This window comes from Zea mays, chromosome 9 (genome assembly GCF_902167145.1).
Source record: "Zea mays cultivar B73 chromosome 9, Zm-B73-REFERENCE-NAM-5.0, whole genome shotgun sequence".
NCBI lineage: Eukaryota > Viridiplantae > Streptophyta > Magnoliopsida > Poales > Poaceae > Zea > Zea mays.
In genome coordinates, this window is record NC_050104.1 from 142,551,815 (window position 1) to 142,622,835 (window position 71,021).

The 71,021-nt window shown below is 46.6% G+C and overlaps 3 protein-coding genes and 1 pseudogene across 5 annotated transcripts in view; 1 reads left to right on the plus strand and 3 right to left on the minus strand.

The window, feature by feature from the left end:
* Positions 1-9,557, minus strand: part of LOC100383513 (uncharacterized) — a 9,591-nt gene extending 34 nt beyond the window's left edge. Inside the window, exons 1-4 of one of the 2 annotated variants that reach the window (XM_008660659.3) lie at positions 8,884-9,557; positions 2,596-4,424; positions 588-1,387; positions 1-422 (exon numbers count right to left, since the gene is read on the minus strand). The exon at positions 1-422 is cut by the window's left edge and continues 34 nt beyond it. In XM_008660659.3, coding sequence (XP_008658881.3) covers positions 608-1,387; positions 2,596-4,424; positions 8,884-9,472 — 3,198 coding nt within the window. In that variant the 5' untranslated portion in view covers positions 9,473-9,557 and the 3' untranslated portion in view covers positions 1-422; positions 588-607. Of the gene's footprint in view, positions 423-587; positions 1,388-2,595; positions 4,425-4,535; positions 4,819-8,883 lie in introns of those variants that run through there. The other variant, NM_001176161.1, reaches the window with a different exon arrangement.
* A 2,992-nt stretch (positions 9,558-12,549) lies between these two features.
* Positions 12,550-14,658, minus strand: LOC103639239 (L10-interacting MYB domain-containing protein-like). The gene is made up of 2 exons (XM_020544183.2): positions 13,418-14,658; positions 12,550-13,344 (listed from the first exon to the last, which is right to left on the minus strand). Exons 1-2 carry the CDS (start codon positions 13,736-13,738, stop codon positions 12,799-12,801), a joined length of 867 nt encoding a protein of 288 aa, XP_020399772.1. The 5' UTR covers positions 13,739-14,658; the 3' UTR covers positions 12,550-12,798.
* A 24,616-nt stretch (positions 14,659-39,274) lies between these two features.
* LOC109942645 (uncharacterized) lies at positions 39,275-40,617 on the minus strand (annotated as a pseudogene).
* Positions 40,618-44,015: 3,398 nt separating this feature from the next.
* Positions 44,016-49,940, plus strand: LOC103639240 (kinesin-like protein KIN-14F). Of its 2 annotated transcripts, none has more exons than XM_020544023.3 (19): positions 44,016-44,296; positions 44,411-44,577; positions 44,663-44,809; positions 44,955-45,197; positions 45,289-45,363; positions 45,492-45,560; positions 45,680-45,775; positions 45,936-46,046; positions 46,127-46,208; positions 46,305-46,400; positions 46,518-46,691; positions 46,770-46,876; positions 46,990-47,168; positions 47,266-47,427; positions 47,518-47,771; positions 47,864-48,027; positions 48,114-48,302; positions 48,513-49,012; positions 49,533-49,940. In XM_020544023.3, the coding sequence occupies exons 1-19, from the start codon at positions 44,071-44,073 to the stop codon at positions 49,666-49,668; spliced, it is 3,177 nt and encodes a 1,058-aa protein (XP_020399612.1). In that variant the 5' UTR covers positions 44,016-44,070; the 3' UTR covers positions 49,669-49,940. The 2 variants fall into 2 exon arrangements, with proteins under 2 accessions (XP_020399612.1, XP_008660229.1); XM_008662007.4 differs by having other exon boundaries at positions 44,017-44,296; positions 45,292-45,363.
* Positions 49,941-71,021: the final 21,081 nt, after the last annotated feature.

The following is a 71,021-nucleotide window of genomic DNA, read 5'->3' on the forward strand; positions in this document are numbered from 1 at the left end:
GCCACCGCGCGGTATATGATTATAGAAGAGGCTGGGAAGCTCAGTTATCAGCATTCCTAGTAGGCAAAAGAGCATCTCGCGAGGAAAAGAATGGTCAGCCTAATGAAATTGGTGTTACCACAATATTACAATGTATAAATTTGAAGCTATCAAGACATTCAGAAATGCCTTCGCTGTGTAATCTGAGGTTGTGCTTAATGACTGAATGAATAAGAATGACGACAACAAAAAATGCCTAAACTTAAACAAAGAGAGCATGTATCTTATATCGTTGACCACATCACATCTCCGCAAATGAGCCGAACCACATCAATTTCTGGGAGAATGCAACAGGCACAAGCTTTTGTTATGTTCAGTTCCACAAGCCATTAAAACGGCACATGTTGCCCCCTTGGTAAGCTTCACAGGGTAGAATCGAGCTTCTGAAACAAAGAGAGTATATGTCAACTCCAGTAAGACTTTATTTAAGGACTAAACCAAACATAGTCATAAACCGTGCACCATAGTTTACAGAAAGGTCAATGAAGCATAAAGATACCATTTGAATAAATATCACGTTTTTATTGGGGGGGAAGGGGGTACTTTACCTAGTAACGCCGTAAGGGCTCTACTGCATGTTCCTGAGGTTGCTCTTGACACCCTCAATTTGCTGGAAATCATCCCCATCTGGGGACATAAATGGAGCAAAATTGCTGTGAGCTTGAACAAATGGAAGGTCACTGTGATGGTTCTGAATGCCATCAGGCAGATTCTGTGATGTGTTTGCTTCTGATGAAGAAGGGAAGTTCCAGCGGTTCGGTTCATTTCTTGATACACCACCACTGTTCTGCGCAATATTGTGGTACGTGTCTGGTCTACTAGGTAGACTTGGTCTGAACAAACTCTGAATGTACCGTTGTAATTCACGCCTTCCTGAAATAGTTCTTCCAGCTCTTCCAGTGGGAGTTGATACGCTATCAGTTGAAACTTGTGATTCAGCAGGATGTGATTCTCCGGGAAACTCTCTTGGAGATAGATTTAGATCAATCCCTTGAAAAGAATGGCGAGGATTGATTGATGACGGCCTTTCAAATGTACCGCCTGGTACAGCCATGCCAAAACTTACAGAACTACCGACATGACTTCTGTAATTTTGTCTTTCATAAGCTACTGTACGCTGAATTCCAGTATATGATGGTCCCTCGTCACCGAGTCTACATCCTCCACAGTACCAGTTTCCTTCGGGCACTTCTCTACCCAAGCCAACACAATAAGTATGTGCTGAGGAATCACAAATGTCACATAGTAGCATGAGATTATCATCGCCACCTTGATTGCACTCTATACAAACAACATTTTCATATGGGTCTAGCCAACGCCTTATTTCTTCTTCAGTGGGCTGATAAACCTGTGCAAAAGGCGAGATGAGTATATAACACCCAAAGAAACAATAGTCAAGACTTGATACTAGAACTACCAACAGACAACAGACAACAGGCCAATACTCAAGATGTTACAATAGGAAAATAGAAGTTTGCAGTGTAAATTATCATATATCAAATGTTGGGCTGATGACCTTTTTCAGATAGCAACAAAACAGCATCTTTGTAACTTCATTATAAAGCATAACTGGTGTGCAGTGCAGGTGCCTATTTCTCCTAATGTACAACCTATGTTAGCTGGGCTTTATTTTTTAAAAAAAAGTTCAGTATTAAGTGCAACGGCCATGAAATCCTTTTTAATTGGCATTATAGGAATTAATACAAGATAGAAGAACATGAAAAATTGAAAATCGTGACTTAATACTTGAGCTTCAGTACTACTATTTTTGTATTATTTTTTTATAATTGTCCAATTGTTGGCTAGCAGGATAAGTTGAAACCCAACAATTGAACATATATTCTGAAGTATTACCAGATATACAACAAAATATATGTTCGATTGCTGGGTTTCAACTCTAGCATACCCAACTTGCTTGGGACTACAGATTTCATTGCTAATGTTTTTTTTAGACAAAGCAGCAACAAGTAGCTTTTTGAAACAATCAACCATGTCCACTCAGATAAGCGAGATGTAGCCTTGTTAACAAGGATTACATATGTTGAACAGGACAAGAATAGAATATTCCATGTGAAGAACATGAGTGGGTTTAGAGAGCTTGAAAAAACAACAAATTAAGAAATAAAGTACTGGAAAATTAATATGATAAGTTCAAATGTTCAATATACTGCCAAAGGCCACACATGCATGAGCATGTTAAAATCTACATCAGTAAATGAGATCATCTTGCCCTAATCCATTTCTTTTCATAATTAAACATTCCTACACAACTTCAAAATAACAATGCCTTTAGTTTGACACATAATATCTCATTTAAATTGAACTAACTCTGTTCTCGAATATTTATCGTTCGCTAGTTCATTTTTAAACTAAACATCGACAAAAAGAACAGAGGGAGTACTAAACTAGTGATGAACCAATACAGCATGGGTATGCAAGTTACCAATGAAATAAACAATATAAATGGATTATACTCTTATTAAAAATGAAGTCTCTAACCCCAAAAGACAATGAGGGAAGAAAGTATGTAACCACCACGACAACACCAAACTTTACCTGATCACGCTCTTCGACCTTGACTACAGCTTTTCTCACTCCAAGACCAAGATCTACCTTTGATGACTTGGTGATTGTAGTGAACCGCTGCTTGCACAATGGGCATCTCGACTCAACCCTAGACCATTCCATGATGCATGCGAAGCAAAAATAGTGTGAGCAACAATTGAGGACACCTTGTACAGTAGCTCTCAGCTCCTCCGAGAGACAGATCCCGCATATTGGCTTCCCAGCCTCCTCCTGTTCCTGTTTCTCCTTTCCCTTGCCTTCTCCATGCCTTGTAATACAAATCCTTCTCAAGGACACATGCAGATTTGGTGCAGCCTTTGGAGGCTCAGGCTCCCTCAATTCTTCCAATTCCTTACCTGATACAACAAATTCAGAATCTGAGGATGACTCTGACTCAGATATCCTCTTCTTCCTCCCTTTTCTGACTGTAGTCTGCTCAGCTACAGGTGTTTCAACATTGTTAGGTTCTTCATCGGACGTCGCAAACTCAAAGTCCGATGAGTCTGACTCAAGGTCTGGCCATGTCTCTTCCTCAATAGATACTTGAGGGTCCACCACTGTCTCCCTCCCACTCCCTATCCTGGCCTTCTTCTTGGGGTGCCGATTCACAATGACCTCATCGTCGACAATGAAGTCGTCGTCATCGTCATCATCCACATCCTCATCCTCGTAATCATCTATCACTGAACGCTTTCTCCGCCTCCTAACAGGTGCTGATTTCTTCACTTTAGCTGAAGCCCCCTTCCGCCTAGAAACCTTAGATCCCCTATTTTTCTTCTTCTTCTTTGGTGTTCGCCTCTTTGAAATGGACTTTCGCTTCACCGGATTCTTTACAGTTACCTTTCTGGCACGGGCAGGAACCAGTTCCTCTTCCTCCTCGTCTTGATACTCATCCTCCTCGTCACCATCGACATCGGGATCAAAATCAATATCCTCATCTATCTCGACCTCCTCGTCATCCAACTCTGGGTCAAAATCCATATCCTCATCATCCTCCTGCTTCCGCTGATGAGATCGCTTCGCTGCCAGAGACAGCTTCACATTCCGGCCACGGGCACCGCATTTCACAATGCTCTTCGGCCGCTGTGGTGCCACTTCTTCCTCCTCCTCGACCTCCTCAAGGTCATCATGGTACTCCTCCTCCACCTCGTCGTCTTCGTCAACCTCCTCCTCGTAGTCCTCGTCCTCCTCATACTTCCGGCGTCGAGATCGTGCGGCGGCCAGATCCACCTTTCCTTTCCGTACTCTGTTGCTGCCCTTTGCCCGTCGCTTCGGGCGCGGCGTCTCGATTTCGTCGTCGTCCTCCTCCTCTGCCTCCTGGTATTCGGCGTCTGAATCCAACCCATCCTCGCCGGCGCTCGATGTGCTGTCCTTCGCCGGTCGCTTTGGGCGCGGCGTCTCCATCTCGTCCTCCTCTGCCTCCTGGTATTCGGCGTCTGAATCCAACCCCTCCTCACCCGCGCTCGATGTGCTGCCCTTGGCCGGTCGCTTCAGGCGCGGCGGCTCGATCTCGTCGTCCTCCTCTGCCTCCTGGTATTCGGCGTCTGAATCCAATCCCCTCTCGCCGGCGCTCGATGTGATGCCCTTCGCTGGTCGCTTTGGGCGCGGCTTCTCGATCTCGTCCTCCTCCTCTGCCTCCTGGTACTCGGCGTCTGAATCCACCCCCTCCTCGCCGGCGCTCGAGGCGGAGAGCTCCTCCACATAATCCTCTTCTTCTTCCTCCTCCAGCACATACTCGTCGTCGTCCTCGTCCGGCCATCGACGGCGCCTACCGCTGATGCCCCGCCTCGCCGGCGGCGACCCCTCTCCAGTGCCCATCCCTGCACATCAAATCCACAAAATCAGCACTCAATCTCCCCCCGAGGCAAATCCAAATCGACGGATCCCGGCCCGGGACTACCCGAATTTCCCCCAAATCAGCTGGAACTTGCCTTTTCGCGCGAGAATTGACGCGAAACAGTGGACGACAAAAGGCAGAGCAGCGGGGCACCAAGTTTCTGTTCACACCCCGCTAGCCCAAAAATTCTCTCGAAATCTCTGTAGCGGCGGGCCTAAATCGGCTCGCGCCCGCTCATGGGTCAGCGAAGGCGGCGGCGTTGCGAGTTGAATCGGGAAGCGGAGGAGGAAAACGGGAAAGGGGAACGGAGGAGGGAGGCCGCGGATGGGGGCCGGGTGGAAGCTACGAGGGGCTCGAGTTGTGGGGAAGCATCGTCGCGTCGGGTACGGGCGGGCGGGGTGGACGCGGTGGTTTTATCGCATCGCCCTCCCCTCACGAGACGAAACGCGTAGGCGTAGCGTGGGGGTCAGAGGGGTGGGTGTGCGCGGTGCGGTGGGGGTGGCCGTTGGGTTGGCGTTGGACCGTTTTGGAGTTGGACTCGCCGCCCGCAGCGCCTGCGCCGCGGTATTTGCAGCCGTTTTTTTCCCGCATACTTTTGCTTGGCCACCGGGCGATTCCGATGCGTTTTCCCCGTCGATTTTTGGTGGGTTCGGCCATATGGCGTCGCCGCGCGGCCGAACCAGTCGGCTCAGTGGCGTGCCCTGGTGGTGGTGGTGGTGCCTTACGTGTCCGTGACTCGATGGGAAGTCTGATGTGGAGACGAAAGGGAAATGAGAATTTTGCCGTCTCCTGACGCTGGTCCCCGCCCCGCGGTTGTTTGACAGCACCAGGATTTACTCTTTTCAGTGTGTATATATCCCGAGCTTTTTTTTTAAGCCAACGACAAAGTTCAGGTAGCAAACAAGAATAGCCGTGTGTCCCCAACCAGACCTAGAAGGCTAGAACTGAAAACAAAACAGTGATAGCCTTGCCGCTGACATGTGAATTGCAGAGCCGATGTTTGAGTTTGAAGGTTATCGGATAATAGACTGGGAGGCTCCAAGGTTGTGGTAATGGTCTATAAAACGGGGAATTGTACAAACATGAATGCATTTTATACTACCACAAAATGAGCATACTGTCAGGCACGTGGGCTATATTGTCAGGCAAGAACCAGGTTTCTAGTCATATTTTCTAGCAATGGTTAGTTAAAAAGGTCGTTTGTTTTCACTATGTTTTTTGAGTTTTTTTTTGAGAGAATATGCTTTTTGAGTTTTGAGAAGAGTAGATAAGTTCATCTTCTATTTTAAAAATGGTACAGTAGATAAAAACCTCAATCACAACCATAATCCATTTTGTGACAGGGGCATATAACTGCAGCCATGATCTGTCAGATTTGGAATGCATCAATAGAAATCACAAGGAAGGCAGATCATTATGAAAGAAATTAATTCTCTGTCCGATCAGTATAAGCAGACCCTAAAAAAACAAAAAGTAAATACAAAGTATTGAATTCATTATAGGCAGCTGGAGCGCAGGATATGTTTTTAGGGTATTTGGGATGGCTCCAGCTCCAGCTTCCAGCGTGAAGCTGTAGTTTATAATATCAATTTAAATAATTTTAAAAATATTTTTAGTCTAAATAATAAACAAAATGACTTATCTAAATGTCTTCTAAAGTTTTACAGCTCCAACTCCATGATTTTTTTAAGCACCTAATGACCTATATTCCACTAACTCTACCAAATTTATTGGAGCTGAAGCTATCCCAAATAGGGCCTTAATAGGTAGTAATAATAAAGCAAATCTGGTTCCATGAGACTAAACTTTAGTCCCTTAGTCCCTAAATTATCAAAAAAAAAAGGACTAAAAGAGATGGGAGGAAATCTGATTTATTCCCTTTTAGTCCTCATATTTAGTAATTTAGGGACTAAAAGAGAGGCACTAAAGTTCAGTTCCATGTAACCAAACAGCCCCTCAATATAGGCATAAGCAACAAGCAGATATAAAAAAATGTGGGCTGCTTGGCAAACAGTAAATACAGAGTATCGAATTCAACAAAGAAAAATAGTAATACATTACTTACTAATCAAACCTTTCATTAATGTCATCCTCTTTATTGTTTCATTTGTTAAGTACACCTATAAGGCTATAACACAAAAATACAGAGACATACTTAGAATAACATTAAGCTGAACCTACTCAGCTATTGCTGGAAACAAAACACACTAATATGACCCTACCTGGCTACACATAACACAATATTCGCATGAATAATAAGAGCAAACAAGGATACAGATTTCTTAGCCATCCAATCAAACATGGAAGTTTTGTCTCAATAAAATATGGTGAAGAGAATCCCAAAGAAAAGGTAAATGCGCTGAATCATCCCTGCAACATTTAAATGACGAATGTGTTTTACAATAATACGAAAAAAAGGCCACTGCACAGCAGTACCTTGAAGCACTTACAACTCCCTAGTTGCCAACACCCACCACAGCAACACCCTGACCATAGCAGCAGACCATCTTAACAGCAGAGTTAAAATTGAGCAAACTTCATAGTGCATATACTGCTATATACTGCAAGGTGACGCCTTATTATCATATGAAGCAATAAAATGGCAGCAGGATGGAGGGAGAAAAAGAAAAAAAGAGAGGGAGGGAGAAGGGAGAAAAAGAAAAAAAGAGAGGGAGGGAGAAGGGAGAAAAAGGCATGCCAGCCCACTTAGAGCAGCTCCAATAGTTATGTATATTTCTACTACCTAAATCTGAGATTTAGCAAGTCCTCAAATAATATAGGAAACAAAAAAACTTATCTCCTCCAACAGTTATCTATATATTACTTCCTAAATATGTTAAAACTTGTCATATCACCAATTTGAGTGGGATTAGCCATTTTTCCTTTTGTTTTCATCTCGCTTCTGCAACTCGATCTCAAAATTGTGACCTCGTCAGCAAACTGATTCAACATGGTGAGCTGTGTTGTCCTTTTGATTTGTTGCCACAATTGTTTATTCTCGACCTGTGCATGTGCAACTATTACATTATTAATTGTTTAATCTCTAACTTACTAGGTGCTGCAATTGTGCATCACCGACAGCTGACGCATGGGCTCAGAATGTGGAAAAGACGTCCAAACAAAAGAAGTGTGCCAGATTTTATGTTTCGGGAGTTGGTAAGTGGTTGCTAAATGTAGGTAGGAAATAAGGTTAGATGAGAAGTGACTAAATTTAGGAAGTTCATTTAGAGAGCTGTCGGAGATGAGTTTTTAGGTTAACTATCTAAATTATTGATTCAGGGAGTATTTTAGAGAACTACTGGAGTTGCTCTTAGACAGCCCACCAGCACATATGCCCATCCCTCCTATCCATGTCTTGACCTACTTCTCATCTATCCCTCACGCCGCCGCCCTGCTCTGCTGCTCCTTCAAGTCGTCGCCTTGCTCCCTCATGCGCTGCCCTGCTTCCAGCTCAAGCGCCGCCGCCCACGCCTTCGATCTCCCTCCAGCGCTTCCCCTACCCTTCGAGCTCCCTCCAAAGCCGTCGCCGCCGCTCATCCAGCGCCGCCACCCTCTCCTTCAAGCTCCCTCCAGCACCGCCGCTGTTTCCCCATCCAGATCGACGCCCGCTCTCCCACGAAATCAACTCCGGAACGCTTTCCCTCATCTTCCTCTCCATCCTTCCTTCCTCTGTGTCTCATTCTGCATGGCGACGGTGAATGCCCAGAGTTTTTGAGAGCCTGGACGCCTAGGTGATGCCTTAAAAACCATGTAATGAACAAATACTGCCCTACATTGATTGATTGCAATTAGACAACTCCTGAAGTTCTTTTTTTCGCTGATCACCATTCTTTCCAGGTCATTGAAGTAGCCTAACTCAATAGATGGCAATCGCCCATACAAACAAAATTTAATTTCTATTTTGACCTGAAATAATAAGAGCCAATAGCTGAATGATGTTTCGATTATTCAAGATTGGACCTCCTACTACTGGCAAGTCTATGTCACTGATTTAGTTTTAAGCAATCCTTCATCATTTTTATACCTTACTTGCACTTGGGCATATAGATATTTTATTTCATGATGATGTGCCAGACTGTGATTACATAAGCTCCAGGGTTTTGTTACCCAATTTGCAAACTATTCCTTATTAAGATTAGGAAGTGTGAATGTACTGTGTATTTCTTCTTTTTGTGCATGAGAAGCAAATTGTGATGACTAATTTGATATTTGGAGAACCAACGTGCATCTTGGTGCTCCAAATTAAATTGACATGGATAGCTCAAGGTTGCAGGTGAGCCTCAGGCACAATGCTTTTGATTTGAGAACTATGAAGATGAAGAGTTGGAGAAAAGCAAGACCATTTATCTGAACGCAATCATACACAGCAGCAGCAGATATACTTTATCGCTTTAATCAGAGCTTTACTTCATCATATGATGTGTTATCTACAACTTGTGTACCTTCAGGCTTCAACAATAACTTGGCGAGCAGGTGCGCAGGCAGGATCCCGGCCTTGGCGAGCCAGACGAACTGCTCGACGAAGTAGTAGACGCCCTCACTGCCGTAGGCGAGTAGCGCAAGCGCCGGGGGAAGGTGCGGGTGGGCGCGGAGGGACTGCACGAACTTGCCGAGACGGAAACCCTTGCGGCTGAGGACGACGCTGGACTCGAAAGACTTGAGGCGGGCGGAGGCGCCGGGGCCCCAGCGGCGAGTGCGAGGGGCGTGGCGTAGCGGAAGATCTTGAGGAGCTTGTCGACGCCGTCGCGGTGGGCGAGGAAGTCGCGGGCCGGTTGGTGAGCGGCGGCCGCGGCCCCGCACCGGTGTTCTGCCGGCGTAGGATTGCGGGGCTCGATGGAGGCCATGGCGGCCGGCGTTCACCTTGGCATCCAAACGGTAGAACACCGGTGCGGGGCCGCAGACCGAGCTGGCGGCGATTGCGTGTTTGATGCGGCGGTCGAACCTTTGCCGCGGTCGCATAGGGGACTGGGGTTTCGTCCCGGTTCGAACCAACGTTTGGGAGAGAGCGACGACGAATCGTTTTTCATTCATGTCGCCTCAATTTTTGCTCACGGAATATGGTTTGTATACCTCGTTGAAGAAAAAAATATATTGTAGCATTGTCAACATCGTGTTTTGAATATGGGAACATGTCGTGTGCACATAATTTATGTATGAAAAAAATTGGATCTGTAACATTAAATTATAATTTTAAATATATATCATTACTACCTCACTTATCATATGTTAATAACATATGTAGGCAATAGTATATATTTAAAGTTATAATCTTTTAATGATGTAGATATAATTATTCCTTTATGTAATATGAGAAATTTGGTTTTTTCACACTCCAAACACGAGGCTTCGTGTATTTGACACTACGAATATAGACTTCACAGATTTGACACTCATAAGGTTCACATGATGATTCCATTGACATTTTTCTCCGTTATGTCATCTGAAAATCCTTTTTCCATTTACTGGCACACGAAAGGTCCAAAATGTCTTTGAGCACATTTAGTTTGTTTCTGACATTGTGGTTCGATTGGACGAAGTCGATAATTTATCTTATATCGTGCACATTTGTAATTCGAGTCTATGCAGTATAGATAGGTGTGTTAACGAATCACGATCCAAATATTTCTTTATAATTTATTTAAGTCATTAATTAATTTTAGTTCAAAAATGAATATAAATATAGTTCGATCATAATCTGATTCGATTCTTAAATTTTAGTATAAAATTTAGAATATATTATCACCCCTAAGTATAGAACTAGATCGAGACAAATTCTCGCCGTAAAAGTTGATCCAACTTAGAAATGGGTTTAGCATGAGGTGGAAAGTTGTTCGAAGAAAATCGCTCTCTTGTTTGGGAGCACTAATCAATGGAGGGTTTCGCAACACTGTTTTCAAGGATGCCATATAAGTTTTGGGATTAATGAAAAATCCGCTCTCTCAATGGAGAGTTTTATTTCATGGTTTTCTGAGCTCACTAGTGCACTGAAATTGTACAAACTGCTATGATCAGGTGTGACATGTATATTTGTAGCCTAACAACAGAACTGTTGGATGGATGCACATCATCGGACATCTTGTGGTAGCACACGGAATGGAAATGAGATGCACTAGTGTCCTGTATATATACATAGCAAACGTCTTAAAAAATTCACTCATTCAGTTTTGCGCTTTCAGTTTCAGTTTCACACCAAAGAATTAATTCAGCTGCAACAGATAGTTTCAGTTACACACTGTCAGCTTCAGTTTCACACAAATAAAATAATTCAAGCATTCAGTTTCACTCTTTCATGCATTCAGTTTCACCTTTTTCTATGCATTCAGTTTCACGCTTTCAGATTCATTGTTTCTCACTTTCGGATTGGACCACAATGGCTTTCAGTCTGACAAGAATTTTCACGGTAGAATTGTTTTTTGGAGCATAGTAGCAGTATAGCAGTTTGGCATAGTGGGCGTGTTTGGTTCGGCTTTTTTCTGGCCAGCTTTTCTGAAAAGCTGGCTGTGGGGAAAAGCTGGCTGTTGGGAAAAGCTGGTGGTTAGAATTTAGGTGTTTGGTTCGGCAGCTGTGCAGAAAAGCTGTTCGTCAGAATCTACGTGTTTGGATACAGATTCTCAAATTGCAGATTCTCTTAGAAAAAAACGAAAAAATGAAACCCATAACGCAGATAAAGGTAATAACAAACTAATTAGTGGAGTTGATTACATCATAAGTACCGTTACAACTGCACTAAGTTAACTACGACACTAATGCATTTGCAATTGCATCTCGAAAATCACTCATGTCTAACTCATCAGATGTGCTAGTACTACTCTCACCTGCAGGTAGAACATGACTTAGGCTATTAGGTCCTACGTCATCAAAATCTCTATCGTGTAGAGCACTATCTCTAATGAAGTTATGCAGTGTCATACATGCAATAATTATCTTCGATTGTTTCTCAAGCGAAAATGAAGGGAGACTTAATAGAATTCTCCACTTCATTTTTAGCACCCCAAATGATCGCTCAATAACATTTCGCAGCGATGAGTGCGCATAGTTGAAAACTTCTTTACTCCCAATAGGTTGCCTCGCATTTTGCCATTCCGTAACGTGGTACTTCTGACCCTTATAAGGTGCAAGGTACCCCTTTCTATTTGGATAACCCGAATCGACAAGATAGTATTTACCTGCATACAATCAAAATACAAATGTTACGGACATATGCCATAAAATATTACTGTACTATACTAATGAACAAAATATTTTTATACCTTCCGGTGGATGGGGGAACCTGTCCGCATAAGTAATTAAAGTATCATGTAGTACTCTTGTGTCATGTACGGAACCTGGCCATCCTGTCACCACAAATGTGAACCTCATATCGAAGTCACATACCGCCATTACATTCTGCGACGTGTAACCGTGTCGGCCAATATATTTCGCTTGTTCCGAAGCCGGCACTGCCGCTGGGAAGTGACTACCATCTATTGCGCCAATGCAATCCTTGAAGTGTGGCCAAAACCTCGCATCTCGCAAACGTTGATGAATCTCCACAAAATTTGGGTCTTTTGGCTTGATTGTGTCAGATGACATCTTATAAAGTGCATTAAGGACATCACTATACTTGCGGCTAATTGTTTCCAATGAGTGACCAAATTTATTTCTGATCTGCCTAAACGATTGTGGTCCCCCACATGCCCACAAGAATATGCCAAGAGCTTCCATAGTACTGACACCCCTACTTGGCAGCAGCCCATAATTTTGTACCAATGTGTCATGCAATCGTCGAAAAACAGTTCTTCGCATCCGAAACATGTCATAACAGTCGTTACTAATCTCCAACGTTCTTTGTACCCATTGAATACCAGATTCGACCAATGTTCTTCTAGGAGCCCGACTGAAATGACCGCCCCAAATATCAACAGCATAAAGAGCAACAAGCAATTCTGCATCTGTTTCGTCATTAGATGTGTGTGCATCCATTTCATCATCAGATGTGTGTGCATCTTTGTCATCATCAGATGTGTGTTCAAAACGGTCACACATCTGCATGCAGACAACCAAGAGCTACAATTACATATGTAAGCACAGTTTATAAACACATATTAAAGAAGCCGAACAGTTTACAGTCATACGAAATTGTTCACAGATTCACATAGGTAACAAAGTTACAACTCTGATTATTGTCATACATGTTCAACTCGAATTTGTGGAAAACTGTTTCAAAGCGAAAATGATACTAACGAAAACTGACACGACAGGACTCATTAAGCAGACACAACTGACATACTCAACAAATACGGCTGAAGGTGTCCGATGACAAACACAACCAACGATAATAGTAAACATGTACGACTCAGTTGTCCGACGTCCACCTGCTAGTTGCTCTTTTTAGTTTCTAACTCGTAAGCATTGCGAAGCCAAGCGATTCTTCCTTCCTTTGTCTCCAAGTTTGCAAAAACATCTCTATACTTCTTATGAATCAGAAGATGCGTGGCAAACAAATGTATTTCGCTCCCTTCAGGTGATCCATCTTCCTTCACTTGCATCAGCTGCTTTTTAATCTCTAAGCGAACCGGGTCATTGTCAGAAGAGGTAATAGACTTGTTTGTGGTAACTGAGCGGGACTCAAAAGCCGCCACAAGTCTTTTCATGTACTCTTCCCTCGAATCTTTTTTCTTCTTTGGTTTAGGGGAATCATGTCGCAACTTACGCTTGCCAGTAGCATTAGTGCAGGGGTCAGGTGTGCTGTTTTCACCCCCACCTAAAGTGTATTCCAAATGATCATCAGAAGAAGAATTAGCATCCTCGACGCCGGGCACCAGGGTTCTTTCATTTGTGCACACAATTGGTCCAAACATAACCTTTAGCTCGTCCTCATTCTCTAGGGGGGCTGTTTTGAACATAATACAGCCTGGCATTGCCTGCACCAATTCGTAGTCCTACTTTTAGATGGCCAATACTAATGTTACTCTACGAAAACAAAGATGAACTTACTTCATTTTGCTTGGCCCACCACTCATCTGGGGCACTGATTGAACCAGTATGAGGGTCTCGACCAAGACCTGTAGCCCTATCATTCAGAGTTTTCCACTGGGTGAACATTCTCTTCAACGAATCCCACCTATTCTTCATTTGATCCCTGGTGTAAGTGCGCCCAGTGCGTTCCTTAAACTTCCTTATGAGGTTAGCATACCCTTCGGCATTTAGGAATTGTTGTGGCCTGTTCCGAGCATTTACCTCTTCTACACAAATTTCTGTGTAAATTTTTGTTGCTCTACTATCCCACTTTGCAATAACTTTGCCGGACTTGTCCATCTAGTGCATAAGAAGTGTATAGTGTTCAAAATCCGTACTGTTTTCGGATTAAAAACAACAACAAAGATGAAGAATATACTGGCCATATTATGTTCACATAATACCATAAGTACTAAGATTCCAATTTGCATAATTACACAACGAGAACCATAAATAAACTGGTACTGGAGACAAAATGACAGGGAACACATGTACACGAGCCCATGAACCAAAAGAACTAACTGATTCCCTGTTTCCCTACGCACTTAGTGCACAAAAGCTAACGGACTCAACCATGTTATTCAAACACCTAACTCCAAGGTTCACTCCCTTCTACCTTAAACATCGTTGTCACTAAACGAAGGCATCTGATCGGAGTCATATTCAACCCCCCAGAAGTTTTGGAAATGCTCAGCAAAGTCCCAATGTGGAGTCAGGTCGTCGTCAGAGGGGGGTGGTGACGACAAGGTAGAAGGTTCATAGCTGCTGTCAACCGGGATGTTAAAGTTGTTCACGATGTCCAAATGCTCTTGCAACACCAGAGAGTCTTGCTCCAGCATGCAAGCTATCTCCTCCAAAGCTACACGTAGTTTGGTAGCATCAAATGAGGTCAATCCGCGCCCAGGACGGATTGTTTCCCTCGCTACGGAAAATATCTTGTCCGAAATCTCTTGCATCCTTCCAATTGCCTTGTCGGCTATGGAGTCAGCTGAATCCATCTGATGTGGATTTATTAGGTCGTTAGTATAGCAGACATGGGGACTATGTACACAAATTTGGCTTACTTTTCCAGTGCCTAGGCTATACCAAACATTTACTACTAACTTCTGTACTTTTGACACTACAAACACAGTTTGAATGGAGTAAACAAAAAACGTGAACATATGAACAATTACTGCTTAACATACACAATGGTAATGATAAGAAGGGGAAAATAATTAAATGTGAACATCACCTTCGTTGGAGTGGAGATTCTGTGATGCAACAGAGAGACAAACAGGTAACACCCCGAGATCTGAACATCACATAAACATGATTTTCGTAAACTGTATTGTGCGAAACAAACAAAGAACTAGTCCTGGAACAAGTACTAATGTGTATGAGAGTACCTTGCTTGCACTGCAAATTGGAACCTAAGACGAAGACAGCGAGTTGATAAGGGCAAACTGCAGGCAACATTGGACATACAATTAGCTAGTGCAACCATCGATACCCTATTTCGTCCAATGAATTAACTGCAGATTAGGCGGCCGTGTACTCAATTAAAGGGTACGACGAACCCTAGCTACACTACCGGAAGGGGGAGGCGAGGGTTTGGATCGAGTCGAGCACCACCGTACCTGTGCAGATGACGACGCAAAGGGTGGAGCAGAGGAAGCTTCACGACGGACCCACGGCGCCGGTTTAGGTGCGGCAACCCTACCAACTGTTTACTGTCAATGAACGACAGTTGCGGCGGTGGTGAATGAGATGGTACACGGACCGAGGAGAGAGGTCGTACCTGCGACGACGACGACGGGGGGAGAGCTTCTTTCGCGACGGGGATGAGGCTGGGTCCTCGGAGCGCGGAACCTACGGAAGATGGAAATGAGACGCGTCGTAGGATAAATCACACCGGCGCGGCGGAGGTTCGCCGTACGTACCACGATGCGGGGAGGAGACGGAACGCCGGCGGCGCGATGGGTTCGCGGCGGCGGCGCGATGGCTTGGCGGCTGCGGGGGAGCGTCGCGTGGGCTACAACCCTAGGGAAGTGGGCGCGGCTTCGAACCGAAGCCAAGTGACGGGCGCTTCAGGCGTTAAGTGCGCGGACGGCTTCCAGCGGAAGCGCGTGGTGGAGAAGCGGCGCGAGAAGCGGCGCGTTTGGCTCCAGCTTCTGCTTCTGGCGGCCAGAAGCCGCCCGGAAGCTGAACCAAACAGCCGCAGTACTACTCAGGCCATCAGCTTCGCCACTAGTTCAGTTTTTCAACCAGTTAACGCCACTAGTTCAGTTTGCCCATAGCTCAGTCGGAGGCCGTCCGGCGTAGGGCGTCGAGCTGCAGCCTGCAGGAGTGGACGACGACAGGCGGAGGGCGTCGGGCCGCAGGTGTGGATGGCGACAGGCGGAGGCCGTCTGGCGGAGGGCGTCGGGCCGCAGGTGTGGACGACGACAGGAACCGCATCGGGCGTCGGGCGGCTGCACACGGACGGCCACAGACGGAGGTTCCCCGGGCGGCCGGCCACAGTTGGACGGCCACGCGAAGGGCGGGATATGTCCGCAGGGAGGATTTGGGCGCGCGAGACGAAGGAAAAAGGGAAGATTTGGTGGGAGAAAGAGGAAGCATGTCAGCATACTGTCACGTGGGACCTTTAACAGGTGGCAATCAGGTATATTCAGCTATAAAAGGAGACAAGTTTAAGTTATGAAGAATTATCAAAGAATCAATTTATAAACTGAAGTCTTCATTTTCCATTACTCTCATCGGTTTCCTCTCCTTCCCTCTCATGTTACTGGTTCTTCTATCTTTATAGTATCTTCTGTTGTACTCTGATTTGCGGGAATAATATACAGAGGGTTCTGTGCGTCCCCATCTCTCGTCTCCCTCCTCTACATGCTCTTCATGCTACTAATTCTAGAAGCCTCTAACGAGTGCTAACAAAGCATCGACGGGATCACGAGCCGAGCTTGAGCAAAGGCGAAGCCCGCGCACGGGATCCGCAATGTACATGATTGGTAGCCTGTCTGAGCGGACGCATGCATTCCCGCATGCAGCAGTTTTTTATTTACGGTTGTTTGGTTGTCCGTACATATATCTACTGCATCTACGTATCCAAAGTATATCTGTTTGTTTGGTTGGTGGGTAAATGTGCTGATTTGGCCCGAGAGATGTAGCAGAACGCTCCGAGCCAGACCCACAGGAAACATGATTTGTTTCCGTCTCTGGACGGCCAGCTCAACGGAAGCTGGCCCGAGCGGCCAGGCTGCTTCGAGAAAGCAACCAATCACGCCGAATGAAACGTCGTCACTCTCACTCTGAATGGGCGTTTCACGCGATTTCCAGTCTTCCGAGCGGCAGCGTTTGGCGCGGAGAGTATTTGGGCCAGATTCCCGTGCTTCTTCCATCAGACAGCCCGTCACGATTTGCCATTTGGGCTCTTGCACATGTGCCCGCAGAATTCCTGACTATTTTGCAACCTGCCTCAGATTTCAGCCCCAAGTTTCGTAGTTGCGGGCAGCAGATGTTCTGAATCTTGTGTTCCTGTGAATTTGTGCATCTGATCCATCGACCACAAATCATGTTCCATCCTCCTCTGCTACCGTGTCAGGACGCACGCACGCACGTCTGAGCAGACGGAAGCCTCGTACCATGTCGCCGAAAACCATGTGAAATAATAAAATCAGAAATGTTCTTGAGCGACTCATTACTGAACTGGAAAAGCCCTTCCCTTCAGCCTTCCAGACCTTGGAGAGTGAGCTGGAAGCCATTTCCTCCATCCCGCGCAATGATGGCGTCGTCGCCCCCACTGATTCTTGCATCAATGTTTAATTCTGCATTAGGTCAAGGCTAAGATAACACTGTTCATCATAGCCTGCTGCAGCAATCAGTGAAGTAATCTATCGAAGAACACTTTGCCCTGCATTTTCATTTGGTTTCCCCCGTGCCTTTGGGACGCACATAACCCATGAGCAGAACAGAACAGAACAGCGACGCGCGCGGGCAGCTCCTGCAATGATTCAGTTCGATTATTTGTCTTAAATCATATATAACTCTTAAAACGGTGGAATAGTTTTCTAAGTACAAAAGATAATAAAGAAGTTGTATGGACTTGAGCCCCTAAATCATAAATACAGTTAACAGACCATGTTTATAAAGAATCGTGTAGAGATAAAAATAGTTTGTCTCTTGTAATTTTTTAGTTAACCTCTAAAGACTACTCAAAAGACCCTCTATTAAATAGTATTATATACACCCTTACGAAAGATTCTCTTGGGATCAGTGTTACAGCGTTCATGTATGGTCATTGTTTTATCTCGACTCTCCAGATGTTTATGTTATACTTAAGAATAAAAAAGGTCCATTCTTCTATCCTGTAAAGAAACGATTGAAGGGGAAACTTAAGCGCTCAATCATTTGACGGCTAGGATCAGTATCACACGGGGGGAAAACTGGGGGTGCTGTGCTGAAACAACGACGAAGCTCTATGCACGCAACGCAGAGACTGGATTACAGTGTCGGCGAAACCGCTCTTGTGGGCACCAAACCAAAGCCATTTCTGTGCTCGTGGCACGAAACAGTCCCAGTCCCTCGCTCGCTCGCTTGGCGTTGGCGACAGCACATCGCTGCGTCTTTGGAGCCGCCGCTTTTGCAGCGAACTGTGTGTGTGAGTTGTCCGGCTTTCCCATGCAATTGGATGGATAGTCACATGCCAAGCTACATACAGTTCCCGGTGCTCGGTCGGCAGGCATGCATGGTATTGGTGCCCCCAAAGGCTCGGCGCCTACCTGGCCTTCCTCTGATTGCAGAGCAGAGAAATGTTCCATGGGTCAGGGCGCAAGGCAGCTAGGGAGGCAGACCCGCCCATCGTGTCAGACTGGAGAGGAGAAAGCGAGCAAAGGCATTGGACATACGTTCCTTTTTCATCAGTGTTGTTTGAGCCCTGCGTCATGTGCTTCTGCGACGCAGCCAGCTCTACACGCACAGCGAAAAGGAGACACTCTGGATTCTGGACCATCTCGTCTCACCTCTCTCTCTCTCTCTCTCCCACTTCATGTTTTTTTACCACTGAAATTATGGGGAGAAATTCAACTAGTGTCAAAGTTAGGTCGTGTTTGCAACATCTCTAGCTTTAGAAAAACCTGGTGAAGCTAATGGAGCAAGTCATTATGTGTTTTAGAAAATCGTGGAGCTAGACCTATAAACATTTAAAAGACATTTAAATAAATCAGTTTTGGTTTATTATCTAGATTAAAAATATTTTTAAACTATTTAAATTAATATTATAAACTCTCGAGGTGGAACTTGGAACCGACCCAAACACCCTCTTAGCTACAGTTTCAACTGTTAGATGTATATATTGTGCAGTATATATTTTTTTTCCTTTGCGTTGAGCGTAAAATGTATTGGGAACGTAGCTATAGTATAGTTAATTAAGTTATTCAACCATATATTTTCGCTATATATATTTGGAGTTACAAACGTAGAGACGCACAGGACACCGCGTGATCGCGTCAGTGTAAACTGTAAAGCCATGTACTGTCAGAAACTTCTTCTGTTCTTCTGACGTGGGTGTGCATGGCTGTAGTAGCAGAGCAGAGGCGATGAAGTGAGCTAGAACGAAGGAAACTACTCCATAGATCTTCTTCTTGGACGCACAGCGCCGTGGCTTAGTTATTTGTGACGCGAACGAATATATGCGATGCGATGTCGCAACAGTTGCGAGGTCTAGCAGTCGAGTTGTTGTGATAACATGTGAATCCATCACGAGAAGTAATTAAGTAGGACTCTCTCCTTTTTTTGTTTGACGTTTTTTATTAAAAAAATAAATGAACTATGCAGAGTGTCAAATATATAAGAACTAACGGAGCTAGTACACACAGGATATATATATAGGACCACAGGTAATCGACATATCAAGCGTGCTTGTTTTTGTTGTCAAGCAAGATCAACGGGATAGAGCTAGCTACCGGTCGTTTCGCTCTCGCAACTACCCACCAACCTCCCGATCCGTTAATGCGCGAGATAGGGCGACAGCACCGTTGCTTATCGGCAATCATTTCATCTGGCTGCATATACATATGACCCGTACTACGTAACAACCGAAACGCCCTGCTCAAGCCTCGTCTCTCGTTTGGGCGTACCGCGTATATCGAGCTCGACCACCACGTACTCCGATCCGACCGGCCAGCGAGATAAAAAAAGGTTCTCGACGGCGCGGGGCGGGATCATCACTTGGTCGTCACGCTTCGATCGACCCGTCTCCACTCTCCAGTCTCCACCATGACCATGCATTGGGGCGTGTCGTGTTGGGGGTGGCTTAGCTTTAACTACGGTGACGGTTGGTCGCAGGAACGCAACGCCAACGCTTTGCTCAACGCCAACGCTTTGCTTTGCACTTGAACCACCACGCCGGTCACGGCAACAGTGCAACGCGGTGCGGAAGAAGACGCGAGGCCCTTTTTATGCGATGCACGCAAACCCTGCACCGTGACGGCTGCATACAGGGCCGGCCCTGAGGGGGTGCCGTGGGTGCGGCCGCACCGGACCCTCAAAAACAGAGACCTTCCTAGTCACTAGACGTTAGCATTTTTTTTTTGTTAAATCTATCTATTCTAGACACAAATACGCAAAAAACGATGCGCTATCGAGTTATCGACTAATCTCATTTATATCTCATTTATATTGTTAAACTAATGTCTCAATTACTTATCGAATACTTCATCCGTTTCAAAATAATATTTGGTTTACCTCTTAATTTTTTATGTTTATATTGATGATGATAAATCCACTAAAGAAGCAAAATAAATTTTATTTTGATATAGAGAGAGTATTATAAACTATACATATGATGGTTGCTTCGGTAGAGAGAAGCTTTTTAAAATTAAAAAAAAATTATGAACTATTTATGGTCAACAATAACTCAAGAGAGGTTAAATGGCTTGGCGATTCTATGTATCGAAAAAAGTTGTTGGATGAAATTGATCTCGATGATATAAGCGATGACTTTGTATCACAAAATGTTAGAACATATTTTTAATAATATCATATAACAAGTAAGTGTTTTGCTATATTTTATATCTATTATCTTATTTAAAATAGTGCATAATAATTTTTATATGTCAAATATTCAGTGATATATGTATATCTATACTATACTTAAAGCATCAGTTTCAACGGTCGTCATGCGTCATTTTTTTACAAATAACCTCTCACAGCTATTCCAAATTAACTCGATGCACGCCTGTAGATGGCCAAATGGCGGCCCGGCACGGGCCAGACGTCCACGGGCCACAACTCTGGCCCAGACACGTCATGTCGACCAGCTGGCTGTGCCGGGTCAGCTCGTTAGCCCGTCGGCCCATTTGAATAAATGGGCGTAAAATGTTAAAAAACAGTGGCCACAACTCTGGCCCAGACACGTCATGTCGACCAGCAGGCTGTGTCGGGCCAGTCCGTTAGCCCGTCGGCCCATTTGAATAAATCAGCGTAAAATGTTAAAAAACAGTACAGGAGGTGGGATTCGAACCCCATGCCCTAATGGAAGAAAGGCGGGAGACACTGAGTGAAGCTATCTAACCAGTAAAACATCATACTCAGATGCTTTTAATATTGAATATAAATTGTATATATGTATATACGTTTTTTTGTAAAATAAAAAATATAATCGTGTCGGGTCGAATTAGCACTACAGACCGAGGTTATAGCCAAGCACGACACGGCGTTTTTTGTTCTTGCAAGCATTATGTCGTTTCTGAGACCACATTGGCGCAATGGACTCAATGGTGTTTGAGGTTGCTGAATTGGATGGAGCAACAATGATTTGTCACACTAACAGTAAAATGAAAGATTATTTGTTGGTTTTAAACGTTTGTAGGATCTAGGACACCGGCTAGAGGGGGGGTGAATAGACGGTTTTGACTAAAAACAACAATACTAAGTAAATTTAATCAATACAACAAGAGGAATAAATTTACTAGTGTCAATAAGTAAACAATGTATGAAAGACAACTACGGAGATTGAATACTTGAAGAACAATAAGCAAAACACTAATCAATTGCAAGGCAATAAGTAATGCTAGAAGGAATAGACACCGAAATTTATCCCGTGGTATCGGTGATTTGCCGATCACCCCTAATCCACGTTGAGGTGGACTTCAAGCTCTCACTTGCTCCTCTATCAAGACACGACTTGATCTTTGAGCCAAGTGGACAAGAAATCACTCAATACCTCGATTCCACTAATGTCACCTTTGCCGCTCCGGCGAGGTAGGCGCGAACCCCTCACAATCAACACCGCGGCTTCTCCACAATCTTCTTGGAGAGCTCGACGGAGACAATCACCCGAGCCGTCTAGGAGGCGGCAACCTCCAAGAGTAACAAGCCAACGACGCTTGCTCGGTGTACCACCTAGTGCCTCAAGAATCACCAAATGATGCAAATGCACTAGGAACCCTCAATCTCTCACTAGAATGCAATCTCAAGCAAAGAGTGTGAGAGAGTGAGTTGGAGGATCACAAATGAGCTCAATGTGTGCAAGGAATGGCCAAGAGAGGTCTCACACACGAGCTACCCTTCTATTTATAGTCCCCCATCTAAAACCAACCGTTATGTGCAAAAGGGGGCAGTTCTGCGCACACGCGGACCGTCCGCGCCCTAGGGCCGGACGGTCCGTCGTACACCATAACGGCTATAATGACCGTTGAAGCATGTCAGAGCAGACTCAAAAGGTGGGTCCGGACAGTCCGCCCCTCAAGGCCGGACCGTCCGCGACCTGGCAATTTCAAACACCCGAGCCTCGGATCAAACGGAGTTAACACACGCGGACCGTCCGGCTATAAATCCCGGACCGTCCGCGACCTGAGACAGTACTGTCCGGACTGGTCCCCCGGACCGTCCGTAGTACAAATCTATAAAAACACACAGTCCCTGTCCAAAAACGAGTTAGACACATGCGGACCGTCCGCGCCTTACAGGCGGACCGTCTGCCTATAATTCAGGGACTGACCCGAAGCCACCTTCCTCTTGGTCAGGACTGCGGATGGTCCGGCCCTAAGGCCCGGACGGTCCGCAGTGCAAAAGAACACAGAGTCAACACAAATGGTCAAACTTCGAACCTTCTGGAGGATCGCGGACGGTCCGCCCCCAAGGGCCGGACAGTCCGCGCGACCAAGACTTCTCAAATTTCAAACATGCTTTTGAATGAACTTTTAACTCACGAAATGAGAAGCGTTGTTAGTCCTTATGCAAATGCAACTACTTGATGCTCTATGAGGCACTAAGTTTTACACAGATCTAAGTCATTGACCCCTCTTAATAGTACGGCTATCTAGCCTACTAATCCGGTCAGGTATCTTCTCTAAACTCCTCAAGACCGGCAAAAGTAAAACCTATATTATACCTTTGCCTTCATCTGATCAACAACCAATGCGTATGACTCTTCAACATTTCCTGTTCTATGTGGTCCAACCATGCATTCTTATTTCTCCAAGAATCGTTAGTCCACAAGTAGTTGTCATTAATTACCAAAACATTACCAAAGGGGCCTAGATGATTCACAATCTCCCCCTTTTTGGTAATTGATGACAACACCACATAGTATATTAAAGAGAAGTTTAGTTTCTCCAAATCTCTCTCATACCTAAGGTATAAGATAGATCTTGGAGATGAGTTTCATAGGACTTATCTTGATTTGAAGTTCTGTCCAAGAGATAGATAAATCCAAATAAAAACTCAGTATGCAAGAAGGGCTCCCCCTAAGTGTGTGCAGGATTATTTGAAGTTGAAGATATAACACACATAATATATTGGAGCATGATGGAGACTTTCCTACAATCATGGTTATCGAGGCATACAAGAGATGATTCGTAGAGTGAGCGCAGCAATTATAATCACATCTCGATTAACCACACACAGAGTAATTTGAACTAAAACATAGTTCATCCCACAGAATATTACAGATAATAATCCACAGACATACGACATAGAGGTACAGATAATAGTCCACAGACATACGACATAGAGTTAATAGATCAAACCAAGTTTCAAATGCATAAGACATAAACTAAAGCGGCATGAAAAAGGTAAAATGCATATGCATGGTCTTAGTGTCCACATAGAACCACCAACTCCCCCTGAAGGAGACGCCTGACAACTTCTCATCACTTCTCTCCCCCTTTGGCATCAATTGCCACAAAAGGAGAGGCCTTACTGATCACTCGGCGGAGGATGCATGTTGTAATAATGAGTGCTGAAGGTGTCAAACAGGGAGGAGAACTGGCCAAAGTCCTGCTGGAGCTGCTGCTGCCTCTGACTTATATCATGCATGTTGTCAGTTGTAGAAAGATTGTCAAACTGACTGGAGAGAGCACCCATGTTATCTTGAAAACTTTGTTGCATATTATTCAGCCTTGACATGATGGGATCAGTGACATTAGTGTGAATTTGATCACGAAAGTCAGAAAATTCAGAGTTGAGCGCATCCCAGTTGCTGTCAAAGCGAGACTGCATGTCATCAAGGCGGTGATCCACATGTGACATCAACCCCTCAAAGCGAGTATCAATATGAGTCTCCAGCCCTTGCTGCATATTGTGAAAATAAGGATCAAAATATCCTGGAGCAGGCTCCCAATAGTGCTGAGGCTGAGGAGGAGGTGGAGGAGGAGGCATCTGCTGTTCCTCAACATTAGGAGCTGCTCCACCCTCATAGCCAGGGTCTTCCTCATCATCTGGGAATGGAGTGAGTGGCCTGGTGAGAAACCCTATCTCATTTTTAAATTGTTTGATTTGCCATTGGAGTCTTGATAGGCTTAGCATTCTCTAAACCAAACTTCTTGAGCATGTCCTTCAAATATTTCGATTGACTTATAAAAATTCCATCTTTCAATTGTTTGATTTGAAGGCCAAGAAAGAAGCTCAATTCTCCTATCATAGACATTTCAAATTCTTTTGACATCATTTTTCCGAACTCCTCACAAAATAATTCATTAGTAGATCCAAAAATAATATCATCAACGTAGATTTGACAAACAAATAAATCTTTGCCAATTCTTTTAGTGAACAGAGTAGTGTCAACCTTCCCAATTTTGAAGTCTTTGGAAAGCAAGAAATCCCTAAGCCTTTCATACCAAGCGCGTGGAGCTTGCTTAAGCCCATAGAGAGCTTTAGAAAGCTTGAACACATGGTTAGGTCTTTTGGGGTCCTCAAAACCGGGAGGTTGTTCAACATACACTAGTTCACTAATCTTACCATTTAGGAAGGCACTCTTTACATCCATTTGGTAGAGCTTGATATTGTGTGCACAAGCATAAGCAAGTAGAATCCGGATTGCTTCTAATCTTGCTACGGGAGCAAATGTCTCCCCAAAATCCAATCCTTCAATTTGAGTATATCCTTGTGCAACTAATCTTGCCTTGTTTCTTACTACCACACCATCTTCATTGTGCTTGTTGCGAAACACCCATTTTGTACCAATAACATTGTGGTTCTTTGGTCTCTCAACAAGCTCCCAAACTTCATTTCGAGCGAAGTTATTTAATTCTTCATGCATTGCATTTACCCAATCAACATCAAGTAGAGCTTCATCTACACGGTTAGGTTCCATACAAGATACAAAAGAGAAATGTTCACAAAATGAAGCTATGCGAGAGCGAGTTTGAACACCCTTACTAATATCACCCACAATTTGATCAACCGGGTGATCCTTCACAATGGAATGATGAATTCTTGATACCGTTTGATAATTGCTTGTTGAAGCATTAGGAGGAACCGAAGGTCTTGAAGTACCTTGATCATGAGTATCCATGGTTTCATTGAGTTGTTGGCTTTGGTGATCTTTCTCATTTATAGTTGAGGATGAAGGAATGACAACCACACTATCTTCATCATCATCTTCCTTTGGTTTTATTTCACCAATGGCCATTGTTTTCATTGCATTTATCAATTGAGTTCCCCCAACATCATCGAGATTATCACTCTCATCTTGAGACCCATTTGTTTCATCGAATTCAACATCATATGCTTCCTCAATAATACCATGAGTTTTGTTGAAGACTCTATAAGCCTTACTATTTGATGAATATCCAAGAAGAAAACCCTCATCACATTTCTTCTCAAATTTAGAAAGTCGGCTTCCCTTTCTTAAAATATAACATTTGCAACCGAATACCCTAAAATATGAGATATTTGGCTTTCTACCAATGAGCAATTCATATGGAGTTTTCTTCAAGAGCTTGTGACAATATAGTCTATTTGATGAATGACAAGCGGTATTTATTGCCTCGGCCCAATAAGAATCCGATATACTATATTCCGCTAACATAGACCTTGCCATATCAATAAGAGTTCTATTCTTTCTTTCAACAATACCGTTTTGTTCCGGGGTATATTTGGAAGAGAATTCATGTTTGATACCCTTGTCATCACAATATTGATCAATTCTTGCATTTTTGAATTCCGACCCATTATCACTTCTAACCTTTTTGATGTCAAAGTCAAATTGATTTTGCGCCAATATAGCAAATGACTTGAATGTTTCAAACACATTTGATTTGTCTCGTAGAAAATAAACCCAAGTAAATCTTGAATAGTCATCCACAATCACAAGACAATAAGAATTACCACCAATACTTACAAAAGATGTGGGCCCAAATAAATCCATGTGAAGTAATTCCAAAGGTCGATGAGTGGACATTTGACTTTTATTTGGATGAGTATTTGCCACTTGCTTACCGGCTTGACAAGAGCTACACAATTTGTTCTTTTCAAACTTCACATCTTTTAAGCCTCGAACTAAGTCATGCTTGGTTAACCGATTAAGTTGCTTCATCCCAACATGACCAAGTCTTCTATGCCATAACCAACCTAGTGAAGCTTTTGAAAATAAGCAAGTTGTGAGCTTTGCCTCATTAGATGAGAAATCAACAAGATAAAGATTTTCATGTCTAAAACCTTTAAATTTAAGATTGCTACCATCAACACTAGAGATAATAACATCTTCAACCGTGAAATTGCAACAAAATCCTAAATCACATAATTGAGCTACGGAAAGTAAATTAAAATTCAAAGACTCAACCAATAGCACATTTGATATAGAATGATCATTTGAAATAGCAATTTTACCCAATCCTTTCACCTTTCCTTTACGATTATCTCCAAATGTGATACTATCATAATTTGAGCAATCTTCCTCACTCATTTGGGTAAACATCTTCATATCCCCGGTCATGTGTTGAGTACATCCACTATCCAACACCCAATGATTCCCTCCCGCCTTGTAGTTTACCTACAAAAGGAAATCAATCTCTTTTAGGTACCCAAACTTGCTTGGGTCCTTGGATGTTAGTGACCAAGGTCTTTGGCACCCAAATAGCTTTCTTTTTGTTTCCAACAATTGAAGTACCAACAAATTTAGCATGAACACCTTTTGCATTATGAGAAAGAACATAACAATGCTCAAAACAAGTGGAGGATACATGTTTGAACTTGGGACAATTTTTCTTAACATGTCCCTTTTTGTGACACTTGTGACACACTTTGTCACATTCTTTCACAAACAATGTCTTTTGCTTTACAAAAGCATTCTTTCCTTTCTTAGGAACATATCCAAGACCTTCACGGTTAAGAGAGCATCGTTGACTTCCCAATATGAAATCCAATTTCTTCTTACCACCATATGCCTTTTCTAGGTCATGAGTTAGAGTATTTATTCTATCCACTAACACTTCATTATCAACAATAATTTTTGATTCATCAAGAGCAATATTATCATTGAGAGAAATTTTGCATTTATCACAAATAGAGTTAGTAGATAGTGGTTCACTTGTAAGACTATCAAGTAAGTCACAAGTGACTCCAACATCCTTAGTGACCACCTCAACTTCATGCACAATAGATGATTTTTGAGCATCCGCAAGCTTCTCACAATTTTCTTTGAGGTCATTGTGAGAGGTCTTGAGCTCCTCAAAAGACACTTGGAGGTTTTTATACAATTCCTTCAAGGCCTTAAATTTTTCCTTTTCTTTGTGCATGTAGTCATCGGCCTCACCTAACATTCTAACAAGATCATCATATGAATAGCCATCATCATCAACATCATCGATATCATCATCATCATTTATATCATTTAAATCGGTGATGATTTTTACCTTAGCATCTCCCTTTGCCATGAGGCAATGGGGGGATGAGAAGAGCGAGGGAGCTTCCTTGATGGCAATTCCGGCATTAAGCTTGGATGAGGTGTCATCATCATCATCATCCGAGCTATCATCCGAGTCCCATTCAACTATGTAGGCTTTGCCATCTTTCTTCTTGTTATAGTATTTCTTTTTCTTCTTGTCACTTTCATCTTTTCCCTTCTTCTTCTTGCTTGGACAATTCATGGCAATGTGACCGGGTTCCCCACACTCAAAACATTTTCTATCATTGAAAGCATTTCTTCTAGATGTTTGACCTCTTCTAGGTTGACCTCTTTTCATCTTCATGAATTTATTGAATTTCCTTACAAATAAAGCCATGTCACCATCACTCTCACTTTCATTTTCTTCATCATTGCTATCTTCCTTCTCAATTGCCTTTGAGGCCTTGGCTTTGAGAGCAATAGATTCATTTTTCACCTTCTTTGCCAAACTTAAAGCATCGGCTTGTGACTTCTTAAATATATCTTGAGTGAGAATTTCTCCCAATACTTCGGTTGGAGAGGTTGTAGATAGATCACTCCTTACTAGCATTGTCACAATAGTCTCATATTTCTCCGGAAGTGATCTAAGGAACTTGTGTGTGAAATCCACATCCGGTACATTAAAACCAAGTCCTTTGAGTTCATTTACTATCTCATTCAACCGATTGAACATATCGGATACACTCTCATCTTCTTTCATAATAAATTGCTCAAACTTCCCTTTGCACACATATAGTTTGGCACTCTTCACAATTGTAGTTCCTTCATGAATTTCCATTAGTTTTACCCAAATCTCATGAGCGGTTGTGAGATTCTTGATACGATTAAACTCATTTATATCAAGAGCATCATAAAAGACATTCATGGCTTGATCATTTGTGAGGATATTCTCATTATCACTAACGGATGGTTCATCTTCCTTCAATACAACAAATCCATCTCTAACAATTGGCCAAATTTTTCCACCCATTGCTCTAAGATGCATTGACATTCTTATTTTCCAATAATCATAATTGTTTCCATCAAAGTGCGGTGGCTTCCCAATGTGCACATTGTTGTTACTAGCCATTTTGTCCCACTCCGGGATGATTAGATCCACAAACAATGGAGTCCTCGGCTCCGATACCACTTGTAGGATCTAGGACACCGGCTAGAGGGGGGGGTGAATAGACGGTTTTGACTAAAAACAACAATACTAAGTAAATTTAATCAATACAACAAGAGGAATAAATTTACTAGTGTCAATAAGTAAACAATGTATGAAAGACAACTACGGAGATTGAATACTTGAAGAACAATAAGCAAAACACTAATCAATTGCAAGGCAATAAGTAATGCTAGAAGGAATAGACACCGAAATTTATCCCGTGGTATCGGTGATTTGCCGATCACCCCTAATCCACGTTGAGGTGGACTTCAAGCTCTCACTTGCTCCTCTATCAAGACACGACTTGATCTTTGAGCCAAGTGGACAAGAAATCACTCAATACCTCGATTCCACTAATGTCACCTTTGCCGCTCCGGCGAGGTAGGCGCGAACCCCTCACAATCAACACCGCGGCTTCTCCACAATCTTCTTGGAGAGCTCGACGGAGACAATCACCCGAGCCGTCTAGGAGGCGGCAACCTCCAAGAGTAACAAGCCAACGACGCTTGCTCGGTGTACCACCTAGTGCCTCAAGAATCACCAAATGATGCAAATGCACTAGGAACCCTCAATCTCTCACTAGAATGCAATCTCAAGCAAAGAGTGTGAGAGAGTGAGTTGGAGGATCACAAATGAGCTCAATGTGTGCAAGGAATGGCCAAGAGAGGTCTCACACACGAGCTACCCTTCTATTTATAGTCCCCCATCTAAAACCAACCGTTATGTGCAAAAGGGGGCGGTTCTGCGCACACGCGGACCGTCCGCGCCCTAGGGCCGGACGGTCCGCCGCACACCATAACGGCTATAATGACCGTTGAAGCATGCCAGAGCAGACTCAAAAGGTGGGTCCGGACAGTCCGCCCCTCAAGGCCGGACCGTCCGCGACCTGGCAATTTCAAACACCCGAGCCTCGGATCAAACAGAGTTAACACACGCGGACCGTCCGGCTATAAATCCCGGACCGTCCGCGACCTGAGACAGTACTGTCCGGACTGGTCCCCCGGACCGTCCGTAGTACAAATCTATAAAAACACACAGTCCCTGTCCAAAAACGAGTTAGACACATGCGGACCGTCCGCGCCTTACAGGCGGACCGTCCGCCTATAATTCAGGGACTGACCCGAAGCCACCTTCCTCTTGGTCAGGACTGCGGACGGTCTGGCCCTAAGGCCCGGACGGTCCGCAGTGCAAAAGAACACAGAGTCAACACAAATGGTCAAACTTCGGACCTTCTGGAGGATCGCGGACGGTCCGCCCCCAAGGGCCGGACAGTCCGCGCGACCAAGACTTCTCAAATTTCAAACATGCTTTTGAATGAACTTTTAACTCACGAAATGAGAAGCGCTGTTAGTCCTTATGCAAATGCAACTACTTGATGCTCTATGAGGCACTAAGTTTTACACAGATCTAAGTCATTGACCCCTCTTAATAGTACGGCTATCTAGCCTACTAATCCGGTCAGGTATCTTCTCTAAACTCCTCAAGACCGGCAAAAGTAAAACCTATATTATACCTTTGCCTTCATCTGATCCACAACCAATGCGTATGACTCTTCAACATTTCCTGTTCTATGTGGTCCAACCCTGCATTCTTATTTCTCCAAGAATCGTTAGTCCACAAGTAGTTGTCATTAATTACCAAAACATTACCAAAGGGGCCTAGATGATTCACAACGTTAGTAATTACTACGAAATAGCATAATTTATATGGAGCGTATCCATTTTTTATTGATGTCTGACTTTAGCAATCACTCCATATTTTGATCTATCTTTTTTATAAGTTTGAGTTCATGTGACTTATTTTAGAAACTTGAGCTCACAAACTTTCTGTTATTTGGTCTCTGTACGGTGGAATTATGTTATTTTATAATCTCTGTTCGTTCAGTCAGTCGTTATGAACTCTCTTCTAATCGTTCACTTCATTGGCCGTGTTGTACAAGACTATTTGATGGAGTAAACAATAACATCAGTTAGCCAAATCAAAAAAATATTATACGGAGAGCGAAGATAATCAATAAAAAATCTTAAATTTTTTTTGGTGGATGGTTTACATAGGTATTGTTGTAAACCGCCGCAACGCACGGGCAACCGACTAGTCTATACTATACTTAAAGCACCAGTTTCAACGGTCGTCATGCGTCATTTTTTTACAAATAACCCCTCACAACTATTTCAAATTAATCCGCTACACGTCTATAGATGCCAAACGACGCCCGATACGGGCTAGATGCACGCGGGCCACAACTATGACACAAGCACGTCAGGCCGGTCTGCTAACTGTGTCGGACCAGCCCGTTAGCCCGTCGATCCATTTAATTAAATCAGCGTAACGACGCCCGACACGGGCTAGCCCGTTAGCCCGTCGATTCATTTAATTAAATCAGCGTAAAATGTTAAAAAACGGTGGAGGAGGTGGGGTTCGAACCCATGTCTTGATGGAAGAAGGACAGGAGACACTGAGTGAAACTGTCTAACCAGTAGAATATCATGCTAAGATATTTTTAATATTGAATATAAATTGTATATAGGTATATAAGTTTTTTGTAAAATAAAAAAAAATAATCGTGTCGGGCCGGGCCAACTCTACGGGTCGAGGCTACAGCCCCAGCACGGCACGACGTTCTTTGCTCTTGCAATCATTAGGTCGTTTCTGAGACCATATTGGCGCAATGGACTACATGGTGTTTGAGGTTGCTGAATTGGATGGAGCAGCAATGATTTGACACACTAACAGCAAAATGAAAGGTTATTTGTTGGTTTTAAACGTTAGTAATTGCTACGAAGTAGCGTAATTTATATGGAGCACATCCAATTTTTATTGATGCCTAACTTTAGCAATCACTCCATATTTTTATCTATCTTTTTTATAAGTTTGATTTCATGGGACTTATTTTATAAACTTGATCTCACAAACTTTCTCATATTTGGTCTTTGTATGGTGGAATTATGTCATTTTATAATCTTTGTTCATTCAGTCAATCGTTGTGAACTCTCTTCTAATCGCTCACTTCATTGGCCGTGTTGTATCAAGACATATTTGCATGAAGTAAACAATAACATCAGTTAGCCAAATCAAAAAATATATTATACAGATAGCGGAGACAATCAATAAAAAATCTTAAATTTTTTTTTGATGGATAGTTTACGTGGGTATTGTTGTAAGCCGTCACAACGCACGGGCAACCGACTAGTAATTATATATATTTGTGTGTATCGGTACGGCCCTGGCTGCATATGGGGGCAACAGTTCCGCGGGGAAACGGTGACTGCCCCGCCCCCGGCATAGGGCACCGGCACCACCAGGCTGTATCGGTACGGGTTTATATATGCCGTCGCATTCCTCAGGCATGTGTACACGCACACAGACACGTATAACCATTGATCACTACCATCAGAAGAAGCGGGCAGGTTTTTTTTTAATGTACGAACTAACGCTCATCATATCGCTTGCTGATCAACAGTGCATTTCAGTGCAAGCTACGTTATTATTGGTACAGTCTACTAGGGAGCTAGCCAACACGTTTCAATTTTCGGATAAGCAGATTTTCTAATTTAATTCTCATCCAAAGGAAAACTGTTCGCAGAAAAAAAAGCACACACACATACACAGTAGCCTCTGTTTCTGTTCTGAAACCGACTGAGGCTATTTGTTCAACAATAGGGCTAGAAAATAAGCTTAAAACTCGTGAACCGGCTTGAGCTTAAAAAGGCTCAGTTCGGGTCATAAGTCTCGAGTGAATTAAATTGAGCCAGATTTTGAGCTCGTTGGTGCAACGAGTCCAGCTGAGCCGGTTTATTCTGGCTCTCGAGTTGCACCAAATTAGTCGATCTACACAATAATGATGGATATTGGATAATTTTATAGATACTAGTTTCGATTCTTATCCTTCAATGATAGATATATGATAATTTATAATTTTGATTACTCGTAATGTTCAATAATGATTCTATATTTCATATTTTTTTAATTATTAATTCATCATATAATACAATGTTATTCATCAAAAGTGCAGCTCGTGCGCCAACGAGTCCCTTTCTACAACTCATCGAGTGGGCAAGCCGAGCCGAACCAAGCTCGGTCAGCTAGCGAGCCCCATCAAACCGAGCTTGGCTCATTTCTAGTCCTAGCCAGCAGAGTACTATTTCACACTATAAACTGCATTGTTCCTATAATAAAATTTAAATATAGATATAAGGATAAATAAGTTGATATAGATAGTCTAAGATTTTTGTTGAGTGCCCGCAACAAACAGAATGGAATTGGTCTTTCGAAATCCGTAGTAGGCTTGCCGTGGTACTTCTTTTGATTTCATTTATTTGCAGCAATCTGTTGGGGTATTGTGCCGTATGACATGCTCCGAGTCTTCGAGAACTGCCCCCCATGGATTGCACCTAACGCCGGAAATTGAGAACAAAATGGACAGTGACAAGCGCACTTTTAGGCATCATGCTATTCTAAAAAGAGTCGTTCACATAGGGAACAACATTACGATCATAGGCTTGTAGGGCACTGCTAGGTTTATTAGTTTGTGGATCAGAGAAAAAAAAAACATGGAAATCACAAATGATTAATGTTGAAGGGTCGTGGACCTCTGAACGAACAGCGCCTTATGATCAACTTCAACTCCCTCCATCCAAAAAAGCGTGTCGGTCAAACTTTACTATATTTAATTATATTTATAGAAAGCAATAGTATTATTTGTATATTCTATTAAGTTTACTCAATGGCTTATCTGTATCATAAATATTAATATTTATTAAATATTTGGTTGAATTTGTAAATCTTTAACTTCTACTCCCTCCGGTTTCCTATTAGTTGTCGTTTAGGACAACAACACGGTCTTCAAAATATAACTTTGACCAATGTTTTTTTGTTAAAATACAAATGAACTCTTAATACATTTATACTTTTATAAAAGTACTTTTTATGACAAATTGGTGTATATAAATATTAGGTTCCAAAACTAAATAACAAAATAGTTATTTGTAGTTAAAATTTTATAAGTTTGACTCGAACCTTATACAAAACGACAACTAATAGGAAACCGGAGGGAGTAATAAAGTGAAAATGATGTTCTTTGTAAGATGGAGAGAGTACAAATGAGGGGTAGGGACGAAGGTAGCAGTGGGCGGGCGAGACTCGAGCATCTCCTACCGCTGCCGAGCCCATAAAGTCTCACTAAAACATCTCTTAAGATTTTTAGTGCACATATATAATGTATAAAGAGCTTCTATATTGCTGTGGTTTAGTTAAGTCCCTCTTAAAATGTTTTCTTGCTTGGTCCCTGGTGAGTGAAAAAAAGGAGATACTGATCTCATATTAACCTCCTTGACGTTTTTTTGTTACATATATCACTTTTGATGTTCCTTACTTCAATTGACACACGAAAATTCATTACGTAGATTTTTTTGGTTCTTTATTGGCTTTGGCTCTCCACCTACTGAAGAAAGAGCTGGACCTGAGCAAAGCCATGCCGAACAATATCTTGATCAACAACTTTCACCACATTCCAGTATTTTAGCTTCACTACATCTCCATAAAGAAAAAAAATCTATAAGTCGTGTGATGCAAGATATGTGAGAAAAATAAAGGTGTAACTCCAAAGCATCCCAAAATATCTCCATGTTCTTCCTTCTAGAGTTAGAATTTGTCAGTTATTGTGTTAGCTTGGTCCATATAAGGACATGTTTCTTTTATGTCCAATCCATGTGGATTTCACAGGATTGAATGTGATTAAATTAAAGTAAGCCAAAATCCTTCAAAGGATTTTTTTTTCAATTCTATCTAATACACATGAGATAGAAATAATCGAACAAGTCCTAAATATTTAAATAAATTCTAAGGCATATATTAAATAAAGTATGCGCTACCATACCAAATGTTGGGTCTATATATGTTAACTATACTTATTCAACTTATATAGTTAGACTTTTATCTTCTTCCTCCCAAAATAAGCCCGCAGAGGAACCCATTTCCCATGTAAACGCGCCATTTGTTCTGCGTTTTGATCACCAGGTGTTTGATTCTGCCATTAGCCGTCCTCTATCTGCTCGCCACACGTCGCAACACCCACCGCGCCGCTGACGCCTTGGGCCCGCGCCGCGTAGCTTCCATGGGCCGGCGGCAACGCAACCAGCTTTGCCTCTCTCTCTTTTTCCTCGTGGCGGCAGCAGGCCTCCCAAAAACGGGCCGGCAGGACCCCACTAGGCCACGACCGTGGTTGGCCAACTCGCTTTCGTCCCTCACGGTCCCACCGCCGAGCGGCCGAGCCGAGCCGACTACCCGAGCCTGGACCTGGAGCCTGGTTGTAGCGGGCAGCGAGCCAGCGATGGCGGGAGGGTCGGAGTCGGGAGCACACGAGTACACGACACGAGCCGCCGTTCAAATATCATGGTCGCCACGTATGATTTGATTTATTATTGGAAACGTTTTGGAGCCTTGTATCGATCGTTTCGAGCCTGAAATTTGAATAGAGGCTCCTCGTCAAAATACAGTTCACTTCCTAACGTATTTCATAAGGGGAAAAAAGTCAATTTTGCAACCAACAATTATTTAAATTATATACAAGTCTAGAACGTAAGATTTATATCAATAAATTTGTATTCAAAGTACCTATTAAATTATAATAATTTGTTAGCGAATGACAGCATAATACAAGAGAACTTAAGGGTTTTAATATATTATATTTAAAATTTTATTAAAAACACATATTATTTTGGTACGGATGGAGTATTACCGGTACCACTACCACGCTCTTGTCTCCTTGGATTATTGGCCCTGTTTGGATCCAAGGGCTAGAGCTAGTTTGGGCTAGTTTGTGCCAAACTAGCCCAAAAGTAGCCAAACAGGAGGGCTAGAGCCAGTTTTTTGCAACTAGCCCACCCCAAAAAACTCTCCCCACCAAGGGGTGATTATTGGGGCTAGTTTGTTGGAAGACCCACCAAAATCCTTTTTTCTCTCTTATCCTTCCGCACGGGATCCGCACGTTCCTGGGTCCGTTTCTTTTCTTCGATACGCAGGGAAGGACCGGCGCCGCCGTCCTCGAACCGAAGAAACGCTGTTGTCCTCGAGCAGGTCAGCCGCCGCCTCCCTCCGTTCCCTCAGCCTCCTCCTCCCTCTTTTCTTGATCCATGGAAAGGTAGTGGAGGGGCACGGCTGGCCACATTGGAAAGAACAGGAAAACAACGGATTTGTTTTGCCCAAGGTATGAAAGAAGTCTTCAACCATGCACATGCCAAAGTTAGAAATGTGATAGAAAGAAGTTTTGGAGTGTTGAAGATGAAGTTTAGGATTTTGTTGAACATGCAAAGATTTTCAGAGGACAAGCAAACTAGAATTATTGTTGCATGTATGGCTCTTCACAATTTTATTCGAGAGAGTAGAATTGCGGATCGAGAATTCGAAGCATGTGATGCCGATGAAAATTATAACCCAATGCCTAGTTCTGCAGCATCAACATGGCCAGAAGACGAACCTCTTGTTGAAGATGTCAACATGAATGCCTTCCGTGATGACTTAGCTCATGCTTTGTTTCATGGAGTGTAATTTTTTTTAATATTAATTAAGGACTTGTATGTTCATATGGGACATCGCATTTGTATGCAGAAATTAAACTTATTGTGATTTGGATGTTTGATTTGTGAAAATAAATTTATTTGTGTTATTTGTGTGTGGGAGAAGCCACACAAGAGTTTGCCACACTAAATCTGGATAAGGAAAGGTTTAAATGAGACAAATGATTATAAAATAGCATTTATTGTAAACTAGCCCTTGGATCCAAACACGTAGAGGGCTAGAGCTAGTTTGGGCTAGAGTTAGAGCTAGAAACTAGCTCTAGCTCTAGCCGGGCTTGAAGGATCCAAACAGGGCCATTGAACCTCAAAATTGTATAATCTCACATGGAATTCAGCGTTAGTGCAAAATTGTGGATATTGATATGCTCAAACACGTCAAGCGCGACATTTGGTTACTAGCCGCATTTTTATGTTTAGCATGTCTGGTTCATATGAATGGCGAATAATGCTAGGCTAAATTATAAGTGTGCTTGAAGTATTAAGGTCTGGTGTCTCTCTATATCCTAATAGTTCGTTTAAGCTTTTATTCTAAATAAACTAGAAGCATATCTGTCCTTGCTGTGAAAAGTAATATAACTATATGACTATATGTTATTGGATAATGTAAATGTGCTTGATATTAGACTACTGAGATGAACAATTTCAATGTCAAGATAGATCGTTATTCTAAATCAATATTTTTTCTATTTCTGTATTTTGAGAATCATACGTTCTTGATGGTAGTTTGGTTCATCTTTTAATTTTTTTATTGAGTCTGTTTGGTAGAAGTAGAACTTTAGTTGTGGCTTTAACTCTGAGGTTTTGTAGAGCTAGGTATAAGAGTGTTTGGGCATCAATGTAACATATTTTATTTAGACTTCAATTTTTGTATGCAGTCAAAAAAAGTTCAAATCCAATGCGAAAAATCGTATCCCTGCTAATAAAGATGACTTTGCTAATAAAGAGTACTAGGATGATGAGGTAGTGACTCGGCGATCCCGAGGCGGTGGTTTCATATTGATGATGAGCATGTAAGCACGGCACGGCTGAGTGGAACACTTCAACTTTTTTTTTTTCGCTTTCTCGGTGACGTAAAAACGTGCCAAAATTTCGCTCTATAGGCCCTGTTTGGCACAGCTTATTTTCAGCTTCTTCATAAATTTAAGCTAAAGTTCTGCCAAACAGACAGCTTCTGCAGCACCTTATCAGTTCAGCTGCTTCTCAAAATGAACTAAAAGCAGCCAATAAGCAGAAGCTGCTTTTTACCAGCTTATCAGATAAGCTGCTTTTTCAACAAGTAGCAGCTGTGCCAAACAGGGCCATAGTGTGTTTTCTTTATCCGTTGTCTTATCTATGATGGCAAAACAAGAATGTATGGGAGCTCAAAGGGGAAGAGTACATTTGGCGAAAGGACATTGTGTGAGTGGTTACCTTTGTTTTTCCACAACCGAACGGGTTTTACACAGTCGATCGACCTATCTATATCAAATATGTCAACCAGGAATACATTAAAATAAAAGTAGATCAAAGTAGTGTTTGTTTGAGATTATAATCTATCCAGATTATATAATGCTAGTTTAAAATTCGTTGAATTATATAATCTGGTTAGATTACAATTTCAAACAAACATCCCTAAGTTTTGTGCCAACCATGAGCTTACCAGTATGGCTTCCCTTTGGAATCTGATCACGCCTTTTTGAGACCGTAAAACTGCTGCGGCCATGAAATGCATAGGATCCAGCTATCTTCTACTAGACACGAATTCAAGAGTGGCTTCCCATCCATTCTTAAGCATTTACGACTAGTTTGGGAACTCCAATTTTCCATGAGATTTCTATTTTCCTAAGGAAAATTAGTTCATTCTTTCATGAAAAAATAGAAATCTCTTGGGAAATTGTGGTTTCCAAACTAACCCTTAGTGTAAAAAATACTTATATTGCACCGAGGAGCTATTTTACCTAATAATTTTTGAAAGAGATTTAGCTCCTCTAGAGAGTATGCTACATCAAGAATCCAGAATCAGAGTCATTTCTAGCATAATAACGAGCTAAAGTCAAATTAAATTAGCCCTTAATGATAAATTGTTTTTATAAGTAGGATTGGACATTCGGCTACACCGAACCAATCGGTTTGGTTCCTTGGTTATTTCCAAAATCGGATTACCTAAAAACTAGAACAGGTCAAACTCTAAAGCATATGAAGGCCAAGGATTCAATTTTGGTTAGTTTGATTTAGTCTTGGGTTGTGATCGAGCTAACCTAAGTTATCATGAATAGATCAAAAAACTAAAACAAGTGGATCAATCACAAATTAATATGCATCACACATATGAAGCACATGTCAACACAAATTGAAGCACATAAATTATGTCGGCCTCCCGCTTTCAAGATGTTGGTATTCCTAGTTCCCACTCTCCTCCATTGTAGCAGACAATCATGTGGAATTGTCATACATACCGAAGGTCGCCTACGCTACACATATCGCTATCAAGGTGTGATTAAAATAAATTGGAGAGCGGTTTGTATAGTTTGATTTTAGTTATTTTGGACTAGGCTAGAAGTTATATTAAGCCTTATTTGCAAACTTAGATTTCTTTGGTTATCCAAGGATAAATAATATTAATTGGATTTAGTTCGGTTAACTATACTAGAAAACCAAATTAGGGTTTAAAATGTTGCTCTAGGTTACTTTGATTTGGGCCTTAAGTACTTTGTTTGAGTCTTTATGTCCAATCCTGTTTGTAAGGGACGGGTCACAAAATTTCTGGTGACTAATTATAAAAGACCTTGTTCCTTTGAAGATAATAGTACCGAAAGCAAACCCTGTAGAACACTCCTCTCAAAGCAAACATAACTAAATGGATGAAATTCAAAAGAAACTAAACTAGATGGATCAAATACAACAAGCAACATGGCCTTTGTAAAAAATACAAACAGACTAAAGATAATTAAGAGTCAATTTGAATGTAGTATCCGAAAGTTGTATTATTAAGAAACTTCAGTTTTAAACTGCAAGACCATAGTATAAAAAGAAGGAATCAGAAGTAAACCAACTATTGATGCAAACCGTGCAAACCAACACAAGAATAGAGGTGGAAGGACATTTTTAGAAATATTCAGGGGAGATGGTAGAGTTGGATTAAAAACTACTAGTCATATGCATGTGCATTGCTAAGGTTTTTATATATGACATAGAATAAATTTTATTTTAATAAAGCACAAAATATATGTTTTCTATTGATTAAGTGGGTGTGAATGTGGAGCCAACAACTAAGGTTCAAACACCCACTTATACATAATTTCACCTTATTTTTTACATAAACCGCAAATATAAGGCTTTCCAAAAGGTCTTGCACCCTTGTATCGTTTGCTCTTTCAACAAGAGATAATAAACATTGGATGGTTTCAATGATATTTTTGTTGTCTCTTTGAATGATATTATGAAGAATCACCTCAAATAATTGTTGGGGCTTTAGTTATTGCATTACATTTCTGTCAAATAAAACAAATTTTTCAAACTGATTCGAGCATGCTAAGGCAAATGAAGCAACACTGCAGGCCCCATGCACCCTTGAAGTGGAGCGCCAAGTTCATTGAATGTTTTTAGCGAGGTAGTCGCGTGGTGCTATGAGATCTCAGAACCATTGCCTAGAAGCACAAGAAGTTTTTTTGTCAATGTCTGATTCAATCATAGTCTCAACAACCTTCAACTTTCCAACCTTTATCAAAGATGCAAGTCTTGTAAACATAGTTTCATACATTATTCATTTTCTGCAAACAAGGAATATGCAATTTGATCCATGGGAATTCTTGCCAAATTTCATCAGCAATTGCGACATCAACATGCTCAGATATCTTGGCCAGAACATAAGAGAAGTTGGCTAGAGTTGAAGTATCTTCACAGGCACCAAGAAGATCAATTAATATATCTATGGAACCTACTATTTCAAGAGAGCAAGTAAGATTTATGTAGTCTGCTGGAACAAATATAACTGTAATTGCAGTAGTGAATGTAAAAATAAGATCTGGTGATCCTATGGAAATTATCTCTGATATTTGAGAGACAAGTATTTTAGTGAACCCAATTTTGTTTGCCTCAAAATCAGATAGAGATATGCATGCCATGATAGCTTGAATTGTGTTTGCCAATTAAATGTCAATGTCCATGAATTCTAGCAGAGAAAAAATGATCCCATCTTCTGTTCAGCTGGTCTTTTCATACACTCTTTAAATAAAACAAAAGGCCAAGGAGCTACGAATGCTGGATAATATGAAATCGAATCAGATAAAAGAACATGAGTAACATCATTTGTTTTGTTCTCATGGTACATCTACATCTTTCTCATTGGCGTATGAAACTGGACCGGGTGCACAAGTTGCATATGTTGGAAGATTGGATATGGTTTTCTCCCATTTTTTCCACTTCGGTTTCCTTCGTCAAAGCTTGCACATAACAACAACTGTAAGAGGATGGAGACCACAACGATCTAGCAAGACTTCTGCGACGGGCTGTGAAGTACTGAAGTATAGAGAAGTTAAACGCCCAAAAGCTATGGTGTTTGGAAATTTTAGTTATTCTATTTTTCATGATGTATCTTCCTCTAACATACCTTAATTTGCAAATTTGGTATAACTACTGATTGAAAAAATATATGTATGTAAAAAAATACTAAGCATATTTGTGAAGCTAAACATGATGTTACATAAGAAATTATGTTGTTAACAAAATAAGATTAATATTGAAATGGAAACATATGTAAACTAGAATCATACGACTAAACTAAGAGATGTCCCTGCTTTGAGAACCTTCTTCAGATCATGACGACAGAAGTAGCTCTCCAAAACTCAATGAAGGTTGCCGCAATTCCACAAATACATGGCATGCATCCTCATGGTCGTCGTTGCCGCCATAAACACGGACAACTCTATTTCTCGCTCCATCAATTTAGATACGAGCAACCAAGCAGCCGATCGCTCACCCCATATGCACCAATTTGACTCCCAAGCTCCGTTCGCATCAGTACCGCTAGCACTTCACCTGTAGCTACCAACCAAGACCTCCCCGATCTAAGCAGATCGATTGATCGTCAGAGTTTGAGAGTTAGTGGTACATGTACCTTAACTACCATGGAACGATGAGCGCGATGTAGTGCGGATAGCACCTTCCTACGCGAAACGACACTCGCGCCACGCCGCTCGACTATAGCCTCCTCGTCGCTAGTGCCACAGCGAGGGGGACTGTGGCCGCTGCCACCGACCAGTATGTCTCCGCATCCTCGTCCGACCTCGACGTCTCATGGTAAACAGTCGGACGCCAGCACCAGACTAACGACATAGGTCTCTGAAGAGCCCGCCACCTCGGGAGATCCAAGCCCTGCAGCCGGTAGTGGTAACCATTTTCGCTGCGCTGAAGCGGAGAGTCAGAGGCCAGAAATTTACAGCGACAACGGTCGTGGCAGACTCGCTATCGGAGGTTGCGGCGTGGTGGGTCACTTGACACGGAGTTTACGGGTCTTATCCTCGCATCGCTCGCCATAGAGTTTGCGCGGACTTATCCTCACGATGCGCTCCGAGGTTGCGGCAGTGGGAGGAGGAAGGCGCGTTGCGTGTGGAGGCGGTTTCTGCATGTGGCGTGCGGGAGTTTGTTTTAGAGATGCAGGGAAGCACGACGACGTACGACAGTCACTGGAGGGGGACATAGCACGGAACTCTCCTATTGTAATAGTAGATAAGAGATTATAGGAGCGCGAGTTGATTCTAAAGAAATCTAGTTTTTTTTTGAAAAATATTAACGCAGTACGACCAATAAAACTGGTGCTTTAATATAGTAGAGATAGAGATTACCATATTCTTACGTTGCACCATTTACAACTTATATGATCTGTAAGAAGAAAGATGGCTACCTTATAGAACTAAAAGAACTGCTGTTTTAGCTCTACTGTTGTTTTTAAAACCATAAAATTTGTTACTTTCGAACACTTTATGGCATTCTGAAACCAAAATATTTCACGGTACCATACAATTTTTTAAACATCCAAAAATGCTTTGCATTCAAACCTGACTTAAACTATTCGAATAAGGTGGACAGATTTACTCGCCTGGTCATCAACAACTGTGAATACTAAATACTAGCTTGATTAGGGTATGTACAATAATGTTTGGAGCCATGTCTTCGAGTATGTCTATGGGATAAATATAAAAAACTCAAGATATGTATCTTGACGAAAACATTGTCTCTTGGCTCTATACTCGAGAAAGAGAATTAGCTGATTGGTCAATTAATTTATTGAATGTTTTTATTGTGCAATGAATATAGTAAGCCACATGTTTTAAACATGTCCACTGTATTATATTATGTTTTAGCTGTGTTTTAAACTTATAGGGTATTTGGTTTGAGTAATGAGTTAGTCCATCATCTTCTTACTCCTTACTGATTTTGTTTGGTTTGTGAAATGTAATGAGTTGATCTATCACTGCCTCATTCCATATAGTTAGTTAGTACTAATATGAGGAATGAGCTAATCTCACCAAATTTGAGGAATGAACCCATGATACTAGGGCTGGAAAAAAAGCTCGAGGCTCGCGAGCCGGCTCGGGCTCGATCAAGCTCGGCTCGGCTCGGTGAGGCTCGCGAGCCTAAACGAGCCCGAGCCGAGCCTAATTCCATGGCTCGCTACACTAACGAGCCGAGCCGAGCCGGCTCGGTGAGGCTCGCGAGCCGGCTCGAGGCTCGGTCCAAACTATTGCAGCTATCACCTATCAGTTGTCAGTTTGTTTATTAGTGTCCAGTCATCTAGATCCAGTGACCAGTGTGTTTTTTTTGTCACAACTCACAAGGAACTAGAGTGCAGGGATATAATTTTTTATTATATGGAACATATTGTGCTTCAAATTTGAGCTAATGGCCATAATTACTGTTGTTGAGTACTTGAGTGTACAGGCTCGCGAGCCGAGCCGAGCCGGCTCGCGAGCCTATATCGAGCCGAGCCGAGCCTCATTATCGAGCTCGCGAAGTGACCGAGCCGAGCCTGGCTCGGCTCGCTATTCCACCGAGCCTCACCGAGCCGAGCCGAGCCTGGCTCGGCTCGGCTCGTTTCCAGCCCTACATGATACACCACCTCAATTTGGATGGAGTGATTCCTCAAACCAAACACCTCCTTAGAGTATCGTGCAGTTGTACATGCTCTTAGCTAATCAGCTCCCGAAGCCGAAGCTGAGGTCAGACGCTCAGAGCTCCTTAGTCATTAGGGCATGTACAGTGGTATTTAATGTGGAGGCTCTTAAGGTGTTTAAGGGGGTTATTTGCAAAAAAATCTTAGAGCCGTCTCTCCGCGAAGAGACGCCTCTGGCTCGTAAACCAAGTAGCAAAAGACGCCTCACTTCCCACTGTACGAATTTGTCGTCTGTTCTATCGATCTGATGCTATACAAATACATTTAATTCTGTATTTATTAATAAACTACGTTTGTAGACACTCCATTGTACAATACAGTCTTTTAGTTGTCTCCTGTGCTTAGAGAACCGTTTTGGTGTCTCTCCACTGTACATGCCCTTATCACAGTGCACTTTACTCAAACAAAACAGCCGAGTGTCAAAAGAGAAGAAAGGGGAACAATATTTCCACTTCACTAACCACAATTTTTAAATCGGAACAGCCGAAAGAAAAGGAGGCAGGGAGAGCGAGGAGGCCACAAAGCTCCCACCTCCACTCCCCTCCATTATAACCACCCCCGTCCCACAAAACCACCACGCCGAGGCAGAGCAGAACCCAGCAGCTCCAATTAATGGACTGCGCAACAGCGCAGCGCAGCGCAGCATTTCAAACCGAGCCAAACCGGCCGCAGCATCGCAGCGCAACGCAGCGGGCACGCGCCTTGGGGGTGGAGGGAATGACGGAGGCGTCGGCGATCCTCTCGTTCTCCGCGGCCGCCGTGGTGGAAGACGTGCTGCGGCAGCACGGGTGCCGCCTCAGCGAACGCGACCTCGCGTCCCGCAGGGCCGAGGAAGCCGGTGCGGTTCGCACTCCCCACCTCGCTTGTGTTCGTCCCGGTCCCGGGTTTTGCCGGGCTCGGCCGCGCGGGGTTTCCTGAATTTTGTTTGCTTCGGGTCAATTGGTGGGTGCAGCGGGGAGGAGGAACGAGGCGGCGGGGTGGCTGCGCCGCACGGTGGGGGCGGTTGCCGCGCGCGATCTTCCGGAGGAGCCGTCCGAGGAGGAGTTCCGCCTCGGCCTCCGCAACGGCCAGATCCTCTGCGGCGCGCTTAACCGGGTCCACCTGGGTGCCGTCCCGAAGGCAAGCGCTCCTTGTGCTCGTTATTTGTCCCGTTCGTTCCCGCCGCCGTTGCAACTGCGTGTTGACGGTGCCCGTGCGTGTGCAGGTGGTCGTAAACACGGCGGCGGACTCCGTGCTCCAGGCCGACGGCGCGGCGCTGTCGGCGTTCCAGTACTTCGAGAACGTGCGCAACTTCCTGGTGGCGGCGCAGGAGATCGGCCTGCCGTGCTTCGAGGCCTCCGATTTGGAGCAGGTTCGTGTCCAAACGAGTCGGGGCGGGGCACCGCCACTTGGCTTTGCTTGCAGCTGCAGCAACTTCTCACCGCACCCTTGCTTTCTACACACACACTCGCGTAGCCTGTGACCTTGATGTGCCCTTTTTGCATTTCTGGGCGCAGGGAGGGAAGAGCGCCAGGGTGGTGAACTGCGTCCTCGCGCTGAAGTCATACTGTGACTGGAAGCAATGCGGTGGCACCGGGCCGTGGAAGTACGGGGGGAATCTTAAGCCATCAGTGTCCGGCAAGTCCTTCGGGAGGAAGAACTCTGAGCCGTTCCAGAGGAGCCAATCGATCAATGAAGGTGAAGTGCCCTATGAGGAAGCTGGGTTCAATGGCTACGCTCATTTTGATTCCAGCGACATGGTTAGCTTCATACTCTAACTTCCTAGTTGCATCGATTTCTCTTTCTTGTTGCAATCTAGTTGATTTATTGATCTTTTATATGTGTTCCAAGCAGTCAACATGGCGCCCCCTTAAAATGTTGGTCAGTGCAGTTTTGTCCGACAAAAGGCCAGATGAAGTTCCACAGGTATACTAATTTGCTTCACTACTTTTTGTAAGTTACCTGTTCAATGGACTTATATAATCGCTTTTATTGTTTTTTATCCTATGGGATTACCAGTTCCATGATGTTTTTATTCTGTTGTTTGTATGCAGCTCTTGGAGTCCATGCTGAGCAAACTTGTTGAAGAATTTGAAAATCGTCTAAACAGCCAAAATGAACTGGTATGTTTGGTATCTTTGTCAATTTCTCATTTGTTGTTTTTTGATTCCTTGTGCATATTGACATATGGTAATATGCTGAGATTACAATTGGTATTGATAACACCAAATCCTTGGAGCAGGTCAAAGCGGCTCTAAAAAATGGTATTGATAACACCAGATCCTTTTCAAAATCAAAGGTTCTGGTTGAGACCACTCCTAATACTAGTGGGAGAAAGGCAAGTTTTAGATCACTTTTATTTAGTATGCTCGAATTGTGTTTCTTCTTTTACTCATGAAGTGACTCCTGCTGCTGTCACAAATAAAGTTAGGATAAACACACTGCTGTTTTTTTTTTTGCTTACATCCAAAACATATATTTGATATTCTTCTATGTAGATGGATACAGCAGATATTTACTGTAACCATAAACAAACAAAAAAAGTAGCATCAAGTGAATTGGCACTGAAGCAATATTCAATTCTACAACAACAGTCAAAGAATGTTGAGGTAACTTCTCTATTTTTCACTCTATTCCTTAACATCTCAATAACGGTTACATAAACGTTTATGGTTCTTGTTGTCTCTAGGAACTTAAGAGTGATTTAATAAATACAAGGGATGGTATGGAGTATATGCAAATGAAGTACGCTGAGGATCTCAACCTTCTTGGTAATATGTAATGTGCTTCAGAAGTTTTGGTGATTTATGAACTACTTTAACACATAAAACAATAATGAAAGTACACATTTGCAATTTTTGTTTCAGGAAGGCACCTGTTTAGCTTGGCTCATGCTGCTTCTGGTTATCACAAAGTTCTTGAAGAAAATAGAAAACTATACAACCAGGTGCAGGATCTTAAAGGTGCGTTTGTTACATTGAACCTTCATGTATGGAGATCCCAGCCTGTATAGGCAAAGGGTTGGTGTTTAAAAAAACAAGAAATGTGGTCTTAATATTTTATTTTTCTTATCTATATAGGAAGTATTAGGGTATATTGTAGGGTGCGTCCCTTTTTGCCGGGACAAGCAAGTCCGTCCACTGTGGCTTCCATTGACGAGGGCAACATAACCCTTGTCATCCCTTCCAAGTCTGGAAAGGAAGTACGGAAAACTTTTAGCTTCAATAAGGTTTTTGGCTCATCAGCGACACAAGGTACTGTGCCCTGTCACTACTGGCTCTTCATTTTCAGTTATGTATTGGAGGAGATCCACATAGTTGTACTGTGTGCAGATGAGGTGTTCTTGGATACTCAACCCCTTATTCGCTCGGTTCTTGATGGATACAATGTATGTATCTTTGCATATGGCCAAACTGGATCAGGGAAGACATACACGATGGTAAGTAATGTACATCTATATTTGCCTAGTAAGAGTGAGTGTCAGAAATTATGAGTACCACTGATTTTCTCTGTTTATATCAATTTTTATTTTTAAATAATGGTTTTATGTAGAGTGGGCCCAAAAACATGACTGAGCAAACCCAAGGTGTCAACTATCGGGCACTTGGTGATCTATTTAAGCTTGCTGAACAAAGGAAGAGAACCTTCATTTATGATATTGCTGTGCAAATGATTGAGATTTACAATGAACAAGTCAGGGACCTCCTTGTCACTGACGGTCTCAACAAAAAATATCCTTGAAGAAATTATGTTCTGTCTAAGTGTGTCAGTTTCTTTATGTCATATCATGCTGCCGCAGGAACATAATTTTCCTTAACGAATACGTACATTAGAGATTCGGAATAACTCTCAAAATGGGCTAAATGTGCCAGATGCAAGTCTTGTTCGTGTGGCATCAACAATGGATGTCATGGAATTGATGAATGTTGGGCACAAGAATCGTGCTGTTGGTGCCACTGCACTAAATGACAGGAGTAGTCGTTCCCACAGGTAACTTTGCAACATTTATGTGTAATCAAATCACGTAAGTTATTTCAACATAACAGTATAAAGTAACACATTTTTCCTGTAATCCTGCAGTTGTTTAACTGTTCATGTTAAGGGAAGGGATCTGACATCAGGGACAATCCTTCGCGGTTGCATGCATTTAGTTGATCTTGCTGGCAGTGAACGGGTTGATAAATCAGAGGTCACTGGAGAAAGGTTAAAAGAAGCACAGCATATAAACAAATCATTGTCAGCCTTAGGGGATGTAATTGCTTCGCTTGCCCAAAAGAATTCACATGTACCTTACAGGAATAGTAAATTAACACAACTTCTCCAAGATTCACTTGGTAAGATTACTCTCTTACAAATTCATTGTACACTTTCTGGCACCGAGCATAGCTGTAACTTTTTTTAATTGGTCCACATTGATTATCAACAGGAGGTCAGGCCAAAACCTTGATGTTTGTTCATATAAGCCCAGAAAGTGATGCTGTAGGAGAAACCATCAGCACCTTGAAGTTTGCCGAGCGTGTGTCAACTGTTGAACTTGGTGCTGCTCAACTAAATAAAGAATCTGGAGAAGTTAGAGAGCTTAAGGCGCAGGTTTATTTTTGCTGTTATGTTATGCTATCATATTTCTTACTGCCCTTTCTCTATTCAACATATTCATGTTCTCTGTTCATGCTTAGATTGCTCAACTTAAATCAGCATTAGCTGCAAAAGATTTAGGATCGGAGCAAATCATCAGTCATGACACTGAGGCATTTAACATAAAGATGCCTTCGCCTGGTTTTTCAATTAAGCGACAGGGTAGCTGTGATCTACTGTCTACCCAAACTAACTTCAGACAACCATTGGATGCTGTTGGAAACATAGAGGTAACAATGGTCTAAACTTCTCCATTGTACCTTACAATGTAGCTCTTACATTATCTCAAAAAAAATGTAACCTTCACAATCCAAATTGTTGGGTAATAAAAGATACATGTCATAGTGAGCTATGATCATACACTCTTGGCACTCTAGCTTCCAACAGGATTATTTCAGTTTTTTTGTATGATCATGAATCTTGAGTTGTTTCTTTTTCAGGCTAGAGCCAATCCTACACTGAGGCAAAAGAAACCAAGCTTTGACCTCCAGGATTTATTAACAGCAAATGATTCTCCTTCATGGCCAGATAGCAATTTGAGGGTAAATTTTCAGACGGGAGATGAAAGAGAAGTAATTGGTGGGGACTGGATAGATAAGGTTGTAGTGAACAACAATAATTCAGTCGGTGACTGGGAGGGTGACAATGCAGCTTTACCTGACTTCTTTTACCAGAGATATCATTCAGGTATGAGGGAGAAGCAGTACCAGAGGAATAACACAAGACAAAAGGATGACCATGAGTATGAAGAGCAAAGGTCTCGATTTTACTCTACCAATACTGATGATTCTGATGACATTGACATGGCAACAAGTGATTCCTCAGAATCAGATGCGCTATGGCAGCAGCTCAATGTCCAAAGCATGGATAACTCTATTAGTTTGAGCGGTTCAAAGGTTAAGAAACCACAAATAAAGCTTAGAGATGGTTCAGATGCCAGGTAATTGTCTTTGGCATTGAAAACATATATATAGAAGCAAATAAAATTTGTGAATTGCCTTTTTAGTGGCACAAGGGATAACAAAAAACAGTGCACTCTGAATTATGATTTCTAAATTTTGCATGGGTAGCACATTAGCACAATATCTGAAGTTCAGATATTGGATTATACAGTTTGACTTTTGCTTAATCTGAATTATGTTATAAAAGAATTTGAATTAAAAACAGTGAAACATTCCATTCATACATGTGGATCACAGTTATTTCAACTATCAACAATATTATTTGTGAAGGTTAACTAATCACAGGTTTACTGGACGCCTGAAACTCTATTAGTATGGAAACATATACTAGCTTGTGCATTTTATTTGCCTAAAAGTCTTTTGTTCTTATACAATCCCTTAATTTTTAGATGCTTCGGAAAAGAGAGAAAAATCAAGTAACAGACTAAGCTAGACTATTTACAAAATATTAACCACTTCTTTGACTTGAAGACTAATTCTTTGTTCCATGTACTTCAGGACACCAATCCATTCTCAAATACCATCAGCGTCAAGAAAAGTTGCAAACGGTTCAAACAGATCTGTTAGGCAGCCTTTAAGCAGAAGCGACAGCAGAAGGCTTTCATCAAATGGAAGACAATCTGGTGCAAAGTAGGGACTTACAATGATCGTGTGCATTTTTTGCCTTTTTCTCAGTGTTTGTCACGAGAGATTGTGAGGATGTTCTTGAGTACAGCAATGAGTGACAATAAACCCGATTGATTGTGTCAGTGTGGTGAGTTGTGATCTCAACAACTGGTGTGTGAGGCCATTAACCTTTTTTTTTCCTTATTGGCCTTCAGGCTATGTTGAGTTATAGCTAGTTCTTTGTATCTGTTCATAATATAAATTTATATAATGAAAAGAAAGCAAATCGATTGATCAAAAGCTGGTGCCTAATAATTTCTGTACTTAAATGCTTGAAATTTCTCTTTTGATCATGGCTCCTTGCAATGTCCCTCGATTCTTGGTTTCTTGCTACATCCTATGGACTGGCCTTTGCTGCAATTCTGTTCAATCAATATATGATTTCCATGGTCCACCCTTCCATGAACGAATGAAGTTATGATAACAACATTTTGTGACAGGTTTGTTTTCAGCTACTGTCAACAGCCAACAACCTCATTTGCCTGACGGCAATGCAGAGTGACCTGAAATATGGCATTGATGTATAGTTGCGGTGCCTGCTGATTTTTCTGTTCACTTGCTGGCGGATACTCATCTCTGGACTCTGCTGACCTTTGGACTCTGGTGGTTGTTTTCTAGCTTCCCTGTAAACTTGCATGTCGTCTCATCATCTCATGCATTTATGAGTGGAAATCTGTCAGAAACTATATGTGCCGCTGAACTTGCATAATTTCGGACAGTATCACGGTGATGAATACGAAACTCGGTAACTAGACGCTGTTTAGTTCACGAAATGTGGCGGCAACAAGTTTAAATAGGATAGTGATATCTTATTACAGTTGGACTTAAACAAACATGATTTAACGGTTGTTCACGTTACAAATAAGTGAACCAAATAACACTGGCATATAACGGCATAACGCATGCTTGAAGAACAGAAGCTAAACACGCGCACTGGACGTTATTAGGAAAAAAAATGGCAGAAGCCAAAACCGTTAAGACGAATACTCTCAAATCTTGCCGGGCCAACTAACCATGAACAGATAAAATGTGTTAGCCCATTAAAAAATAATACTAACCAATAACCATGGCCCAGTCGTTAACATGTATGGTCCGGACTGTCCTACCTGTATGGTATTCAGGGTCTTGTTAAAAATACATACATATATATTTATTCTATTTTGTCAAAATAATTGCCTGAATCAAAATTTAGCGAAAATATACCTCTCTCGCCAAATGGAATAATAATATCAAAATGTCGCCAGTTTAATTGTCGATTTACCAAAATCGATACTTGAAATAACGAAATAGTGGATCCAATGACTTCGCATTCTCTCCACGTGGTGATTTTAGATTTCTCGTCATTAGATATATACTCAGTGGCAAGACAATTTTAAAATATAAAAAATTTACACCTGAGTTCCGTTAAAGATAAATTTTATATTAAAATTGTTGGGCGTGTCCTCTATAGCTGGTCATCAGTGACCGAATTTGACTAAACCTAACTAACCATCTCCTTAATTAGACCCTTGATCGGGAGGGCTTACGCTGACGTGCCTCCGGTCATACGACACTATATATAAAGGATTAAGGGGGCGTAGGAAAGACTAACGCTAGTATCTCGCTCCGAAACCTAATCCCCACAGAGGTCACATTGCCTAAGCGTCGAAGTGTCTGGAAGAGCGACAACTCACATCGGCTTTGGATACTGGTACCTGTTGTTCCTCTGCAGGGCAACAAAGGTGACACCGACGACAACGACAACTCTCCACCACCACCTCGCAAGATGGGTCAACAACAACAACGAAGGTATGTTTCCTTATTTCTCTTGGTAGAACAGATCTACTCGTTATCGAGGATTTGTAGTTATGGATTGATATTCTAAGGACTTAGAAATCGATCATATGCACCATAGAATCTAACAAAAATAAGATGTGCCAGATTTTTTTTAGTTCATCTTTTTTAGCTCAGACGAGAACGGATCCCAAGTTCAGCATTGGGGGAGGGGGGATGATGAAACGAGTGACTTTTCACACCTTTAGACCTGGTAGTATAGAAAATGTAGGAATTATCGAACCATCAGACTCCTTCTTTGATAGTCTCAAACTCCTGTATAATATTAGTCTGATATATGAGTGTAAATAATATGTCCGTCTGGTCTGATGCCATCTACACCGTGTGTTCGATGCTCTGTCCGACGGTGTCTCCCAGCTAGAGCTAGAGTTAGCTTCGTCGTATGGTCTGACGCCCTATAGAACAGTTCAACGCCCCGGTTCGATACCTACTGAAACTCTTCTCTTTGTTACTTTGTGATGTTCTTGTTCGGCTTTGTTCCATTTTATGGCTTGAACTTTTATATGTTTTTGTAGGTCTTAACGTGTCTTTTAATGTCTTGTGTGGTGTGTTGATCATTTAGATCATCACCTTTCCTAATTCCAAAGACTACTTTACATTCTTTAAACTATATCCAAAACACTAGCAAACAATGATAGTCCAAATGATTATATAGACCATCAAACATCAGGATCTAACTGTAAATGGGTCTCAGTCTATTTTCTTTATAGATACTTTGGCTGCCACTTTGTGGAGTCAAGTCAAGTTGCTTAAGCGCGCTACGCGTGAGAGGAACGATCTTTAGACTAGACTAGAAATGTCTATTAAGGATCTTGAGTTTCTTAGGGCTTTTATTGTATTTGAGGAGACCGAGTGTGATAGTTGTGCTGTGCATATGCCGAACCTAGCTAGTAGCTACCATGCAAACCAAGTATGTCTATCTATTTAATGAGCTTGTTGGGTTGAAGTCTAGGACTAGCTTGTTGGGTGCTCGCTAGTCATGTCCCTCTTTGTGATCTACGATAGCTAAGAAGAATGTTATGATCTTTGTGCTTGAGAAAGCTAGTTGCGCAATGTGCTTGCTAAGTGCTCACTGTCAGGGGCGGGCCCAGGATTTAGACAATGGGTATTCGAAATTGTACTATTGAAAAAAATTAGATGGCCTAAAGCCTATCTTAATAGACTTTATACATATATATAATTGATTCGCTATAGATAGTCATAGCATATAATAGAACATTAAATAGTATAAGGAAGCTTACATATTACAAGACAACCTTCCGATCCTTCAAGCTTTGAAATTGAGTGATAATGTCCTCATCCTTGACTTGCAAGAAAAATTGCCTTTCAATAAAAGTAACCAGGCATCCATTTAAAAAATTTTGTCCCATCTTGCTTCTTAGCTTATTTTTTACGAAGTTCATTGAAGAAAAGTGTCGGCGTCTCGAACCCGGGGGGTCCCTGGGCCGACGAGTGAATTGTCGCTGCGTGCCCCAGCCCAGATGGGTCGGCGCGAGATGGAGCGCGAAGGGGGGAAGCAGCCGGAGGGAGACAGGCGTGAGAGGTGAAATCCCGCGGCCTTCGTGTTTGTTCCGCGCCCAGGTCGGGTGCGCTTGCAGTAGGGGGTTACAAGCGTCCACGCGGGAGGGAGCGAGCGGCCTTGCGCGAGCGCCGTCCCGTCCTTCCCCGCGCGGCCAACCCTCTGTAAGAGGGCCCTGGATCTTCCTTTTATAGGCGTAAGGAAAGGATCCAGGTGTACAATGAGGGGTGTAGCAGTGTGCTAATGTGTCTAGCGGAGGAGAGCTAGCGCCCTAAGTACATGCCATTATGGCAGCCGGAGAGGTTTTGGCACCCGGTTCGTGTGGTGTCGTGGCCGTCGGAGGAGCGCTGGAGCCTGGCGGGAGGACAGCTGTCAGGGCTGTCGGGTCCTTACTGACGTCCTCTTGCTTCCGTAAGGGGCTGAGAGCCGTCGTCGTCATAGAGCGTGCAGGGCGCCATCATTACTTGTTTGGCGGAGCGAGCCAGATGGGACGCCGGTCTTGTTCCCCGTAGCCTGAGTCAGCTTGGGGTAGGGTAATGATGGTGCCTCCTGTGACGTGGTCGGTCCGAGCCCTTGGTTGGGCGAGGTGGAGGCTCCTCCGAGGTCGAAGTCGAATCTGTCTTCCGAAGCCGAGGTCGAGTCCGAGCCCCTGGGTCGGGCGAGGCGGAGACCGTCGGCTGGAGCTAGGGCTGAGTCCGAGCCCTGGGGTCGGGCGAAGCGGAGTTCGTCGTCTTCCGGGGCTGAGCCCGAGTCCGAGCCCTGGGGTCGGGCGAAGCGGAGTTCGTCGTCTTCCAGGGCTGAGCCCGAGTCGGAGCCCTGGGGTCGGGCGAAGCGGAGTTCGTCGTCTTCCGGGGCTGAGCTCGAGTCCGAGCCCTGGGGTCGGGCGAAGCGGAGTTCGTCATCTTCCGGGGCTGAGCCCGAGTCCGAGCCCTGGGGTCGGGCGAAGCAGAGTTCGTCGTCTTCCGGGGCTGAGCCCGAGTCCGAGCCCTGGGGTCGGGCGAAGCGGAGTTTCCTACGGCGCCTGAGGCCGGACTTGGCTGCTGTCAGCCTCACTCTGTCGAGTGGCACAGCAGTCGGAGCGGCGCAGGCGGCGTTGTCCTCTTGTCAGGCCTGTCAGTGGAGCGGCGAAGTGACTACGGTCACTTCGGCTCTGTCGACTGGAGGGCGTGCGTCAGGATAAAGGTGTCAGGCCACCTTTGCATTAAATGCCCCTGCGATTCGGTCGGTTGGCGTGGCGACCTGGCCAAGGTTGCTTCTTGGCGAAGACTGGGCCTCGGGCGAGCCGAAGGTGTGTCCGTTGCCGTAGGGGGTCCTCGGGCGAGACGTAAATCCTCCGGGGTCGGCTGCCCTTGCCCGAGGCTGGGCTCGGGCGAGGCGCGATCGCGTCCTTTGAATGGACCGATCCTTGACTTAATCGCACCCATCAGGCCTTTGCAGCTTTGTGCTGATGGGGGTTACCAGCTGAGATTTAGGAGTCTTGAGGGTACCCCTAATTATGGTCCCCGACAGTAGCCCCCGAGCCTCGAAGGGAGTGTTAATACTCGCTTGGAGGCTTTTGTCGCACTTTTTTGCAAGGGGACCAGCCTTTCTCGGTTGCGTCTTGTTCCGGTGGGTGCGCGCGAGCGCACCCGCCGGGTGTAGCCCCCGAGGCCTCGGAGGAGTGGTTTGACTCCTTCGAGGTCTTAATGCATTTCGCAATGTTTCGGCCGGTCTAGTCGTTCCCTCATGCGAGCTGGCCGTAGCCCGGGTGCACGGTCGGGTCCCAAGTTCTCGGGCTGGTATGTTGACGCTGTCAACGGTTTGGCCGGAGCCGGGTTTGCGAGAGCAGCCCCCGAGCCTCCGCACAGGGCGAGAGGACGGTCAAGGACAGACTCGACTTTTTTACATACGCCCCTGCGTCGCCTTTCCGCAAGGAGGAGGGGGGAAAAGCGCCATGTTGCCCTTGGAGGGCGCCGAACATGGTGTCTCCAGTCAGCTGCTGTCGGGTAATCCGAGTGGACGCCCGTGCCCCATTTGTTAGGGGTCGGCTAGAGGCCCGGAGGCGCGCTCCAAAAGTACCTGCGGGTGATCTGCCGGACCCGGTCCCCTTTTGACGGGGTCCGAGGGCTCGATGCCTCCCTCTGATGGGATTCCGTTACAAGATCATTCCCGCTGGTCTCGGAAATGTCCTAGGGTACCTCGGGAGCGTAGCCCGAGCCTTGGTTATGTATCGAACGTACCCAGGGTCATCCCTCGCTCTGTGTCTGAGGCGGCTGTGAACCCTTCGTGGGCCAGCCTACGAACCCCTGATCAGTAGTGGGCGCGGAGCCCGAGTGGCCTGAGGCGGCCGTTGAACCCTTCCGAGGGGCCGACCCTCGAACCTCTGACCAGTAGTGGGCGCGGAGCCCGAGCGCTCTGAGGCGGCTGTTGAACCCCTTCAAGGGGCCAGCCTTCGAACCTCTGATCAGTAGGGGGGCTCGGGGCCTGTTTCCTTCGCGGAGAAGGATCCCTTTCGGGGTATCCCCCTTTCCTGGTCCCTGTTGTAAGAGAGAGAAAGAGGAAAAGGGAAATAATACGAAATAGAGATGACGTGGCGCACCTTTTTTGACGCGGTCATTATGACAAAGGCGAAGCGTCGCTCGCTCCTCCTGTCAAAGGCGCCGCCTGTCCCGCCGCGGAGTTAATGCGACGGGGCGAGTGATTCGCGGGGTAGCCGTTGCGCGTGCGCGAGCCGTTCGAGGAACAGTCGTTTCGCTTTGAGTTTTGAATCCCGCGGCGGGTTCGGGCGACGCGTTGAACGGGTCTTGCCGGGGTCTTTATATACTCGGGGGAGAGTCCGGTGATGGTTCTTTGCTCTGCTGCTCGCCTCCTTCTTAGGTTTTCGCGACCTGAGGGATTAGCCAGAGAAAAGGAATCCGCCCACCCAATCCTTTCCGCCGCCACCTCCTCTGCTTGGTGATGGCCGACCGGGTGACCATTATTCCGCCGCGCGACCCATGGCCTTTCTCCACAGTCGCGGCGGATGACCTGGAGGACCTTGTTGCCGAGGGTTTACTTCGCCTCTCTCTAATGAGAGGCAGCCAGAGTGGATCCCCCCCCGAGCGGAGCCATCCCATCCCCGCCGTCGGGGTACGTCGTGAGCTTCGTCTCCTTCCACGAGCGGGGATTCGGAGTGCCGGCAAGCCGCTTCATGCGGGCGATTCTGCATAACTATGGGGTGGAGCTGCACAACCTCAGCCACAACTCCATCTCGCAAGCCGCCATCTTCGCAGCGGTTTGCGAAGGATACTTGGGGATCGACCCCCACTGGGACCTGTGGACTCATTTCTTCTCCGCGGAGCTTTTTGCTTCGCCGACGGGGGAGAGAAGGGTCCGTGCGGCAGTGTGGGCCGGCGGCTGCATCCTCCAGCTGAGGTAGTCACGAGCGTTGCAGTATATTCCCGCCATCCTTGCGTCCTCGAATAAAGGGTGGCAGCGCCGGTGGTTCTATCTCCGGAATGGCGACAGGAGGCTCCCGTCGTTTTCTCAGCGAGTGGTCACCGTCGCCGCCGATGCTTGGCGCTACGAGACCCCGCACGATAGACAGAAGAATCTCGAGACCCTTCTCAAGGCCCTGGAGGTGTTGCGGAAAGGAGGGCTCACCGCTGCGGGAGTGATTGCCGCCATTCATCGCCGGAGGGTGCTTCCCTTGGCGGAGCGGCGGTTGCCGCTTTGGGAGATGACGCCAGAGGCTGACTTGGAGGGCTCGCGGATGTCCTCGGATCCCCTTCCCGTCGACGTTCTCCACGGGCGGGTGGCCGTCGCGTTGGGAAAACCGGACGCCAGCGCCCTTTCTCAGCCCTTGATGCGTCCCGACCGCGGGTGTGTGTCCCTGGTGAGTGTCCGCTCCTTCTTTCTCCTCGCGTCGGATTGCCCTCGGTCCTTACGGCCGAGACTTTTCATCTGTCTCCAGGAGGTAGGGTGTCACAAGCCTTCCCTGCCGTGGGTCCCGGAGGACGCGGTGGACCGAGCAGCGCGGCGGGTTGCCGCAGAGGAGAAGAAGAGGAAAAAGGACACGAAGAAGGCTCGGGCCCGCGAGCGGACGCGGGCCCGAGACGCCTTGGAAAAGCTCCGTCGTCGGCAGGAGAGGGATGGACTCCCAAGGGAGCCATCGCCGGAAACGCCCGACGATGATGATGATGAAGACGATGACGAGGATGACGACATGGCTGCCCGCCTTGGCCTCAGCCCGGGTTTGAGGCTAGGCCAGGAGTCGTCAAGCCAGCCCCCGTGCGGGCTGGCGCCGTCAGTTCCCGGGGTCGGGACGCCGAGGTCCCGGCCCGAAGAGCGGGGGCAGACCGAGGGTGTACTCAACCCCTCGGCTGGGGAAGTTGAGGTGACCCCGGGGAGTCAGGCCGAGGTGCCTGTTCCCCGAAAACCGTCGCCCATGCCGGCAGCGCAGGAGAGCGACCCTCAGGTCGCCGTGGCGGCACCTGGGCAGTCCGTCTCCCGGGTGTCCAAGGTGCCCAAGGCGAGGATGGTACCGAAGCTGGCGGCGAGGCGGACCTCGGCGGTACCTTCGGGGGTGGAGATCTGAGAGACCTCCCCACAAGCACGGTTGATCATGGCCCGGAGCGGGTAAGTACCTTAGAACGTCTTCGTCCTGGATCCTCATTTGTATGTCCCGACCGCGACTTTCCTTTCCTCCTCAGCAAGCGGAGCCATGGCCTGACCGATCTGGCTCCCCGGAAAGTCCTCAAGACGGCGTCAGCTTCCGCAGCCGGTGCCGCGCCGGGCCTCGCCGTTCAGCTGACCTTCTCGCAAGACGCCCCACAGCGGGGGGCTCAGGCAGCACCAGTTGCCGTGGAGCGAGTTCCCGAGGCCGGCTCTTCTGTCGAGGTGGCCGTCGCGCTGGGGGAGGCGGCTGGCGCGGACGTGGCCTCGGGCCCACCAGACATGCCGCCGGCGCTAGCGCCAGCTGCTGCCGAAGCCGCTGTCGTCCTGGTCGTGGAGCGACCTGTCGCCGCCGACGCTGAGACGGCCGAGGCGTCGCCTCTTGGTGCCTCGGAGGAGGGGGCGTGGAAACGCGACCCGTCCCGCTGAGCGGCAGCCTTGTCCCTGCGCGGCGGAGCTCCGAGGGGCGGCACCAGTTGCTCCGGTTCCGGACCCGTGAGGCTTCAGATCCCTTCTTCGTTCTTGACGATGAGCGGGAGGAGCAGCCTTGGGACGAGCTTCGCGGGTGCGTCGAGGCAACGGTGGGGTCGCTCCGGTCATCCTTGGAGGTCTTTTGCAGGGACGTCCCCAAGATCCTCCAGGTAATGATTTCGGGCATACCCCCCTTTTTTGTGATCAAGGCGTCCTTTGTGACGCCCCGCTTCCTTCCCTCAGGATCTGACGGATCTGAGCGCCGCCAAGTCGTCATTCATCCGTCGCGAGGTCGATGTCTGGGGCTCGCTGCGATCCCTGAGGACCTCACTTGCCAGGGCTACCGCGCGCCTCTCCCAGCAGGGCGCCGAGGTGGCAGACCTTCGGTTGCTCTGCGCCGATCTGAGAGCAGAGGCGGCAGCGACACGCGCAGAGGTGCAGCGACGGCAGTTGGAGTTTGACCAGGTCGCCGATGAGCGAGATCAATCTCGGGGCCGGGCCGCCGAGGCCGAAAGCCAGGCCGGAGCCCTTGCAGCAGACCTAGCCGTAGCCCAAGCCGCATCCTCGGAGCAGCGTGCCCGAGCCGGAGGTATGTCCTGGCTGTTTTCGGTTTTCGTTTCAGCTCGTTTCCTCCACTTGTGTTTGAGGCCTTGCGCTCTGGCTGTTCGTAGAGCTCGAGTCTGCCCTTGATGAGTCCACCAGGGCGCTTGCCTAGGCGGCCGAGCAGGGGGAGGCCGACCACGCGGCCATGTCCGAGGCCATCTCAGACTTCTGCCGGGTCTTTGGCTTCAGCGACGTCCCCTCAGGAAGCTCCCCTCAAAGTCGCCTGCAGGCCTTGGGTGACCATGTGCGCGGCAGACTCCGCGAGGCGCTACATCACGGCGTCAGGCGGGCCTTCGCCGTGCTTGCTTCCCACTACGTCGTGGATCTGGAGTGGGTCAGCGAGGGGTATTGCCTCCCTGACGAAGATGAAGCCGCCCTGGATGAAGTCCAGAGGCTCGACGCGGCCGCCGCGAGCCCGAGCGCGGTGCTGGCAACCACCTTCGAGGCAGAGATCCTCCCGTCTGCGCCGTCGTCCGAGGCCGGGGTGGACTTTGCTGAAGGCGGGGACAAAGCCGAGGGCGCGGCTCCTTCTCCGGGCGACGCCTAACTCTGTCGGAGCAGTTTTCCTTGAATGCACGTATGTCTTTTGCGGCCGCTGAGGCCCAAACACTTTATTATCGTAGTATAAAGTCGTGCTCCTTTTCCTTCCACTTTGCGTGTCCGGCCCCGTTCGTCAGTAGCAGGGTGGCTTGCCCAAGTAGGAGTCATTTTTCGTGGTAGGTGACGAGTGAGGTATCCGTATCCCAGAGGCGTAGGAGTCCCTCGGCTCAGTCAGCCTTGCCACTTACATGCGCGCGCGTTCGCTTCTTGGGGTCCTGCTACTGATATAGCCGGGGAACGCAGAAGCAATCGAAAATTTCGGCGCAGAGGGGGTTCCCCCCTTTTAGCCCCCGAGGGAGGGTCGAGCTTTGCCGAGGCAAGGCTGACCCTTCCTTGATGACTAGACTTTGTGTGTGAACGAGGCGTATGAGCGACTTGAAAGCATCTTAAGGGTAGAAGCGACGTAGCTGTTGGATGTTCCAAGCGTTGCTGTAGACCTCGCCTTGACTGTTGGCCAGCTTATACGTTCTGGGCTTCAGAACCTTGGCGACGACGAACGGCCCTTCCCAGGGAGGCGTGAGCTTGTGCCGCCCTCGGGCGTCTTGTCGCAGCTGAAGCACCAGGTCGCCCACCTGGAGGTCTCGGGACCGAACCACTCGGGCGTGGTAGCGTCACAGGGACTGCTGGTACCGTGCCGAGTGTAGTAAGGCCATGTCCCGAGCCTCTTCCAGCTGGTCCAGTGAGTCTTCTCGATTAGCTTGATTGCTTTGGTCGGCGTAGGCCCTCGTCCTCGGGGAACCGTATTCTAAGTCTGTGGGCAAGACGGCCTCGGCCCCATAGACTAGAAAGAACGGTGTGAAGCCCGTGGCTCGGCTCGGCGTTGTCCTCAGACTCCAGACCACCGAGGGGAGTTCCTTCATCCATCGCTTGCCGAACTTGTTGAGGTCGTTGTAGATCCGCGGCTTGAGTCCTTGCAGGATCATGCCGTTGGCACGCTCTACTTGCCCATTCGTCATGGGGTGAGCCACGGCGGCCCAATCCACCCGAATGTGGTGATCCTCGCAGAAGTCCAGGAACTTTCTGTCGGTGAACTAGGTGCCGTTGTCGGTGATGATGGAGTTCGGGACCCCAAAACGATGGATGATGTTGGTGAAGAACGCCACCGCCTGTTCGGACCTGATGCTGTTTAGGGGTCGGACCTTGATCCACTTGGAGAATTTGTCGATGGCGACCAACAGGTGCGTGTAGCCCCCGGGTGCCTTCTGCAAGGGGCCGACTAGGTCCAGACCCCACACGGCAAACAACCAGGTGATGGGTATGGTCTGCAGGGCCTGAGCGGGCAGGTGGGTCTGCCTTGCGTAGAACTGACACCCTTCGCAGGTGCGGACAATTCTTGTGGCGTCAGCCACCGCCGTCGGCCAGTAGAAACCTTGTCGGAAGGCGTTTCCAACAAGGGCTCGTGGTGCTGCGTGATGGCCGCAAGCCCCCGAGTGTATCTCTTGTAGGAGCTCCTGGCCTTCGGCGATGGAAATGCATCGCTGGAGGATGCCTGAGGGGCTGCGGTGGTAGAGCTCCTTCCCGTCTCCCAGCAAGACAAACGACTTGGCGCGCCGTGCCAACCGCCGAGCTTCGGCTCGGTCGAGGGGTAGCCCTCCTCGGTGGAGATATTGCAGGTACGGGGTCTGCCAGTTTCGATTAGGCGTGACCCCGCTCCACTCCCCCTCGATGCGCAGTGCCTCACCCTCGGGGGCCGAGGGTGCCTCGGGCCAAGCCGAGGGTGCCTCGGGCCAAGCCGAGGGTGCCTCGGGCTGGGCCGAGGGTGCCTCGAGCTCGGGCGTGTCGTCGATCTTGACGGAGGGTTGATGCAGGTCTCGGGAGAAGATGTCCGGGGGAACCGTTGTTCGCCCCGAGGCTATTTTAGCCAGCTCGTCCGCAGTCTCGTTGTAGCGCCGGGCGACGTGGTTGAGCTCGAGCCCGTAGAACTTGTCTTCCAGGCGTCGAACCTCATCGCAGTAGGCCTCCATCTTCGGGTCGCGGCAGTGGGAGTTCTTCATGACTTGGTCGATGACGAGCTGCGAGTCACCGCGAGCGTTGAGGCGTCGGACCCCTAGCTCGATGGCGATGCGCAACCCGTTGACCAGAGCCTCGTACTCGGCCACATTGTTGGATGCCAGGAAATGGAGGTGTAGCACGTAGCGTAGGTGCTTCCCGAGGGGCGAGATGAAGAGCAGGCCAACGCCCGCTCCTGTCTTCATCAGCGACCCATCGAAGAACATGGTCCAGAGTTCCGGTTGGATCGGAGCTGTTGGGAGCTGGGTGTCGACCCATTCAGCCACAAAGTCCGCCAAGACCTGGGACTTGATGGCCTTCCGAGGGGCGAACGAGATCGTTTCGCCCATGATTTCCACCGCCCACTTTGCAATTCTACCCGAGGCCTCTCGGCACTGGATGATCTCCCCCAGGGGGAAGGATGACACCATAGTTACCGGATGAGACTCGAAGTAGTGTCGCAACTTCCGCCGTGTTAGGATCACCGCGTACAACAACTTCTGAATTTGTGGGTAGCGGATCTTGGTCTCGGACAGTACTTCGCTGATGAAGTAGACTGGCCTCTGGACGGGCAATGCATGCCCCTCTTCTCGTCTCTCGACTACGATCGCGGCGCTAACCACCTGAGTGGTCGCGGCGACGTAGATCAAGAGGGCTTCTCCGGCAGCGGGAGGCACCAAGATGGGCGCGTTCGTGAGGAGCGCCTTCAGGTTCCCGAGGGCTTCCTCGGCCTCAGGGGTCCAAGCGAAGCACTCGGCCTTCCTTAAGAGGCGATACAGAGGCAGGCTTCTTTCGCCAAGGCGCGAGATGAAGCGGCTCAGAGCCGCAAGACATCCCGTGACTCTCTGTACGCCTTTCAAGTCCTTGATGGGTCCCATGCTGGTGATGGCCACGATCTTCTCAGGGTTGGCCTCGATGCCCCGCTCGGAGACGATGAACCCCAATAGCATGCCTCGGGGAACACCGAAGACACACTTCTCAGGATTGAGCTTCACGCCTTTCGCCTTGAGACATCGGAATGTCGCTTCAAGGTCAGAAAGGAGGTCGGAGGCTTTCCTCGTCTTGACTACGATGTCATCGACATAGGCCTCGACCGTTCGGCCAATGTGTTCGCCGAACACGTGGTTCATGCACCTTTGGTACGTCGCACTCGCATTCCTCAAACCGAACGGCATGGTGACATAACAGTACATGCCGAAAGGTGTGATGAAAGAAGTCGCGAGCTGGTCGGACTCTTTCATCCTAATTTGGTGATACCCTGAGTAGGCATCGAGGAAAGACAGGGTTTCGCACCCAGCAGTGGAATCCACGATTTGATCGATGCGAGGCAGAGGGTAGGGAACTTTCGGACATGCTTTGTTTAAACCAGTGTAGTCTACGCACATCCGCCATTTCCCTCCTTTCTTTCTCACAAGCACAGGGTTGGCAAGCCACTCGGGATGGAATACCTCTTTGATGAACCCTGCCGCCATTAGCTTGTGGATCTCCTCGCCTATGGCTCTGCGCTTTTCTTCGTCGAATCGGCACAGAGGCTGCTTCACGGGTCGGGCTCCAACTCGGATATCCAGCGAGTGCTCGGCGACATCCCTCGGTATGCCGGGCATGTCCGAGGGACTCCACGCGAAAATGTCGGCGTTCGCGCGGAGAAAGTCGACGAGCACTGCTTCCTATTTGGGATCGAGCTCGGAGCCGATCCGGATTTGCTTGGAGGCATCGTTGCTGGGGTCGAGAGGGACAGATTTAACCGTCTCCGCGGGCTCGAATTTGCCGGCGTGGCGCTTCACGTCTGGCACCTCCTTAGAGAGGCTTTCCAGGTCGGCGATGAGGGCCTCAGATTCGGCGAGGGCCTCGGCGTACTCCACGCACTCCATGTCGCATTCGTACGCGTGTCGGTACGTGGGGCTGACGGTGATGACCCCGTTGGGGCCCGGCATCTTGAGCTTGAGGTAGGTGTAGTTGGGGACGGCCATGAACTTGGCGTAGCAGGGCCTCCCCAGTACTGCGTGGTAGGTTCCTCGGAACCCGACTACCTCGAACGTGAGGGTTTCCCTTCGGAAGTTGGAGGGCGTCCCAAAGCAGACGGGTAGATCGAGTTGTCCGAGGGGCTGGACGCGTTTCCCGGGGATGATCCCGTGAAAAGGCGCAGCGCCTGCCCGGACCAAGGACAGATCGACACGCAGGAGCCCGAGGGTCTCGGCGTAGATGATGTTGAGGCCGCTGCCTCCGTCCATGAGGACCTTGGTGAGCCTGACGCTGCCGATGACGGGGTCGACAACGAGCGGGTATTTCCCCGGGCTCGGCACGCGGTCGGGATGGTCGCCCTGGTCGAAGGTGATGGGCTTGTCGGGCCAGTCTAGGTAGACTAGCGCCGCCACCTTTACCGATCAGACCTCCCGACGCTCTTGCTTGCGGTGCCGAGCCGAGGCATTCGCCACTCGCCCACCATAGATCATGTAGCAGTCGTGGACCTCGGGGAACTCTCCTGCCTTGTGATCTTCCTTCTTATCATCGTCGCGAGCCCTGCCACCCTCCGTGGGTGGCCCGGCCTTGTGAAAGTGGCGCCGAAGCATGGCGCACTCCTCAAGGGTGTGCTTGACGGGCCCCTGATGATAGGGGCACGACTCCTTGAGCATCTTGTCGAAGAGGTTGGCACCTCCGGGATGTTTCCGAGGGTTCTTGTACTCGGCGGCGGCGACAAGGTCCGCGTCGGCAGCGTTGCGTTTCGCTTGCGACTTCTTCTTGCCTTTCTTCTTGGCGCCGCGCTGAGTTGACGCCTCGGGGACATCTTCCAGTGGGCGGCCCTGGGGCTGCTTGTCCTTCCGGAAGATGGCCTCAACCGCCTCCTGACCAAAGGCGAACTTGGTGGCGATGTCCATCAGCTCGCTCGCCCCGGTGGGGGTCTTGCGTCCCAGCTTGCTCACCAGGTCGCGGCAGGTGGTGCCGGCGAGGAACGCGCCGATGACATCCGAATCGGTGATGTTGGGCAGCTCGGTGCGCTGCTTCGAGAATCGCCGGATGTAGTCCCGGAGAGACTCTCCCGGCTGCTGTCGGCAGCTTCGGAGATCCCAGGAGTTTCAAGGGCGCACGTACGTGCCCTGGAAGTTGCCGACGAAGGCTTGGACCAGGTCGTCCCAGTTGGAGATCTGCCCCGGAGGCAGGTGCTCCAGCCAGGCCCGAGCGGTATCGGAGAGGAACAGGGGGAGGTTGTGGATGATGAGGTTGTCATCGTCCGTTCCACCCAGTTGGCAGGCCAACCGGTAGTCCGCGAGCCACAGTTCTGGTCTCGTCTCCCCCGAGTACTTTGTGATAGTAGTCGGGGTTCGGAACCGAGTCGGGAACGGCGCCCGTCGTATGGCACGACTGAAAGCCTGCGGACCGGGTGGTTCGGGCGAGGGACTCCGATCCTCCCGCTGTCGTAGCGTCCCCCACGCCTGGGGTGGTAGCCTCGGCGCACCCTCTCGTCGAGGTGGGCCCGACGGTTGCGGTGATGGTGCTCGTTGCCGAGGCGACCCGGGGTCGCAGGCGCTGTGTTGCGCGTGCGCCCGGTGTGGACCGAGGCTTCCCGCATGAATCGGGAAGTCGCGACGCGATGTTCCGAGGGGCACCCCTGCCTTCTGGAGGCGGAGCTTTTGGCCCGTCGGACCGCGGCGTCCTCCAGGAGATTCTTGAGCTCTCCCTGGATACGTCGCCCCTCGGTGGTTAATGGCTCCGGCATCGCGCGGAGAAGTATTGCCGCTGCAGCCAGGTTCTGGCCGACTCCACTGGAAGTGGGTGGCGGCCTTATCCTGACATCGTCGGCGATGCGGTGCTGGAAGCCTTGGGGGAGATGACGCGCTTCTCCGGCCGGAGGTTGGTCCGCCCATTCCTGCCCGATGTCCCGGCGGATCGGCTCAAGTGTTCCTGCTCCCCCGTCGAGCCTGGCCTGCATCTCGCGGATTTGCTCAAGCTGTGGGTCAGGACCCCCTGCCGGGACGGGGACCACAGCTAGCTCCCGAAGGATGTCAACGCGAGGCACAGGCCTAGGGAGATCACCGTTCTCCGGCATACCAAGATGGTTGCCTTCGTCGGGACCCCCTAGATCGACGTGGAAACATTCACGACTTGGGCCACAGTCCTCGTCGCCGAGGCTGCGGCTACCGTCGGAACGGTCGGAAAGGCAATAGTCGCATGCGGTCATGAAGTCCCGCATGGCACTGGGGTTACCAAGTCCGGAGAAATCCCAACAGAAGTCGGGCTCGTCATCTTCCTCGGACCCCGAGGGCGCGTAGGTCGAGACGGCCGTCAGCCGGTCCCAGGGTGACCGCATACGATACCCTAGAGGGTTTGGACTCGCCTCTATGAGAGCGTCCACCGAAGCGAAGTCGCTTGGTGGGTTGAGGCTGAATCCAAACGGCGCGAGATGGGAATCGGTTGGTACCTCTTGGTCGACGTGCGGTGGCGAAGTCACGTCAGGGACTGACCGCACCGTCGTCTCAGGTACGAGGGTGACGCCCAGCAAGTCCTTCGCGAGCGTGCTGGCGTCGTCCGTTTGCTTGGGGTTGGCGTGTTGCGAGGAGACGACGCTCGTCTTCGTCTCAGACGCGAGGTAGATGCCCGACGTACCCCCCGTTGGGGCGTCGGTGTCGTCGACTCGCTCGACAGCCGATGGGGTGCCGCCTCCTGCTTGGCCTTGGTTGCCCCACCTCCTCCTCCGTCGGCGGGGGAGGGGACGGGACAAGCCCGAATGTTGTTCTTCTACCATGTGGGGAAGACGTCGTCGATTCCGCCGCCAGCGGGCGGGTTGTCGTTCGCCATTGTCGCTATCGCCCGGCGGGGGAAGGAGTATCATGTCATAGCTGCCGTCGAGGGACATGAACTCGAGACTCCCGAAATGGAGCACCGTCCCGGGCTGGAAAGGTTGCTGGAGACTGCCCATCTGGAGCTTGACGGGAAGCTGTTCGTCAACACGCAGCAGGCCCCTACCTGGCGCGCCAACTGTCGGCGTTTCAAACCCGGTGGGTCCCTGGGCCGACGAGTGAATTGTCGCCGCGTGCCCCAGCCCAGATGGGTCGACGCGAGACGGAGCGCGAAGGGGGGAAGCAGCCGGAGGGAGACAGGCGTGAGAGGTGAAATCCCGCGGCCTTCGTGTTTGTCCCGCGCCTAGGTCGGGTGCGCTTGCAGTAGGGGGTTACAAGCGTCCACGCGGGAGGGAGCGAGCGGCCTTGCGTGAGCGCCGTCCCGTCCTTCCTCGCGCGGCCAACCCTCTGTAAGAGGGTCCTGGATCTTCCTTTTATAGGCGTAAGGAAAGGATCCAGGTGTACAAGACGTGTCTAGCGGAGGAGAGCTAGCGCCCTAATTACATGCCATCGTGGCAACCGGAGAGGTTTTGGCACCCGGTTCGTGTGGTGTCGTGGCCGTCGAAGGAGCGCTGGAGCCTGGCGGGAGGACATCTGTCAGGGCTGTCGGGTCCTTGCTGACGTCCTCTTGCTTCCGTAAGGGGGCTGAGAGCCGCCGTCGTCATGGAGCGTGCAGGGCGCCATCATTACTTGTTTGGCGGAGCGAGCCAGATGGGACGCCGGTCTTGTTCCCCGTAGCCTGAGTCAGCTTGTGGTAGGGTAATGATGGCGCCTCCTATGACGTGGTCGGTCCGAGCCCTTGGTTGGGCAAGGTGGAGGCTCCTCCAAGGTCGAAGTCGAATCTGTTTTCCGAGGCCGAGGTCGAGTCCGAGCCCCTGGGTCGGGCGAGGCGGAGACCGTCGGCTGGAGCCAGGGCTGAGTCCGAGCCCTGGGGTCGGGCGAAGCAGAGTTCGTCGTCTTCCGGGGCTGAGCCCAAGTCCGAGCCCTGGGGTCGGGCGAAGCGGAGTTCGTCGTCTTCTGGGGCTGAGCCCGAGTCCGAGCCCTGGGGTCGGGCGAAGCGGAGTTCGTCGTCTTCCGGGGCTGAGCCCGAGTCCTAGCCCTGGGGTCGGGCGAAGCGGAGTTCGTCGTCTTCTGGGGCTGAGCCCGAGTCCGAGCCCTGGGGTCGGGCGAAGCGGAGTTCATCGTCTTCCAGGGCTGAGCCCGAGTGCGAGCCCTGGGGTCAGGCGAAGCGGAGTTCATCGTCTTCCGGGGCTGAGCCCGAGTCCGAGCCCTGGGGTCGGGCGAAGCGGAGTTTCCTACGGTGCTGTAAGGAAAATGGACCCCGGGTCATTTGGCTAATTGAGTTTTGGTGTTTGATGAACAACACAATCCGTGAACTAATGTATTTCCCAAGTGTTTGTGTGTTGTAGTTCACAGGATGCAAAGTGGATTGCACTGAGGCTCTGAGGATGCAACACCTCAAAGAAGACATTATAAGACTCATAGAAGACATTACAAAGTAATATTGAAGACACTTTATATATGCTAAGAGTCCAACACATCAAGAAGTAGAAGTGAGATACAAAGCTACAAAACAAAAGTGAAGTTGATAAAGTTGAGAGGAAGGGCTGACTGAATTGGAAGTGTTTCACAACATCAAATCTGTTCAAACTGACATGGCTTCAACTCTGAGATGTAGACAATTTTATAAGCTTTCCAAAAAGTCCAAGATCATCAAAATCGGAGTTCGGAGCTAAAAGTTATGCCCATAATACGAAGTCGGAATTGCTGAAAAACTGCAGTAGCATATGGGATGTCCGGTGCACACTGGCCTGTCCGGTGTGCCAAATTTGCTCAAACTGATATGGCTTCAACTCTGGCATGTAGAGAATTTCATAAGCTTTCCAAAAAGTACAAGATCATCGAAATCGGAGTTCGGAGCTAAAAGTTACGGCCAAAATACGACAAGCGGACATGGGCTGTCCGGTGCACACCGGACCGTCCGGTGCACCATGTCCGGTGCGCCATCTTCGGAAGCTCAAACGGCTACTTTTAACGGCTAGTACACGTGGGATGTCCGGTGCACCACCGGACAGTCCGGTGCACCTGTCCGGTGCGCCGCAGAAAGCTACAGAACTGCTTTCCAACGGCTATATTTGAGTTGGGGCCTATATATACTTCACCCAACCGGCCATTTGGAGGTGTGGGAGCCCAAGAAACATACCAAGGCATATTGTAGACATTTCCAAGTGCTCAAACACCCAAGTGCTTAATAGAATCACTCGGTGATTAGCGTAGGTGCTTTGTGAAGTGCTTAGGTTAGTTAGACCGCATTAGCGCTTGCTCTAGGTGAATCCTAGTTAGTTGAGTGAGTTTTGTAAAACCACACAACCCCTCGGCTCTTGCGTGAGTCGTTGTAATTGTACCGAGTGGGGCGAGAGTCTTGCGAGACCGTGACAACCGCGTTTGTGTCACGGCCGCCACCGTGTACCGGAGGGAACGAGGCCCGCGTCGTTTCGGCCGGAAGCTCGATAGTGGAGACGACGGGGAGCGTCCGAGAGGAGCCGGAAGCGGAGCACCACTTGCGCGTGGAGAAGGCCCGCGGCTCTCTACGGAGTTACTCGACCGAGGTGCTTGGCCCTCGCGTGGGCTTCCCTTTGCGTAGGGGCACCAACGAGGATTAGTCGGGACCTTGCGTGGTTCCGGATACCTCGTTAAAAATACCGGCGTCATCCACGAGAGTTTGCTTCTCTACCTAGCTCTTTACTTTCCATATTTATATTAAGCATTTAAGTTTCAATCTTGTAGTCATACTTGTTTAGTGTAGATTGAAACTTAACCTTTGCGGTAGAGATAGCAACACTTAGACAAAACCTAGTTTGCACACTCTAGTTTGATTACTTGCAAAGGTTTTGCTCTAGGGATTTAATTGTGGCCTAGTTTAGTAAAAGTTTTGGAAGTCCTAATTCACCCCCCCTCTTAGGCGTCACCCGTTTCCTACAAGTGGTATCAGAGGCCGGTTTGGCTCATTTGAAACGCTTTAGCTTCACCGCTAAAAGAGCCGACACTTTTTAGAGGAAGGGATGGATACCCATAGGCCACCACACTTCGACGGCACTAACTTCCCATATTATAGTGCTAGAATGGCTTGTTACCTAGAGGCCGTTGATCTAGGTGTTTGGAGAGTCACTCGTGACGGGATGAAACCCCTCAAGAATCCCGAGAAACCCACCACGAGTGAAGAAAAAGAAATTCATTTAAATGCTAGAGCCAAAAATTGCTTGTATGAATCTCTTAGCATGGATATTTTCAATCAAGTATTTACGCTGAAAACTGCTAATGAGATTTGGCTAAAATTGCATGAGCTCCATGACGGCACATCCAATGTCCGTGAGCAAAAACATTGCCTAGTCTTAAATGAGTATAATTCTTTTGCTATGAAAGATGATGAGCTTGTTAGAGACATGTATTCTCGCTTGAATCTAATTATCAATGAGCTCAATTCTATTGGCATTAATAAGCTAGGTGATGCGGACATTGTGAGGAAGATTATCTCCCTGCTACCACAACAAAGATATGGGAGCATCATCACCATCCTTCACAACATGGAGGACTTAAGCAACATGACCCCGACCATTGTGATTGGGAAAATCGCGGCCTTTGAGATGTCGCGAAAAATGAGTCGGGGAGAGGAGCCAACTTTCTCAAGACCATATGCTTTTGCATGTGATGAAAGGAAGGGCAAAAAGAAGGCTCCCACTCCAAGTTCCTCAAGTGAAGAAGAGGAAGAAGAAGAAAGTGATGATGATGAAGATAATCAACCATGCACATCATCCTCCGAGGACGAAGAAACGATCTGACGCGTCGGAAAGGTAATGGGGATGATCCGCAAGATTAATCTAATGGGTGTGCCCCTGCAGGTCGAGGATCTTCTCTTTAACATTGACAGGAAAAAGCAAAGGAAGAGAGGATGCTTCGCATGTGGGGAGAAGGGTCACTTCAGGGACAACTGTCCAAATATGGCCAAACCCAAAAAGGAGAGGAGCAAAGGCAAGGCGCTAACAAGTGTTAGAACTTGGGATGATTCTTCAAGTGAAGATGAACCTCCAAAGACACGCAGCCACCGGTCCTCGTCACGATCATCACGGTCATCACACAAATGCCTTATGGCAAGAGGTAACAAAAGCATTCCATCCTCTAGTGATGAAAGTAGTAGTAACGATGAAGGTGAGGGAAAGCCCTCTCTAGATGAGCTTGCGGAAGCCGTAGAATTTTTCCAGGAAGTTTGCACTAAGCAAAAAGCTCAACTTAAAACTTTGAAAAATAAGTTGGTTAGCTCTCAAAATGATTACAAAGGTTTGCTAGAAAAATTTGAAACTTTTGCAAACTTAAATAGTGAGCTATCAACTAAAATTGAGCTATTAGAATCTAGTGCTCCATCCACTGCTACCGATGATAGCCTTATTAAAAAGAATGAAAAACTTAAGGCTAAGTTAGCTAGCTCCCAAGAAGCTATTGAAAATTTGCTAGAGAAAATGGAAATTCTTAGCATACACAATAATGAGCTAACTACTAAGCTAGAAAACATTGGTAGCACCCCAGCAGCATCTTTAGTTGAAATACCTGAAATAATTAAGAAAGATGCTTCTACTTCCTGCTTTGATTTAATTGATGATTCTAACCCCTGCAACCAAGTCGTTGTTGAGAATATTGTTGTAAAGACATGTTCGGATGAGGTTGCAAAGGAAAATGAACAATTAAAGCAAAAGTGGCTCGCCTTGGCAAGGCTTTGTATGACAAGAAAGGCAAAGCCAAACAAATCCGACCTTCACAGGATAACACCACTGTGGGAGTGAACAA

What these genes read in the sequence shown, in the direction of transcription:
- LOC103639239 (XM_020544183.2), bottom strand. Translation starts at nt 13,738, where the DNA reads ATGGACAAGTCCGGCAAAGTTATTGCAAAGTGGGATAGTAGAGCAACA. An exon ending in GGTGGGCCAAGCAAAATGAA is followed by an intron (nt 13,345 to 13,417) that starts GTAAGTTCATCT and finishes GAATTGGTGCAG; the next exon opens with GCAATGCCAGGCTGTATTAT.
- LOC103639240 (XM_020544023.3), top strand. Translation starts at nt 44,071, where the DNA reads ATGGACTGCGCAACAGCGCAGCGCAGCGCAGCATTTCAAACCGAGCCA. An exon ending in TGAGGATCTCAACCTTCTTG is followed by an intron (nt 46,209 to 46,304) that starts GTAATATGTAAT and finishes TTTTTGTTTCAG; the next exon opens with GAAGGCACCTGTTTAGCTTG. An exon ending in CAGGGAAGACATACACGATG is followed by an intron (nt 46,877 to 46,989) that starts GTAAGTAATGTA and finishes GGTTTTATGTAG; the next exon opens with AGTGGGCCCAAAAACATGAC.